Source organism: Erpetoichthys calabaricus, chromosome 2 (assembly GCF_900747795.2).
Source record: "Erpetoichthys calabaricus chromosome 2, fErpCal1.3, whole genome shotgun sequence".
In the NCBI taxonomy this organism is placed as follows: Eukaryota; Metazoa; Chordata; class Cladistia; order Polypteriformes; family Polypteridae; genus Erpetoichthys; species Erpetoichthys calabaricus.
In genome coordinates this window covers 29,786,726-29,858,814 of record NC_041395.2, presented here as the reverse complement: position 1 = coordinate 29,858,814, position 72,089 = coordinate 29,786,726, and the positions used below count along the sequence as shown (strand labels likewise).

Below are 72,089 nucleotides of genomic sequence, written 5' to 3'. Positions count from 1 at the left end.
TACACATGGCAAGGCTGGTCACTATCTGAGAATAATGTTTAGTCAGAGCTGTTAGAAGTGGCAAGAATATACCAATTCTATTCTATTTATGGGGGTTATAGGAACCTCCCATAGATTATGCATTGTCATTTAGTAAAACATTTATGAATCTTATGTAACTAGGAAATGGCTCTTACAATAATAATAATAATAATAATTCTTTGCATTTATATAGCGCTTTTCTCACTACTCAAATCGCTCAGCAATTGCAGGTTAAGCGTCTTGCCCAAGGGCCCAACAGAGCAGAGTCTCTATTGGCATTTTACGGGATTCAAACCAGCAACCTTCTGATTGCCAGTGCAGATCCCTAGCCTCAGAGCCACCACTCCATATATCTTGTTTCACTCTTTAAGTTACTTGTACAGTTGAACCATTTCTAAATGGTCAGAAAACTGGATGCCTATCCCATGTCATGCTGTAAATGAGTCTTTCAGTCCCGTTCTAAACAGCAACTGACTCAATTAACAGTTATAGCAAGCATAATAATCTCTTATTAACTTCCAGGGGGTAAAAGGCTATACCATTGTCTATACTAGGGGTGGGCAATGTCGGTCCTGGAGAGCCGCAGTGGTTGCAGGTTTTCATTCCAACCCAATTGCTTAATCTCAGATTATTATTTAATTTTATGGTTTGTTAGTCTGCGCAATGTAAGGCTCTTATATCGCAGAATTTTTCCTTTCCAAGGATATCATCCAAATGATTTGAAGCCTAAAACGGATAATTTTCAGTCTGTCACATTTTTCTATTAAGTGTTTTATGAAATCAAACAGTGCATGATGAACACACACAGATGTAATTGGAAAAAAAGATAGCTGGAGAACTGCTGGCTGCTTCGTCTTTTACATCTTATTGCTAATAAGGAGGAATTAAAACATTGAATGCAGCAGTTTAAGATTGAAATAAGCAATTAAGGGTGGAGAACCTTAACAAGTGAGACCACATCAAAATGTCACTTGAGCAACAAGTGCTTCATCAGCAATAATTGACTTCTCATTAAGAAACTGAGTCACTGCGACTCTTCAGGACCGACATTGCCTACCCCTCCTCTGTGGCAATGAAAGAAAATTATATTCTATTCAAATTAAGCAAACAATGGAGGGTTATGAGTTTAAGTTAAAGCATTAACTTTCTAAGACTGGCCTGTACATTTCCGGCCCTAATTGTTTATGCAGGGGCAGAGACAATTACTATATTTTACTTTGTTAAGAGCCACAAACTATATTTTTATATTAACTATTGCTTTCAAATCATTAGCAATTAACACTGCAAGCAACCATTTAAAAATTTCTTATTTTAAACATTTGGCTGTTTCTTGAAGCAAGCACATTTTATTCCCGGGTCTGTCCAGTGTGCTGGTTTTTGGTCTGCACACAAAGTCTTCTGACTGCACCTTTGTCATCTGGCATTGTCTTGATGACTCGCCCCATTACCCAGGAACTGCGGGGTGCAGCCTCATCTACGATTAAAACAATGTCTCTTGGTTCAAAATTTCTTCTTGGTGTAAACCAATCTTGACGCACTTGAAGTATTAGCAAGTACTCTTCAGAGCATGTTTTCCAAACCAATTCAAATTAAGCAAACACTAATATGAGCTTAACTTAAAGCGTTAATTTTCTAAGATTGGCGTGTACACAGAGTATTAACAGTAAAGTTTAATTCAATATAAATGAACTGTGCCAACATACTGCCGTGGTATTTTGTAAATAAAACATACTGTAGTAACATTCTTTCATTTGCTCAATCCAATTCAGAATCTTGTTTAAGCCTGTGAACTCTACCAGCTCAATCTGTTTCACTAATAAGGAGAGGGAGTGCCCACTCACTTCCACAGCTACGGGTGGTGCAACCGGGTGTTAGGTGAGCAGATTTCTAAGTCTTGGGAGGGAGCCAAACTTTATTAAAGGTGTGGAGTTTATAGAAACCAAAACATATGATTATGGAGACTTCACAAAGTAGCCCTAGAAATATAAACAGAACAACAAAGCTCTACTGCCTCAGTGATCCCACTTGTACAGGTATCTGCACTGATCTTTAGCTGAAATGGCTTCATCTTCTTACAACCAAGACGTTCACAAAGGTATTAATCTTTTGTTCCTCTTGCCCTCATGTTTGGCTTTCCTTCCTTCCTTATGTTCGTCTTCCTAGATGGCCAACAGCCAAGCCCTCTTTGATCACTGAATTGCGACGGGCCGTGCCTTTTATGGACTTATGTGCTTTCTCCTACTCACATTCTCAGCGTCTGGTTGTACAATACACGTATTATGACTACAACAACTGTACTTTCAAAAGGCAGAACTTTTATGCTGCTGGCCTTTCATTCTAATGCACCCACCAGCACAGCTCTCAATAATCCTTCTCTGGAATCAGCAATGTCCTGAAATCCTCCCTGGCCTTTAAGCTAGCCCATAATGATCTAAAGTGGAACTACATCACCTCAACCACTTGACAGTTTCAGGGTTAGGCAGCCCTCTTGGCTTTTGGGTTACCTGTTCTGTGATGTCAGCAGGCTGCTGCCAGTCCCCTGCCTCTGTCTATTGTTCCAAGAGAGTCTGGTTTTCCTACATGTATGACTTGACCTCTTTCTGTCCAGAGTGAGAAGTCCATTCTGGGTTAAAGTTCACACAGACAGGTCTTAAGTCTGTCTAGACACACTGGCATGCAGAGAGATGCTCTCTGATTAACAGTCTGCTTATTCCAAATCATCCACAGCCCAACCACCCATTGCCAGTTGTGAAAATCCTCTTCTCATCTCATTTCTAAAAGCATTTTTTATGGTGAGGACCACCATAGCAGAAGACCAAGAAGGACAACCCAAACTTTCTTGTCTCCAGCTACAGATTCCAGATCTTCCTGGGAAATCCCCAGGAATTTAAAAAAACAGCTGAGTGATATAATCCCCTCTAGCATGTCCTGGATCTGCCACAGGGTTTCTGCTGAGTGAGACAAGTCTAGAGCAGTTCGAGGGGGAGCCAGCAATTGGGCATCCTTATCACATGTCCAAACCACCTTAGTTGGCTGGGCTCAACCTGAAGGATCAGCAACTCTACTCTGAGGCTCTCACTGAGTTTCTAACCATATCATCAGGCTTGTGAGGACAGAGGGTGAAATAAATGGAGCAAAACTGAAAATCTTGGAGGAAAACCTGATATAGTCTGCAATAAACCTATTCCAAGGGAGAATATCTGTTCTAAAGCAAGACAAAAACCCCAAGCAGAAAGCCAAAGCTACACAGAAATGTCTGTAACTTGGATGTGTCAGAGTCCAGACCTCACTCCAACTGAGAATTTGTGTCTGAACCTGAAAAAGGCTGTTCACTCTGTAGGACAAAGTGGGCATTGCTCATTCTAATAGGCTTTAGTGGCACACCAGGCCTGTTAAGGATTCAGATTTAACAGGGATGCAGGCATCCAACTGTGCCTTCCTCCACTTGTATTCCAAACTAAGTGTCTGAACTTTGTCGTGTACCAGGATCTGCCCTAACTTCATCTGATAACAAAGGTGCAAATCAGAGTTGCACTGACATCTCTCCTGAGGTCCTTGTGCAGACCTCTTGAGCCAGAAGGACTCAAGCAAGAGATGACAACTAAGATGGACAGGAGAACTGACCTATTAGAAAACACTGATTTTATAACTGGGAGTGACTTTAGTCCTATCAGTAGATGGTTCAGCCTTCCTTTAAAACCACATACACTTCACCTCTCAAAGGAATAAGACGGAAGAAGCAAATAGAGGAGAGAATGACAAGTTAAGAGAAGTTCAGGGATTCTTTCAGGGATGGGGATATTTGGAAAATGACCTTCTAAAACCTGGCCTCTGAACCCTAAGAGGTTATGAGCTGCTCTTCCTTTGACAACCAAATCCGACAAACTCTTATCTTTGTAGCCCAGAAGGTGAGATACCCAGTCGGTCAAACCAAGGCTGTGTGTCAATTGTCTGCCAAAAAGCTGAGAAGCCATTACTTCAAGAAAGAAACTTCAGATCTAGACTCTTGGGCCAGAATGAGTGATACCTTTTCCCTGAGATGTGGCAAAGGACAACAGAAGGCAAGCTGTGGAAGCAGCAGCACAGCACTGACAAGAGACAGAGTGCACTCCAATGATTGAAGAATCCTCAACTTGAACCCAGAGCAACAACAAAGCAACAACTCCACCCAACATTGGACATCATCTTTGACAACTTGGCATTATAAAACTATTTATCTGTGCCCAGATAAAGCATTAACTATAAATACAAGCAAACAGCCAATCTGTATGTTATGTGTTTGTCTAGTCTGTTTGCATCCAGTCTTATATGTCAGTATTCAGTATATATGCTTGTATCATACTTCTATAATCCTTGTGTTTATTAATAAAATGTAGTGTGACAATGGTGAGGTCTACAGTAGGAGTGACAGATGCATTCAACATGGTATTACATCAGGGATCGGCTCTGAACCGTTTCTTATTTGGAATGGTGATGGACAGGTTGACAGACGAGATTATGACAGACTGTGATGTTTGCTGATGACATTGTGATCTGTAGTGATAGTAGGGAGCAGGTTGAGGAGACCCTGGAGAGGTGGAGATATGCTCTAGAGAGGAGAGGAATGAAGGTCAGTAGGAACAAGACAGAATACATGTGTGTGAATGAGAGGGAGGTCAGTGGAATGGTGAGGATGCAAGGAGTAGATTTGGCAAAGGTGGATGAGTTTAAATACTTGGGATCAACAGTACAGAGTAATGCGGATTGTGGAAGAGAGGTGAAAAAGAGAGTGCAGGCAGGGTGGAGTGGGTGGAGAAGAGTGTCAGGAGTGATTTGTGACAGATGAATATCAGCAAGAGTGAAAGGGAAGGTCTACAGGACGGTAGTGAGACCAGCTATGTTATATGGGTTGGAGACGGTGGCACTGACCAGAAAGCAGGAGACAGAGCTGGAGGTGGCAGAGCTGAAGATGCTAAGATTTGCATTGAGTGTGACGAGGATGGACAGGATTAGAAATGAGGACATTAGAGGGTCAGCTCAAGTTGGACAGTTGGGAGACAAAGTCAGAGAGGCGAGATTGCGCTGGTTTGGACATGTGCAGAGGAGAGATGCTGGGTGTATTGGGAAAAGGATGTTAAGTATAGAGCTGCCAGGGAAGAGGAAAAGAGGAAGGCCTAAGCGAAGGTTTATGGATGTGGTGAGAGAGGACATGCAGGTGATGGGTGTAACAGAACAAGATGCAGAGGGCAGAAAAATATGGAAGAAGATGTTCTGCTGTGGCAACCCCAAACGGGAGCAGCCAAAAGAGGAAGAAAAAGATGCTGTTCCTTAAAGCGAGTGTGCCTCATTTACCTTGATACAAGTCTAAAAGCCGGAGACCACCACTTCCTACAACAGAGAAAAGTAAGCTAAATTAAGTAGGAGGCCTTCCCAAAGTATTGGATTAATTACCAGCACTGCAGAAGGCAAAATTGATAATTAATTAACCAACTTAACATTTCTTTTTCATATCCCACATTATTATGGCATCTTCCTGAGTGGGTGTCTTATTGATAATTAATCATAAAAAAATCCTACAACTCACAATGCCCATGCAACCTGACAGAGCTTGAGTGGTTTTACAAAGCAGAATGTGGAGAAATGGCAGTGGGGTGATAAGCGAAGCTGACAGAGAGAGACCTGGACATGGACTGAAGGCAGTCATGGCTGCCAGATCTAGTAAAGACTGACTTGAAGGGGGTGATACTAATGCAGTTAGTTGGGTTAGGAGCACATGCTGATACAGCGCATTGCTGCACCCACCACATAACAAGCCAACTTAGGATCCCAGATCAGGACCAGGTGACACCTCAGCACCACACTAGTTTAGATGGAATGAAACAGTGTGAGGTTTATTTTTATGGTGGCTGGAGTGCCAATTCTGCCACCAACCCCCAAGTTTTTCCCTGCAGGTTGGAGGGCACTACATGCTGGGCTTGATGCAGATTAACGTCATACCCAGGACGGGCCCTTGCTCAAGGGCCCAATGGAGTAGAGTCACTTTTGGTGTTTACGGGATTTGAACCAGCAATCTTCCAATTGCCAGCGTAGATCCCTACCTCAGATCCACCAATCTGTTTCAGATTTGTAATTAATTTAGGACACCTTGACATTAAAGAGTCTTTTTCTGTTGATTATAGTCAAAAAGCCAAATTAAATCCTTTGTGTTGTTTAACAATAAAATGTGAAAACTTCCAAGGGAGTGAATATTTTTATGAGCGCTCTATGTCAAAATCAACTTCTTTTGTAGAACACCTTCCTATAGCAAACACCACTAATGAGTACAAGTCCACAGCACAGTTGTTTTCCCATGATGTGTTTTACAGTTAAAGCCCAGGCAGGCTAAGTGACCCCTCAGTGTCACACCGAGGGTCTGAGGTGTGAATTAAGCTGGTAAACGTGAGGTTTAGAGTTGAGTTTATTTTCCATTACCTCAGAAAAGTGTGAATTAAAGGGGAAATGGCAAAAGAAGTGTAAGCATTTGAAGCTTTAATAAAAAAGTAATGCCTATGAATTAATTTTTTCTGCAGATCTGATAACTAAACAATGAGATCAATTAAAAATAAGACAGATGCACTGACTGTGAATTTGGTTGGACTAACAACATGCAGCCAAGGGGTCTCCCAGGTCTAAAGTTAAGAAAGTTGAGCTTTACCTATACTTTGGCATCAGAGGAGTAGCTAGGGTTTTCAGCGCCTGAGGACAACTGAAGATTTCGCGCCCCCTCCTGTTTGCCAAAATGCAATGGGGAAGGGAAAGAAACATCAATTTGATGCCCCCTGGATGCTGCGCCAGGGGACAGATGTCCCCCCTTGCCCCCTCTAGCTACGCCACTGTTTGGCATGTACACCAGGTATGGGCGGCTGGGATCACTCAAGGTTCCTTATCCGTCCAGGAGGCCAGTTTAATAGAAGGACGGGGGAGACCGATACAATAGGTGACAGTCTTCTTGGGCTCTGGTGCCTACATATATACCCGCAGGGCAGGCTGGGAATTGTAGTCCATGGGTGCCGCCAGGGGAAGCTGCAGGGACAGACCATTCCCATTTTAGTGAACTTCCGCCTGACCCGGAAGGGACTCCACCAGGAGTACTGGCATAAAGGAAGCCACTCAACCTCATCCAGGGAGTCGGGGTCGGGAGAGGAGCTGGACTACAGTCGCCTGGATAAGTGAAATGAGAGGAAGAAAGAGACAGGAAGAGAGAATAAGTTGAATTGTGACTGTGCTGTGTTTATGAATAACCTGCAAAGGCATTTATTAAAAATAGATATTTGAACCTGGTGTTGGTATATTGGAAGGTTTGGAGGGCTCAGTTGTGCCCCCTGCAGGGCACAACTGTAACTAACTAATATCCATCCATTTTCCAACCCGCTGAATCCGAACACAGGGTCACGGGGGTCTGCTGGAGCCAATCCCAGCCAACACAGGGCACAAGGCAGGGAACCAATCCCGGGCAGGGTGCCAACCCACCGCAGGACACACACAAACACACCAAGCACACACTAGGGCCAATTTAGAATCACCAATCCACCTAACCTGCATGTCTTTGGACTGTGGGAGGAAACCGGAGCGCCCGGAGGAAACCCACCCAGACACGGGGAGAACATGCAAACTCCACGCAGGGCGGACCCAGGAAGCAAACCCGGGTCTCCTAACTGTGAGGCAGCAGCACTACCACTGCACCACCATGCCGCCCCACTGACTAATATGACAAGCCAAATTCAAATATGCAGTGGTTTAGAATTTGAAGACATACAAAAAGAATAAAGCCAAAACACAGACAGGACATTCATGACTAAAGTGAATTGTTGTACTGTAAGGGAAACACTCATGTTTGGAATTCAAAGATGACTTTTTGTCATATGAAAGAACACTATGGAAGAATAATTAATGCAGGCTGTATGTCTAATGAGATTATTTGTGTGCCACATGTCTGCTATTAGTTAATCATTCATTTTCTTCCAGACTAGTCAAACACGTGGAATGAAAGCAAAGTGAAAACATAATCAGAGATATGGCAGAGTGGAGGTCAACAAAGCATTGGTCATGCAAAAAAGTGCTTAGGAAGGATATTTTAATGTCTTGAACCTGTATGGCGTCTGTCTGCCCTTTTAGGTTTTCTTGTTCTTCTGCTAGCCTTATATTTCTAAATGCTCGGGCAGCCTGTTAGCGTCAATGAAATCCAGCACTTTTCTGTGCAAATGAGGAGATTTATTTTTATTTTAAGGCCTTGAAGGTCTTTGCCTTAGTGCTTCATATGAACACATGTGCACCGTGTCCTGGGGGACTGGCAGTAGAGGCTGCCAAGGATGCAAACGATAAGGAGCTCTAGATACTGTGTATGTGTTCTAAGTGGTGTCTTCTTGCACTTCCTGTGAAAGTTCTAATGTCTATTAGTAGTTCTAGTGGTTCATATTGAGCAAGGAGCAGTTTTCCACTGGCGATGGGCCACAATGTCAGTGTGCTGCTCAATGTCTCCGTATTTAAGGTGACCTCTTACTCTGGTATGTGCGGCAGTGTCCTGCTGTCTCATCATTCCTAAGTCATCTTCAGTGATACCACTCCTGCTTTTGGCTTGATGCTGAGCTGAGGTCACTGATCTTCTTGTTTTTCATGGTATATCAGCGTGTATGAGTTTATTTGATTTTTGGTTGTGTCGTAAATGACTGGTCTGCTGTAAGGACCTGAGCAGGCCTCAGTTTGCACAAGGAGCTGTCTGTATATGTCATGGCTGCTTTCTTTATCCTACAGTTGATGCGCGTCTGATTGGCCTTGGCCAATGTTCTTCTCTGTCTGTCTGTGCATGCACAGCTGTTCTTTTCCTGCCAGCCATTGTGCCTGCCCATACCACAGCTTGCCGTGTGAGGGACCTACAGCCCCCAATTAGATAATCGGCACCTCCAAATTATATTGGTCATGTCATACGTATCAAGCTCTCGATTAAGACCCACATCAAGTTTCAAGGCTCAGTTGTTTGTAAGTTTTTGTGTGACAGACAGACACCCCCTAGAATTTTATACATTGTGACAGATGTCTGGGGACATTGCCCTTCTGGCACGCCGGGAGAAGGGAAGGACTGGGAGAGGGCAGCCTTTCTGGGTTGCTATGGGGGCCACGGAGCCGGGACGCTCAACCCTGTGGGAGGATGTGGCCACCACCAGGGGCACCTGGACAACTCCGGAACAGTGGTCGGCAGCACTTCCGCCACAACAGGAAGTGCTGCCAGAAGAGGAGCTGAACCCGTATGTAGCAATTCCGCCACACCCGGAAGTGCTGCCGGATGTTAATCGAGAAGCACCTGGAGCACTTCCAGGTGCGGTATAAAGGAGGCTGCTGCACTCCACTCGAGAGCCGGAGTTGGGAGGGAGAAGACAGGAGCTTACGAGTGAGGAGGAGGAGGTGGCTGAAGAGGAAAAAGAGAGAGAGAAAAGGGACAGAGAGCTGTAATACTGGTGGTGGATGCATTGTGTTGATTCTGTTGGAAGAGGAAAAGAGAATAAATCGTGTATATATTTGGTGTCTGTCTGTCTGTGGCCGGGCTGGTCTTTACAACACATAGAAAAAGATGAGGAGTATTCAGTGATCTAACTGAACTACAGTCAGTGCATCTTTTCCTGAGGACCTCTTAAACTGCTAACCTGGTGTTGGTGTCTTGGAAGGGTTTGGAGGACTCGGTGGCGCCCCAGTTATAATACAACATATAGATGTGAAGAGACCTATGGTGGTCCCACAGTCATTAAAAACACTATTAATCACTGGGTGCTAAACCCTTTTGGCTATAGAAAGAAGCTTTTAAAATTACCACTGACATCATCAGTCAGTCACTTTCTAAACTGCTTTGTCCTGAACAGGGTCACGGGAACATATCCCAACTAATGGAGCACAAGTCCGGAACAAATCCTGGACAGGGCGCCAGCCCACCAGAACAGTCCACTCACACACACAAGTGCTGATGTAGCATTGCCAATCCACCTAACCTGCATTTCTTTGCACTGTCGGAGGAAACCCACACACACATGGGGAGAACATACAAACAGTGAGGACCCGGGAGACAAACCGAGGTCTCTTTACTGCAAGGCAGAAGTGCTAACACGGCACCACTACTAACACTGTGTATTTTGTAATTTTCTCTTAGACTGCGAACAGCCATGTCATCTTTAATTACAGAAGGTAGCCTTAAGCTTTTCTTCATTCCAGGGCTCAGACGCAGCATGCTGATTGAAACTCATCAGTTTCTAAACAGAAAAATAAGTCATAAAAGAATTTCAAGTATGATCCCCATGCCCCTGAAGGGACAAATTTTTATGGCATGCTATTATATCATCTGAAAACTTTCAAAACCTTTTATTATAAAGATGTCCATGGGAAAGTGTAAAGGATTTTAAAAGGAAACCAGAAGAAAAGATGTGGTAAACAGATAGAAATGGATTGAATACCAGGAGGTCAAGAATTTCAGCCACCAAAACTAAAATGTGAGACATGGATCAGAGTCAAAAAAACCATAAGCAAAAGTATTAAACCAGAAAGATCATTGAAAAACATATTAGCAAAGCAAAATTAGTTTCTTTTAAGTCTGTGAACTTGGATATGGACATGACTTTGAGGTGAAACCTTCACCCTGTTGATAAAGTTGTGAATGATGGTTCATGACCTCAAAGGACACATCCCTATGAACAGCAGCTCAAAAATGGCCACAGAAACAGTTCAAAAATATTCACAGAAACAAAACTTAGCCTTAATGTGAAAAAACTAATGTCACCACTAAAATCTTTGGGGAAGAAAAGCAACAAATTAACTGCAGATTCTTACCAAATGAGTCTGGGATGGGTGAGAAAATTGAATTAAGATAAAATACCCAATATCCGTCTTGGTTGGCCAGGCTGAATTCATTCAGATAACCATAGGCATTTTGTTGAGGAGAGAAATTTCATTGTTGTTAAACGTGCTGATTCAAAGAACGTGAAACAGACAAAGGCTTTAAAATGAGGTGAGGGTAACAGGGGTTGGTGGTTTCTGGAAGCTTTAAAATGACCAGTTTCAGAACGGAGATGCATCCAATTAGTTTGTAAATGTTAAGATTACAGCAGTGTCCCATTCCGCCTTTTGATTTTATTTATTATTGTAATATTCTTTTATTCTCCTTCTTCTGTCCTATTTTCATGTTGTTTTATGTGGCGTATTGTGCGGAGGTAGCAGAGTTAAAGATGTTAAGATTTGCACTGGGAGTGACAAGGATGGATAGGATTAGAAATGAGTACATTACAGGGTCAGCTCAAGTTGGACGGTTAGGAGAGAAAGTCAGAGAGGCAACTTTGCTTTGGTTTGGACATGTGCAGAGGAGAAATGCTGAGTATATTGGGAGAAGGATGCAAAGGATAAAGCTGCCAGGCAAGAGGAAAAGAGGAAGGCGTAAGCGAAGGCAACATTGGATGGTTTATGGATGTGGTGAGAGAGGACATGCAGGTGATGGGTGTAACAGAGCAAGATGGAGAGGACAAGAAGATATGGAAGAAGATGATCCGCTGTGGCGACCCCTAACGGGAGCAGCTGAATGAAGAAGAAGAAGAAGATTGTGCAATAGGATTCTGCAGACATTCTGGCTGCTGTTAATTGAGGTGACTATAAAAGAGCGGCAGTTGCTTCAGCTTTTGCTGTGATGTTAGTTAGTGAAACAAACCTTGTTCTTCTGTGTGCTTTTGTGCTCTGTCTTTGGTTTATAAGTTTCTGAATTTTACATTTCTTACTTTAGGATTGCTTGGTTTTAAATTCTACTTTTGAATTTTGTTCCTGAGTTTTTGGATTTAAATATTGGCTTCAGTTCTATTACTGTTACTATTGTTGTAAATTTTTGTATTTAGCTTTAACTATTTTCTATTTTGCTATTTGAGCTTGCTTTGTTGTTTATCATTCAGCTTAGTTGTTGATTCATTTTTATGTTATTTTCAATTTTATTTAAGTGATTAGTTCTTGCCTAATTTGGAGTTTAAATCTGATGTATTCATTTGTTCAAGTCAAGTCAAGTCACATTGGGGAGCATGCACTGGTACAATGCATTGCTGCACCAACCACATGATGAAACAGCTTGAAATACTGGTTGGCAACCCCCCAGGCAGACACACAGTCCAGCCCCACCATCCAGAAGTGAGCATCTATCTACCGCAGCCAGATGTTACGTTGGCAACCCCTTGGCCTGGTCCATTCACTCGGATCCCCAACAATGAGGATCCTACGAGCTGGATCACCCTCTGGGAAACACGCCATATGGCCGTAGTGCCATAACTGACGCTCCATCACAATGAAGATAATGTGCCTCAATCAGGACTCCATGAGCAACCGCTCATTCAACACAAAGTCAAACCATCGGTACCCAAGGATTTTCTGGAGAGACACAGTACCAAAGGAGTTCAGTCTTCGTTTCAGGTCACTGGATAGCGTCCATGTCTCGCAACCATATAGCAAGACAGGGAGTACCAGGACTCTAAAGACTTGGACCTTCTTCCTTTTGTATAGATATCGGGAGCGCCACACACCCCTTTCCAGTGACCTCATGACCCCCATGCTCTCCCAATCCGTCTACTGACTTCATAGGAAGAGTCACCAGAGACATTAATGTCACTGCCAAGGTGTTTCATTTCAAGGTTCATTTGTTCACCTTTTAAATATTTTCAGTTCTATTTGCTTTTTGAAAATTGATCTCTCCTTAATAAGCTATCAAAGTATAGTTTTTTGGCTGATGCTTTTCCAAAATTCAAATAAATAATAAAATTCACAGTACTTGGTCAACTGAGGAACTTGCTTTTCCATCAATATGCTACCTTTTCCAAATCAGATATAGTTAGATTTAAGATTTTAGAAAGTGGAAAAAGTGTGAAGTCAAGGTTAAAACACTAGAAGGAACAGGCCATTTCATTGTGAAAGAAATAAGCTGGGGTTTTAAACCGAGACAGCAAAACAAAAAAAATAACCCACAAAACCAAAGACAATAAACCAAATTTGTCGTCAACCAAAATGTTGCCGCAAATTCTTTTACTACATTATTTTAATTGCATCTACTGTAAGTAACTCTGAAGAAGAAGAACCTTTGAAGAGAATACAGTACTCAGATGCCCCTTGCTGGGTACCACCATCTTATATAGGTGAAGTGCAATGACACAGTGAGTCATGTGACTGGAAACATGCATGGCAAATATAAACAACATGGCCACGGCCATAAAAAAAGATTCAAAATGCTAGATTCCATGCTAGATTGGGATTGCTAGAATGAAAGTAGAATATATAGTAAAAAGTACAAAAAAATAAAAGTATAAAACTTCCAAAAATAGAGCAAAAAAGCTCAGGGATGTCCACCACACATACTGAAAATGGTTACAGCTGGATTATTTTGGGATCTTCAGTATGTCAGATGTGTTTTGATACTATTTTGGAAATTATCCAGATGTAATTTCTGTAATGTAACCCATTTCGATCATTGCTTCTGTACTTTTGTTTGTCAGCACCCTGATGACTTCATGCTCTGTTTTCATTATCTGGCATCAAACCATATTTTGTCATTGCTTTATATCACTGCATTGGCCATCTTTTCATGATGTTTCTGACATGGCATACTTAGTGCTGTCCCAGATTTTGTCTGTAGCGTATCCAGAAACATTAAAGAAAGGCTCTCTTCACAATAATTGATGAGAAATTGCTTTTGTTTAAGAATGACAGGTTCCTGACTAACTATTTGGGGCTGAGATTCCTATTTCTCTCCTTTAACAAAACTTTGCTTGATTATTGACTCTCACTTGTAACAAAATGTTGATTTCTTCCTAATGTTTTCAAATCTGCGCAACCAGGGAAATGAACAACTAGAGATTCTCTCATTTCTACTTTGTAAGATGCTCATGCTCAGTTAAACCTTACCCACTCTAAAAGCACATGACTGTCATTATTCATTACAATGCTGATTAAGAACAAGCTAGACCTGCTAGTACACACAGTAGTTACTGTAAGTCCTCTTTTTGCATGAACATGGAAAATAGTTTATTAGTTGTTTCGGAAACTTCATTTAATTTATTTATCATGGTACTAAATAGTGATGATATGTTGCATGTCAGACATGAAAGTAAGAATTTCACTGTACTCTGCATGTGTGTCACAATACTATGACAATGACTGCTACTACTACCTGCTATTGTAGTTTTGATGTGACATTACACCTTCTCACTTTGTTCTGTTCACCTGTATTCACTGTTGGAAGTCTGCTAAAAAGCAGAGGTTACTGCTGATTGGCTATCGTCATACCAATTAATTACCAAAAAAAGAAAAAAAAATATTATTTACACTCATATATTTGTGAAAATGAAAAGCAAATAAAATGCATTAGACATGTATTGTGTTGCTAGAAACACGATGTGACCACAAAATGATTTTTTAAACTTTAGAGTACATGACAAAACAAGTTCAGAGTTACATCTCAGCTCAGAAAATTCAGATTGCAAATGTCTCTCCTTAATTTTCTGTTCTGAAAGTGAGTTCATATGAAATTTGAAGGACCTTACTTTTCATAGCATGTGAACGTAGCATGAAGGCCCATTTATGTAGGATGGAAAAGAACTGATTTTACTCTTTCTGTTGCTGATACTGAACAGATCAACTAGGTTGAAGATACAAAATGAGGCCAGGCATGCTGAAATAACCTGAAATGTATTTAATTGAACAAGAAATGATTCCATAATTGCCTGATATCAACAGTAAAGCCTCACTTTTGTCAGCTGTTCTACTAATAAGGTACCAGGAACAACGTGACCTGTTTAGATACAGCATTTACAGGCAAGTAGTGGATGATAAAGTTCAGCAAAGGACAGCTAGCTGCTTTATGAATTTGAACTGTTTTTTTTTTTTAACTTGCTAAATCACATTCAGATTAAATAAGCTTTATTTGTGATAAATCAAAAGTGAGTAGTTATCATCATACTCCAGTGAGAGTATCTCAGTAGGGTGGACAAATTTAACACACCATGAGTTAAAATTAAAATAAAAGACAAACACAGGGCTGTATATTTAGCCAAGCTCAAGATCTTTGATCTGACATGAAATATTGTTTCTACGTTTATACTGAATACATAATACTTGAAGGGAATTGCAAAAATGTTTCAGAGAAGGATGTCTATTATTGAGTAACAAGTTTCTGGGAAGCTGAATTTGAGAAACATGAAACAACAAAGCTAAGTCACATCCTGCAGCCATCAATGCGATTGTAATTCTATCTATCTATCTATCTATCTATCTATCTATCTATCTATCTATCTATCTATCTATCTATCTATCTATCTATCTATCTATCTATCTATCTATCTATCTATCTATCTATCTATCTATCTATCTATCTATCTATCTAGTGAATAGGACATCAAGGCCAAACTTGTTTAATGGGGTTCTGTTGACTTGTCAGAGAAACAAAACTGTTTTGAAAAATCAAGGCATCCCAAATTGTACAGCCGAAGACCTACATAATGGATGAACAGGAGAACATTCCGCTCGCTAAACTTAACCAGTTTGTGTCCTCAGGGCCTAAATGCTTAACATGTGTTAATAAACATCAATGGTGATGTGGCACAGTGGGAAATGCTTGGTGGTCTCAACATTTTTGGAATGTGTTGCAGTGATCACACTTGATGTGAGTGCACATTTTAAAGAAACACAATAAAATTCACAATAATGTGTGGTTGGAGTGTTTTTCAATCTAGTGCAGGGTGAACAGAATTTAAACATCACTGCTTTTTGTTTTTATTAGGTTTATCCATAATATCAAAATATTTTTGGAATTGGGGAAGAGAAAAGCCCTCAAAGACAACATGGAAACTCCACACAGCAATGACTCCGGTCTCTTGGAGCAGTGAAACATCAGCACTGTGCACTCTGTCCTCAACTCCCCAAAATCAGTTCATTAAAATCAATCAAATTTTATTAGTCACATACAATTCTACAGATATGCTGTACAATGTATAGGTATTAAACTCTGAAACTGTGCATTAAGTACAATGTAAGAGGACAATAAATAACAATCAATATTACATGACTTAATAAATACACTGTAAATAAAAATCAGAACATTAGATGACAGCAGTAGTATGTGTGACCAGTAGGGGGCATTGTAGCACCCGGAACTCCAGGCACATCCTCATAGATACAAATCCCAGGAGCAAATGCAAGTTTTATTAGAATAAAGTACCTTAAAAATGGATGTAGCACTCCCTTCTTCTCCCTTTTTCTTCTCCTTCCACTCCTCCACACCCGACTCCAGCTGGCTGGATGAGGTCTTTAATCTATGAATCGAGAGCACTTCATATACTAGAGCTTCTGGATCAAACGGAGGTCCCTGAAAGTTGGGATTGTGAATCCCGGTAGCTCACCTTGATGGCCCCCACAGGACTACAGGTCCCAGTATGCCCTGCAAGTGTCCGTGTGGAAATCCTAACCCAGGGATGCTGCCATTTACTGTATTGGGAGAGCAAATATTCTGAGCAGGTTAAGTTACCTGTTTCTACCATTATATTGGCCTCCCGGCCAGGTAAGGAACCTGAACCTGTGCCAGGGTGGACACCAGCACATGTAGATGTCCGGCATGAAATATCATTCCTTTCTTCCTGCTTTTTCTTTACCCCTGCCCTCTGGCCAGTCAGTGGACTGGAACCCATCCCTGTAGGGATGCTAGCCCATGTCTGCTGTCTCTTACTAATTCATTAAAAATTAAAATAATAAAAATACAGTATGTAATAAATACATAAATAATACAAAATAACTACTAATAATTAACTAAGTTAATATAAGTGACTTCACAAAACCTCTAGATGCTCTCCTCTTTCAAGATGCTGATGGACTATGGACAGAAGCTCCTCCTCAGTCTTTCTGAATTGCTCTTTAGGCAGCCATTGTGTTTCCCTGACCGCAGCCCAGTAAAGAGGCCGTTATTGAGATAGTTGGTAATCACTCCCATCATTTTCTTTGCCCTGATCCGATATGGCTTGCTATAGATGTCCTGGAAGTTCCCGATGTCTTCCACTGACTCCCTGTATAGTCTTGCAGTCCTGCCATTCCCAAGCCAGGCAGGAATATTAATTGTCAGGATCATTTCCATGGTGGGATATGTAGTGGTTCTTTAATAATTGGGAGGGCAGTCTGAGAACCCTGAAGGCGTCTGAGGTAGTAAAGCTATTGTCGTGCCTTTTTCACTGAGGTTTCAATGCACTTGGACCAGGTGAGGTTCTCAATGATGTGGACACCAAGGTATCTGGAACTGTTCACTCACTCTCTCCACCCGAGTGTTAATTCTGAGGAGGTGGTTGTGCCTGTGCTGTTTTCTCCCTAACTCCTCAATAAACTCCTTAGTGTTATTGTTTGACATTCAGGAGTAGACTGCTGTCCTGAGGCCAGTGTGACAGAATCTCCACTTCATCCAGGAAAGGTTGCACATTTTTGCTATAAACATCAGGCACACCACAGCTTTGTCATCAGCAGACTTGACAATGATGTGAGAGTCATGTGCAGCCATAAAGATGTACATACACATGGAGTACAGCAGAGGACTCATCATACATCCCTGTGGAGCCCCCGTGTTCTGAGTGACGGATGATGAAGTGCAGCCACCCACTGGGGCCTGCCTGTCAAGAAGTTAAAAAATTAGCTATGTTGTATGGATCTCTTGTGTGCTTATTATATGTTGAAGCATAACCATTATGCTTTACCTCCCTTCATCTAACCTGCCTTTCTTGTACTAAATTTGTGGTTTTCATCGGTTTCCGGAACAGCAGATGGTGCAAGTCTCTAGGAAACCACCACGGAGGACGGCGTGTCCGTGATTCACTCACAGGACACATTGCCAGGAAAGCCGACCGTCAGGCGCTCACTTATTAAAACAACATTACATTACATTGCGCAAGAAAACAGGGAGAAAATGCAAACAAAACACACTGTAACTGATCTAAATAAACATACGAAGGTTCAAAATACCGACCACCTGCCCGGATGCTGCTACCCAAAATGCATTTTTTTTCATATGAACTTGATGCGAAAGGAAAGAACAAACCCGAACTCACATAGACGAGTCAGCTCACAGTCATACATTTTGTATACATGTTGAGTTTTTTTACAGTACAATTCTTCTTTGATTAGTAAGCAGAATACTAATTAGGTACTGATTTTTTTTTTATGAAAGCGCCGCTTTCAAATATTGTAACATTCGAACGCGCTTAATGAAGTTACGTTCGCCAGTTTCATGAGATTACTTTATTTATAAACGGCAAACACACTCCTCTTAAATCGCCTTGAGCGCTGTATATTGAGAGGCGGCTTTTCATGCCCGCAAATTATGCCATAACTGAGGCGTGAATCCTTCTTTCATGTTTGGACAACGCCTTCCCAGGAGCCTATGAAAAACTGAATATGAAATTAGCTTCAGTGACGTATCGGGAGATTCATTAAAGGCCACCGACGCGCGTTGTTACGTCGAGTCACACCGCTTCCTGGACCGTTTTACTGCCATCTAGTCCAGCTGATCAGGTCAGAAGGCTTTACCTCCCAGCTCGAGAGGATACAGTGACGGAGTCCGATCGTCTCAACCCGAAACATATCTATAATTCTGTTAGTTATTTGCATCATTTACAGGTTCTCTACAGCTATTACCGGTACTTAAAGTTCTCAGTCGCTGGCACAGATCTCCATCAGGAATATTTCGGCGCACATCCCAGCTCGCTTCTCTTTGAAAGGCATCTTCGCATAGCACCATGTTCCAGGAAGACGAAAAACGGTAAGCAGCGTCATTTTGTATCTTCCGAAACAGTGAGATCTGATCCGACGAGGAAGGTCGTGTCACACGTGTAGACCCTTTTTTTTTTTTATCTCGCACGTGTAGCCCCTCTTTATGCGTTTTTAGCGCCACTGGGGCTTGGCGCTGCATTTTGCACATGTGGCAGTACAACCGATGTAGGATGTCATTTTCAAATGGTGGTTTATTTTTTATGCATAGATAATGAATATATTATTCATTTTATTAATCAAACGAATGTTAAGAAATATACAAATATTTCAGAAAGCTTTCTTGTGGGAAAATGTTAGATTGTTGACTGCGATACCAACGTTAACTTTGTGTGCACATGTGAATGTAATGATGCGTTTATTTATTTACTTGTGTATGTATGTACAGTATGTATGTATAGCTGTATTCGTGCCTATCTATCTATCTATCTATCTATCTATCTATCTATCTATCTATCTATCTATCTATCTATCTATCTATCTAATGTCTGTCATGCGACTCCTCGCGAACAAATGGGATTAGAACCTTGCTCGTGATCTTATTTGAAAACTTCCGATCTGATAGGTTCTAGAAATTCGAAAACAATTATGTAGCAGCAACATGGTTTGCACGTTACCGGTGGGCAGAAAAGAATACTGCTTTTAAATCACGGTCCCCGCGAGCCCTTCTATTACAAATCCCCCAGAACACGCTACAGACGCGGTCAGAATTCATATCCCAGTTTACTTTCTTAAAATTGTAAACAACGGGCGGAGAATTCACATATGTTTAGCTATCTAGCCTTTTGCACCATTTTATTTTGGGACGGTTGGTCAGCGTGTTTCACAAGTTTAAATTAACATTGTTATCTATTCAGACTTTGAAGTGAAATTAACATTGTTATCTATTCAGACTTTGAAGTGGGTCGGTACGCTTTATTATTCCGTTATTCCTTTTCACCGGCGCACTACGGGCTCATGGTTGTGCACCGGCACCACTTGCTATAACTCTCGAACTTTCCGTACGCGTTACACTCCAATAAAAAAAACTCCGCTTTATTATTTCATATTAATTTATGAACGTTCACGAAAGACCAAGGGGGTCCCCCTACAGCAAGGGGGTGTCCCCCACTCTGTTTGATGAAATATACGTTTATCAGCCCACACGAAACAAGGCGGGTGACCCCCCTCTATTCGATATAATACATGCATACATATAAGGAACTTATACTTGCTTCTTACATTTAATTGGCTGTATTAACTGTTGTTAGAATACTCTTTTAATAGATTTTTTAAAATTATTTTATCTATCTGTCTGTCTATCTATACCAATCCCAGTTTTAATAAACTCTAAAATAAATATCGTGGGAAAATCAGAAATATTAAAATACAAAGGAATAGATGTAACACCACCATTTCCGCATCCCCACTTTAAACTATAACAGTTATGGAGATTAAAAAAAATGGAAGATTAAAATGCGACTTTTAATACAGAAGAACAGGTGTAAATCCACAATTTTTTGCATCCACGTCCAAACACACGCGGTGTCTGTAGTAGGACGAGCAGCCATACACGTACGCAACGTCCTTTTTAATGCTCAGTGCTTTTTTTCCTGAAGTCATCTACAATTTCCTCTTTAACTTTACCGTAATCATTTACAAATTACATTATAATTCCAGTCACCGAAGAACGTCAAAAGGAAATCGCGGTTGATCGGGTTCCCCTTTTCCAGCCATGGCCGGTCGAATTAAATAGATTGGCCTCCGATGAATAACGGATTAGAAAGCCGGTCCGATTGGCGGAAATACAACCCGCGTGACTCACTTCACACATGACTGACAGTGACGTGTACAGCGGTTTTATGAGCAGGAGGTGCGTATGAAGAGCTCAATGGTGGTGGGGCAAATCTTGTGGCTTATCTTGATGGTCAGAGTCATTCGTCTTAATGCGGAAATAGAAAGTACACTGGCATTTTCATATCTGCGACATATTTGTTATTTGACGTCGCTATGGTGACGCCGCCTGCCTTTTCATTTCGCTTTAAAATAACTCGAGCGTTGTAAAGTCCTTCCCAACAGTTCAAACAGAAGCGTAATCCATACATCTTTACAAACAAACAGCATAACATTCGCAGATCCGCCTTGTCTCACGCAAGGTAGCTGAGTCTATCCCGACAGTTTGTAGGGCAAGGCAGGAACCAACACAAGTCACACCAATGCTTACAACCAGCAATAATTTAAAAATCTTATTTCACCAGTCAATGTAAGTTAAATATTGGAATGCGTTGAATCGCTACTTTAATGTAAAGTCTGAAATAAAGCAAGGCTTATACAATTAGTTTATTGGGTTTTGTGCTTCATCATGAACTAATTCAGCGCCTTGAGCTTGGGAAAGGTGCTATATAAATAAAATGTATTAATAATAATACTACTAATAATAATATTACTGGACAAAGAACCCAGAAAGGTCTTTGCTTATAAAATTGATTCTTTGTGCTTTGAAAAGGTTTCTAATTTGTGGACAAAAAAGAGATCTTTATTATATAATAAGATATCTTACAGGATACTAATATCTTACAGGATGCTAACAGGTAAAGAAAACCTGAACTTAGCTTCTGTTATTCTGTTATTTTTTTTCTCTGAATTCACTGTCGTAATCTTCTTTATTTATTTATCTGGTTTGTACAATGCTATATACTGTATACCCTGCCGTTCTTTCTTATATTCTGTAAGTGCCTTGAGCATGGGAAAGGTGCTATATAAATAAAATATCTTATTATTATTATTGTACGCAACAAGAGTCCCTTTAATATCAGGAACACACTGACATCAAGCAAGTCTGATTTCATATTTTCAAACTGTTTAATGAAACTTGTTACCGTTCAAAAGAAAAGTTCCTTCTGGAGTTCTTAATTGATTGGTTCCCCTATCCTATGGCATCGAAATGTTTTTATACAGGGTGATTCAAAAAGATTCATCCGATTTCAAAGTGCCATATTTTTACAACCGTGAGGCGCCTAGGAACCAATCACATACTGATTGAAAGAGGGGGGTCATACAGTTTCTGACTGTCATCGGAAGACGGCACCCCTCAGTCTGCGAAGAGATGGCGACCCCTGAGTAGAAAGCGTTTTGCGTTCTCCACCTTAGAAAGAGTGAATCCGTCATGACTGACTATCGCGTTGATGTTGTCTGTACAGATGGAGGAGGTCACATTGAGCCCTTATAAAAGTACATAATACACTTTATGCTCACCTAAACCATTTACAATTTACTGCATTGTTCTATAATTATTTAGAAGTGAAATCAATCATTTTGAAATAGGATGAATCTTTTTGAATTACCCTGTATTTTATAAATCTAGAAAGCTCACCCAAAACCCCTCGAATAACTAGTATAACACCATAACTGAAAACCCAATGTCTGCAGTAAAATCAGGAAGTTCAGCTTGGACGATGCTCTAGACCAGAGTCACATTAGTTAATTCATTTTACCCGTTATTTATGTATTTATTTGCATATATTTCATTTAAAATATAATATAGTTTAAGTTTACAATTTATAAGAATTTTAGCCGTCGCATTATACCCGATTTTGTCATTTTTCCTATTAACTAGTCTTTTTTTTTTTGCTGTGGAGTTTTTGAATTGAATCCTAAAAACAACATTCAATAGCAAACTGAGCGAACAACCGTGGGGACGAACAACACTGAACTGTGTGTGTCATATCCAGTAGCGTGAAGAACAGTTTAAATAGCCAAATCACGTAGACATGTGGAATTAAAAGCATGGTGAGGACGATACATGCTAATCCAAGATTTAAAAAAAAATAATAATTTCCGCATGTAACATTTGTAAATGATTGGTAGATTCCGATACGAGCTGCACAGTGGCGCAGTGGTAGCAGTCATTAGACCAGGGTTTGCGTCCCAGGTTCTCATGTATTGTAGTGACCAGAAACGTTCAGGATTGTGATCCTACTCTAATGTTCGGGGTGACGTTTTTACACGTGGTGCAGTTATTTTTGTTGTCATGCGCAGTAGAAGCGCGGGTTAGTTGTTTGCCGACAGGCTTGTTGGATAGACGTACGCTAGAAGCGCTCCGTACTCTAAGCCACAACGACGACCTGTTAGATAGATAGATAGATAGATAGATAGATAGATAGATAGATAGATACTTTCCCAATGGGAAATTCACATTCTTCAGCAGCAGCATACTGATACAATAAATAATATTAAATTAAAGAATGATAATAATACAGGTGAAAAAAACAGACAATAACTATGTATAATGTTAAAAATTAACGTTTACCCCCCCTGGTGGAATTAAAGAGTCGCATAGTTTGGGGGAGGAATGATCTCCTCAATCTGTCTGTGGAGCAGCACAGTGACAGCAGTCTGTCGCTGAAGCTGCTCTTCTGTCTGGAGATGACATTATTTAGTGGATGCAGTGGATTCTCCATAATTGATAGGAGCCTGCTGAGCGCCCTTCGCTCTGCCACAGATGTTAAACTGTCCAGCTCCATGCCAACAATAGAGCCTGCCTTCCTCACCAGTTTGTCCAGACGTGAGGCGTCTTTCCTCTTAATGCTGCCTCCCCAACACACCACTGCGTAGAAGAGGGCGCTCGCCACAACTGTTTGATAGAACATCTGCAGCATCTTATTGCAGATGTTGAAGGACGCCAGCCTTCTAAGGAAGTATAACCCGCTCTGTCCTTTCTTGCACAGCGCATCAGTATTGGCAGTCCAGTCTAATTTATCATCCAGCTGCACTCCCAGATATTTATAGGTCTGCACCATCTGCACACAGTCACCTTTGATGATCACTGGGTCTATGAGGGGTCTGGGCCTCCTAAAATCCACCACCAGCTCCTTGGTTTTGCTGGTGTTCAGGTGTAGGTGGTTTGAGTCGGACCATTTAACAAAGTCATTGATTAGGTCCCTATACTCCTCCTCCAGCCCATTCCTGATACAGCCCACGATAGCAGTGTCATCAGCGAACTTTTGCACATGGCAGGACTCCGAGTTGTATTGGAAGTCCGATGTATATAGGCTGAACAGGACCGGAGAAAGTACAGTCCCTTGTGGCGCTCCTGTGTTGCTGACCACAATGTCAGACGTGCAGTTCCCAAGACGCACATACTGAGGTCTGTCTTTAAGATAGTCCACGATCCATGCCACTAGGTATGAATCTAATCCCATCTCTGTCAGCTTGTCCCTAAGGAGCAGAGGTTGGATTGTGTTGAAGGCGCTAGAGAAGTCTAGAAACATAATTCTTACAGCACCACTGCCTCTGTCCAAGTGAGAGAGGGATCGGGTGTAGCATATAGATGATGGCATCTTCCGCTCCCACCTTCTCCTGATATGCAAACTGCAGAGGGTCAAGGGCGTGTTGAACCTGTGGCCTAAGGTGGTGAAGCAGCAGCCTCTCCATGGTCTTCATCACATGTGATGTCAGAGCAACAGGCCGAAAGTCATTCAGCTCACTAGGACGTGATACCTTTGGGACTGGGGTGATACAAGATGTTTTCCAAAGCCTCGGGACTCTCCCCTGTTCCAGGCTCAGGTTGAAGATGCGCTGTAGAGGACCCCCCAGCTCCGATGCACAGACCTTCAGCAGTCGTGGCGATACTCCATCTGGACCCGCTGCTTTGCTGGCACGAAGTCTCCTCAGCTCTCTGCTCACTTGCGCTGTTGTTATTATGGGTGGGGATGTTTTTCCTATGCTGGTATCAGCAGAAGGATGTGTGGAGGATGCAGTACTCCGAGGTGAGAGTGAGAGTGGGTTAGGGTGGTCAAACCTGTTAAAAAAGTTGTTCATTTGGTTTGCTCTCTTCACGTCTCTCTCAATGGTGGCACCCCGCTTCGAGCTGCAGCCAGTGATGATCTTCATCCCATCCCACACTTCCTTCATGCTGTTATTCTGCAACTTCTGCTCCAGCTTTCTCCTGTACTGCTCCTTCGCCGCCCTGAGTTGGACTCGGAGTTCCTTCTGCACGCGCTTGAGCTCATGCTGATCACCGTCTTTAAAAGCCCTTTTCTTCTGATTCAAAAGGCCCTTGATGTCACTTGTAATCCATGGCTTGTTGTTAGCATAGCAGCGTACTGTTCTTACAGGAACTACAATGTCCATACAGAAGTTGATGTAGTCAGTAGTGCAGTCAACAACTTCCTCAATGTTCTCATTATGAGATCCCTGCAGGATATCCCAGTCTGTAGTTCCAAAAAGTTCTCTCAGAGTATTCTCAGCCTCCGGGGTCCACTTCCTGAATGATCGTGTGGTTGTAGGTAGGACTCTAACTTTTGGTTTATAGTGAGGCTGAAGCTGAACCAGGTTATGATCTCCTTTCCCAAGCGCAGGCAGCGGGGTGGCGCTGTATGCGTCTTTAACGTTTGCATACAGTAAATCAATAGTCTTATTTCCCCGGGTGTTACAGTGCACATACTGGGAGAATGCAGGTAATGTTTTGTCCAGCGTCACATGGTTAAAGTCTCCAGCGATTAGCACAAGCGCCTCAGGGTGCTGCGTTTGTAACTTAGCAACAGCAGAATGGATGATGTCACTCGCTGACTCCACGTCTGCCCGAGGAGGAATGTATACAATAACAACAATGACATGTCCAAACTCTCTGGGCAAATAGTAGGGACGTAAACTTACGGCCAACAGTTCGATATTTTGTGGTTCATCCCACAGTCCGAAGACACTCAGGTTAGGTGAACTGGCAACACTAAACAGGACCTAGTGTGTGTTTGTTGTGTGGATGTCTGCCCAGTGTTAAATGGGATAGGCTCCACCACTATTGGTTTGATATATAAGAACGTTGGAAAATGTAACGGAAAATGACATTCCGATAAAACATTGTAAAATGCAGTTCTGTAATTCAAGATTAACACCAGAAAAACCTGGAGAATAACATAGTAACATATTACTAAATTTCAAACTAATAACACTGGTTGATACGTATAGGGAAAACTATATATCTTGGGTTTTGTTAAATATGATTATGGAAATGTCTCTCTTATCTGTGAGAGTTTATACCATATACAGTAAACTTTAGTTTAACATATTTTTTTAAAGGAATAAAGGTCAAAGGACGGGATATAAAAGAGGCAATTGCATGAGATTACATCGGATCAGTACAGTTCAGTTCAGACCGATTGGCAAAGGGGTGATCCAGAGAAGGCTCGAGGCCGACCGCCAGAAGCTGTGGGGTTTTCTTTCTTGTGCATGTTACATTGAATAAAGGAAGACGACACTTGTTGTTAATGTTTGCCCCGTCTAAATTTGTGCAACGACACACTAGCGAAACACCCCGACTATAAAGTCCTCAAATAAGATGTACTAAAAGCTACGTATAAACAAAAATAAAGTCTCCGCTCGTTCTTACAAATGTGACATTTTACATTTCTTTATGAATTCTGCACACGTCTGGATTATCAATATACCGCGCTTTACTTAAAATAAACTTTTATGCCCCCTTTTAAAGTGCCCACCACGTTTCTGCTATTTCCAAAACATATCAAGCCATACGATTTCAATTAAAACCGGTTTGAAGGTCTAGCCCTAGTCATTCCCGATTAAGACCGGCTGGCAATAGCACTTTATTAGTGTAGTTGACAAATGTAATAAAAACTATGAGAGATAGTTGGGAGGAAAATCCTGGACTGCAGCGAGAGAACTGGAGCAGCACTGCTTTACATTTCGCTCCACTTCCGCCTCGGGGGCGTGGCAGACTGCGGCTGGGCAGGGCATAATAAATAGAAAAGGAGCGTAAGAGTGCCAGCAAAGGCGTGCCTGACGGCGGCAGATAAAGAGGAAGAAAAGTCAAGTGTACTGGACCACAACATAACGAAACAAAACACCTTTTACCACAAACAGCGTGAATTGTTTATGTTTGTAAATGTTCAGAGATTCTATAAACAAAACCTGTGCTGCTTTACAATTTACGCGTAGAGGAATGGATGCGCTCACAGCTTTCAGGCCCCTCGTTATAGAGCGCTATGCCTTCCGTAACCCCGTGGTGAAGCCTAACCCACTTGGTCACGTCTGCCGGGAAGAGCGTGACGTTGATCACGTGATCGGTGGGATGACTGGCTGTGGGTTTTATTCTCGATGAGGTCATTTGGTGTGTGGCGATCCGAAGTTTTACGCATTTGTTTTATTTGCATTCCCTGGTCATCAAGACCGACTGGCAATGAAAAATTTTGATGGGTGTGTATTTGAGTGTTCAATTATCCAGGGCAAGTCGCAGGACAGCTGGAGCCTGTCCCAGCAATAATAGGTCATAAATCAGGAATAACCCCCAGGACAGGGTGCTATTCCAAGGCAGGGTGAACACACACACACACACATACACACACACACACACACACACACACACACACACGGCCAAATTTAATAATGCCAGTTCTCCTAACACCTGTTTTGGCAAATACTCCCAGGATAAGAGCCAACACTTGAAGGAGATAAGCTAGTTAGAGGAGCAGTGCAATGTTTTAGATAGATAGATAGATAGATAGATTTAAGGTTATATAAAAGCTCTCAATTATGTTTTCAGTTAGCAACAATATTATAAATAAAGAGAACTCCCCTCACAGATTGAGACTGAATCACGAGTTGGCTTGTTATCTGTGTGGAGTTCACACGTTCTCCCCATGCACTCTTAAAAATACCAGTTTTTTGGTTCCTTGTATCTCTATTGCTTCCCAAAGAACCATTTAGTTATGGGAAGGGTTCTTTTCATATGACATTGGTTCTTTGGGTTTTGAAAAGTTTCACAATATGTGGACAAAACAGAAGTCTTTAATGTATAGTGGGCTGCCTAGCAGGATGTGAAAGATCAAGAAAAACCTGAATTTTGCCTGTGTCATCGTATGCAGTGAGAGTCCTTTGAAGATCAGGGACCTGTTGGTGTTTCATAAATCAGTTATCACCTCTTCATGTCTATTTATCAAATCTGTTACTGATCTAAATATACAAGTGTTGCTTCTGGAATCTTGACTTTGCTGACGATGCTGTTATCTTTGCGGAGTCAATGAAGGCTCTGATCAGGGCACTCGAGAGACTGAGTGAGGAGTCCGAGTGTCTGGGTTTGCGAGTGTCCTGATAAAAACCAACAGCCAGGTCTTTAATGACCTCTTGGGCACAGCCATCAGCAGTGTGTCTGTCTGCAGAGAGAGTGTCGACCTTATCGAGAGGTTTACTTACCTTGGCAGTGACATTCATGTCTCTGGTGACTCTTCTTATGAAGTCAGTACACGGTTTGGGAGAGTATGGGGTGTCATGAGTTCGCTGGAAAGAGGTGTGTGACGCTCCCGATATCTATATAAAAGGACGAAGGTCCAAGTCTTGAGAGTCTTGTTGCTTTCTGTCTTGCTATATGGTTGCGAGACATGGACGCTATCCAGTGACCTGAGACGAAGACTGGACTCCTTTGGTACTGTGTCTCTCCGGAAAATCCTTGGGTACCGTTGGTTTGACTTTGTGTTGCTCGTGGAGTCCCAAATGAAGCACATTACCTGCATTGCTCTATAGCTGTGTTTTGTCACGCTTCCAGAGTCCCAGGACTGAATCCTGGCACAAGGCTTGTCTGCGTAAAGGCTGCAGGTTACTGGGAACACTGGTTTTGCCCACGTTTCAGAGTTTTCAGTGATAGATGAATTAGTGACTCTTCACTGGCCCCTGAGTGAGGTGGGTTCAACTACGGCCTAGCCCAGTGTTGGTTCCTGTATCGTGTCTGTTCCTGCCATGATTGCCGCAGACTCTCCATGTCTGTTAACAGCGTCAATGTGCTGGAACATGGAAGGATGAGTGAATTTAAATCTGCGCTACTTTGTGAGATCTCATTGATCATCTGTGAAGAGTATGAGGTATAAGAATCAACTAAAGTGGCTGAACTGAACGCTGCCCGCTGAGCTGTCTGATGGACTTCTAGAAAACACTTTTAGTCTCCCTCAGAGTTGACCATAAAAGGATAAGGATTAGTGATACTGACGCTTGTGTTCATCCTTTCATGTTGGCTTAACTCTAAAAATGTCATCCTTGTGCTCTTAGCCTTTATAAAAAATAAAAAAAATAACCAAACACTCCTTTTCTTTACCTTTGGCACAAATTATAATTCAGTTTTTCTCCACCATAAGAACCTGACATTAACTAAGAAAGGGCCATTGTAATGTTTCTTTAGAAGATTAACATTTTCTAAGTGGCAATCTGCTGTATCACACATAAGTACCCCACATAACTGTTTGTAATAAGTACAAGAGTGACTGATTCATCTTACTTTAAATAACTGATAAAGTTTAGCTGTTTTATATGTCGTTTCCATCCTTCCATTACCTGAACATTTAATTCACCATCCAAATCTTTGAAGCCTCTCATGGCAGCACTGGGCACAAAGCAGGAACCAATTAGCTAGCATGCCAGTCATGTGCAGGGCAAGCCTGTGCCCACACCCACATTCACTGATACGCACCAGGCTAATGTAATGTCAGTCTAATCTGAAATGTGGGGGCGTGAAGAGTAAACCCAAAGTGATATGAGGTGTGAAATGATTCAAGCAACATAGGAAAAGGTTTGGGGACAGCTGCCCGTATACTTGAAATAGGCTGCTAAATTTGACAGTTTGGTTCAAAATGAAATGGTCTCGACAGACTTAGAACAGTTCAGACAGGCAAACATGGTGGTTTTAAAGTTGGGCATAGGAAATTATGTCATTCTGGCAGGAACTGGAAGTGATATCTCCTGGGCCGGAACCAGAAATAATGTCATTGGGCCCGGAATGGGAAGTGATGTCATTGAGTCCAGGCAGAATTTCTCATGTTTGGTCTACAGATGAAAAAGAGGAAGGAGAAGTGCTCCCTGTCACCCCCTGGTCCGGCATGGAATTATCCCTTTTTGAGCCCTTCAATTGCCTCCCATGCGCATGTGTGTGACAGTGGTTAATGTGTGCGCCCTTGATGAACACTCACTCAGCAGCAGTCTTCTCCCAACAGGGCTGTGGAGAACTACATCTCTTATGGAGCCCTGTGGGAAACTGAGGTACCATCGTCATTTACAGCCTTTCACAGCTTCTGCAGGTGTGATGAGATGTTGTTGTTATATTGATACTAGGGGGCTTTGCCCCCTGCTCACTTCACTCAGACACCACACGCACCTGTGCTACACGCAAATCATTTCGCATCTCTGCCACTTGCGTTGTGAAGTGGGAGGCTGAACGCACCCCAAGGAGACGCAATCGCTCCACCGACACCCCCTCTTAAACGGTGATACAATAGGAAACACATTTTTTTATTTAACTTCCTCTTTGCTCGATCAACTGCTGGCTTGCTGCTGCTTCCATGCCACGTGATCTGCATTTCGCGTAGTGCACTTCTGTCATATCACCTATGTCCATTGTAGCAGTTAAGGCTTTTGTCCACCTCTTGAACCCTCGGGTACCACTCTGATGACCAGGTGAATGTATAATAACTATTATTTTTATTATTATACTGTGCACAAAGCACTCCACACACCACACTACTCATATACAATAAACTCTTCTCTTACAATAATCAATCCTCCTCGCCCAGACACTTTGCCACCCTACCTCCCAGCTCAGCTCAGTGTTCTGGGCTTCCCACAATCCTTTTATAGCCCCTGACCCGGAAGTGGTTCCTGGCCAAACCCACAAGTCCGTTTTCCTTCCAGGTCAGGGCAAACAGTCCTCTTCTTCATCCCGGGAGCACGTCGCTTCCTCCAGTCACGTGACTGTGACGCACTCCCGGGTTATAGGGCACGCAAGAGCCCACTAGCCCCCCTACAGCGACTCCCGGTGGCCCCCAAGGTATCCAGCAGGGCTGTGTGTATAAACTACAGAGTCCATGAGGCCCTGCTGGAAGTCGGGGCACCATCCTGCTGTCCGGAGGGCTCCTCCTAGCGGCCTGGGGGTGGCGACCGGAGTCTATAGCCGGTCGTCCATCACACCATATATTCAATCTATTTTTTTTCACTTTTGCCTTTTCATCAATATTATATTGAATTTTGATTCTGTGTTTGGAATTACATCGTGTCAATGCAATGTATAACTGCCCGTGAGTGAATATCACTTTTGTCTCTCTACAAGAAATGTGTCTGACATAACCACGCAGGACTTTTCCAAATCTCTTTGCATAAGCTCTTGTCTCGCGGGGCTTCTGGCCCCAGGTGTGGTTACATCGCTTGGTACGACGATCCGTCTCGTGGGATGTGAAAGTCTCTCTGAGAAAATCACGTCTCGTCTCCTTCCAAGATTTTTTTTATAATAGAGAGATTACCCTGATTATTAGTACTCTATTGGTTCACATCATGTAGTGCATTTGACACACAAACAGAAGAATTAATATAAAGGGTTACAGTGGTTATTATATTGATTTTTTTGTTGTTATTATATAGTGCATATCATCCATAAATGGAGCAAGTATATCTACGTTTAACATGAAAATTCATTTGTTGAATTTTACTTACAGCTTAGTTAACATACAGAAATGTCACCTTCAGATGTTCCTGGTATTACGTTTCTTCACCCTTCACGATTAGCCTTATACTTACAAAGCCCTGTATGATTTTCTCTTTTTAGGTTTTCCTATGAAGACCACAAGACGACTGCTGACTGGCTTCTGTCAAAAACGCATCACCGGCCCCTCATCGCCATCATTTGTGGCTCTGGATTAGGTGCGCTGGCTGATTCGTTGAAAGACCAAGTATCCTTCAAGTACAGTGAGATTCCAAACTTCCCTCAGAGCACAGGTACGTGAAAGCAGCTGTGTACTCTCTTTGTGTACCGTGTTTTGTTCAGTTTATTCTCATTTTATGCAAGTGAAATGCAGTAGAGTTAGCACAAAAGAAATATATAAATGCACATGTGGCTGATGCATATTTGAAAAAATGTCTATTATTTGTTTTGCATTTATATTTAATTTGAGTTTGAAGGTTAAGGAAGCTATTTAAGGTAAGGAAGACGGGGGCTTCGCAGTTAAGGAAGTTCTACAGGCTAATACTGGCGCTGGAGAGTGATGACATGTTACATATAAATTAGCACATATAAGAAAGAACTTCACTGTACCCTAAAATGTGACATTGAGACCACTATCAACCTGCAATGACCCAATAATAAGAGTTGTTGAGCTTTAGATGAGTGTTGGTTATCTCCTGATAAGAAAAAAAAAACATAGAATTGGTAGTAAAATATGTACAGTGCTTTCAGAAAGTATTGAGACCCTCTCATTTTCTACACACTTTATTGTGTCACATATTTAATTTTAAAAGGATACATTTGTCATTTGTGCCCATCAACCGACACTCAATAACCCATAATGACAAAGTGAAAGCATGTTTTCAGAAAGGTCTGTAAATTTATTAAAAATCAAAAACTGAAATCTCTCATTCCTGTAAGTATTCAGACTCTTGGCTGTGGCACTCTACACTGTGGTCAAGTCCATCCTGTTTGCTTTATTACTCCTTGAGATGTGTCTAGAACTGGACTGGAGTCCCCCTGTGGCAAACTGACTCGATTTGACATCATTTAGAGGCACATGTGTACCTGTGTATAGAAGGGCCCATAATTCACACTGCACTTCAGGGCAACCACCAATCCATGAAGTGCAAGGGAGTGACCTCCACGATCAAATGGCAGTGAGGCATAAATCAGAGTAACTGATTAAGAAGGGCCTCGGTCAAGGAGGGGACTAAGAACTTGGTGGTCCCTCTAACAGAGCACAGTAGCGCTCTGTCAATCAGGCATTTGTGGTAGAGTAGCTGGACAGAAGTAACTTCTGAGTGGAAGCCATATGACAGTTTACAGGACTTTTAGAGCAGAGGAGAAATACTCTCTGGTCTGATAACACAGAAGCTGAGCTCCAAGCACTATGTCTGGTGGAGACCAGGCACTGCTCATCACCTGCCCTTGGTGAAGCATGGTGGTACCAGCATCAAGCTATGAGGGTTCTTCTCAGCGGTAGGGGCAGGGAAACTGGTTAGAATCAAGTGAAGGATGAACGTTGCCAAATACAGAAATGTATTTGAATAAAACCTGCTCCAGAGGGTACAAGACTTCTGACCAGCTTTCAGCACAACAATGACTTGAAGCATGCAGCTAAGGCAACACGAGAGTGGCTTTGGGACAAGTCTCTGAGTGTACTTGAGTGTCCCAGCCAAAGCCCAGACTTAAACCCCATACAATATCTGTGGGGAGAATTGAAGATGTCAGTTTACAGACACTTCCCATCCAGGCTAATGGAGCTTGAGAGGTTCTGTCAAGAAGAATGGGGTGTACTTTCCAAATCTAGGTGTGTAAAACTTGCAGAGACCCACCAAGAAGACTTAATAATAATAATTTTTATTTATGTAGCACCTTTCATACACTCAAGGACACTTTACAATTCAATACACACATTAACGTGACAATAGAAATTACATAAATGAAAAAGAATAACACTCATTGAAAAGATATGTTTTTAACAGGAGTTTGAAATTAATGATAGATTTTTCCTCACGAAGGCTGAAAGGGAGAGAATTCCAAATTCCAGGGGCTATCACTCTGAAAGCTCTGCCACCCATAGTTAGTAACCTGAATTTAGGTACAGTGAGTAACTTAGCATCAGATGATCGTAATGCACGGGCAGGAGTGTAAGGAAGCAGCAGCTCCGACAGATAATGAGGGGCTAAACCATGAAGGGCTTTAAAGGTGAGAAGGATAATTTTATATTTGATTCTTGAAGAAACTGGTAACCAATTTAAATCATAGAGGACAGGAGTGATGTGAGCAGATTTTTTAGTGTGTTTAAGTAAACGAGCAGCAGAATTCTGAACATATTGTTCAGACTTGACACTGGGTCTTCTCCAAAATACTGAAATAAGTACTGAATACTTACATGACTGACAGATTCTGTTTTTAATAAATTTTCAAACCTCTTCTAAAACATGCTTTCACTTACATTATGGGTAATTGTGTGTTGAGTGACTGGCAAAAATGGCAAAACAAATTGTGTAGAAAGTGAAGGGACCTGAATGCACTGTGTATATGTATACTGTATGTATGTATATATATATACGTATATATATATATATATATATATATATATATATATATATATAGTCACAAGAATGACACAAAGACATTGCGAAGGTTTGGGACAACCTCCCGTATAATATTTCCTGACTGCAAAAATACTTATTATGAACAGACTTGTTCACACAACTGAGTCCAAAACAGAACTCAAATCACACACTCCCTTCTCGAACCACCACTCCTCCCTGGCAACCTCATGCTCTTCCTCCCGATTCTGGCTACTGAGTGGTGGTTGCTGGCCCTTTTTATAGCCCACCCAGAAGTGCTCCAGGTGCTTGATCACCTGTTTCTGATTGCACTTCTGGGTGGGGCTGTAGAGTTGTCCAGGCCTGCTCAGGGACCCATGCAGCACCCCTTGGCGGCCACCCCAGATCCCAACATGGCTGTGGAGAACTTCATCTCCCATGGAGCCCTGCGGGAAACTGAGGAACCATCGTCAGCCAGGGAGGCTGCCACCAAATCTTTTCATTCTCGTGGATACGCTTCTTCATTGGGGAGAAGCACTACTTTTCCCTGATGGCAACACAAACTAGATGATCTACAAGTCTCTGACTTAAAGTTTAAATCTGAACAATATATTGAATCTCTTTTTGCTGTTCTGTTATTTCACCAAGTAATTTCCATTTGTTTGCGCTAATGCAATCTTTACTATCATTTTTTTGAGACTTTTGAATTTTAGTACTTCCATTATCTCTAACCTGCTCTGCTCTGCATGTTTATCGCGCCAACAATTTTGAATTCCTTACGACGTTTTACTTTGTCTTTTACTCTTTGTCTTTTATTTCCTGCCCTGGGCCTGGTTAAATCTCTTGGCATAAAGTCTCATTTCATGGAACATGAAAGTGTCTCTCTGAGAAAGTCACGTCTCGTCACAGGCTAAAAAGTCTCATCTTGACCCTGGATTTTTTAATATCATATAATATCATCAAGCATTAACTGGTAGGTAACCACCAAATAATCAGACTGATCTACACCCTATCAAATAAGCAAATCCACTGCCGTGGCACAATGAACGTCCCTCATATGTGGCAGATGCTGTATCACATGTCCTCTCAGTTGTGAGAAGCAGATCATAGACATGACGGATGTTTGCCGACTGGCTGACCAACTACAAGTGTTATCCTGGCAGATAACGATCTAAATAATCAGATTGCGATTCAGAATGTAATGGACACAACCTCATGAAAGCTATACACCCAAAATAATACAATACACCATGCATTAGAGTTCCTTTCAGTCGGTTTATTTTCCATTTTTGAATTTATCTTGTTGTTAGTTGAGTTGAATATATTCCTGCAACCCCATATTGGACAACTTGGTGGTGGTGGGGCTTGGAAGGTGCAAAAATGAAAAGTATGAACTGAATGTAAGCTAAAAGTATCTTTTAAACCACTCAAACCTGTTTTTCCAGACACACCATTTCCATTATCGGCTAAGTGTTTTCCCCTTTCAACTCCACAACGCTGTTTCCATGCATGCCTCAGTGCTTCTTCAGCCACAAGTGTGCACGCTGTACTACACTTTGTATTACATGGGGTACAATTGCACTTTGCACCTCAGATGAATCTCACTGGCTGTTACTATTTCACTTCTTAGTTCTTCCGGCCAATGGAAGGAGATGTTATTGTATTTGGTTGTGTGAGTGAAAGTCGCAGCATCAAGCCATCTAATGATTGGACCTTAATTATGTAGGTTAACATGTATCATAATATATTGTAAAATGAACAAAGCGAGCCATGAACCAACCAAACATTGAACGTTTGGCCTCTAAGAGTTTTATTATTTTATTATTATTATAGGTTTATTATTTTATTATTATTATAGGTTTAGAGAGTCCTTTTTGTCGTCATATCAAGCCTGTCTTACATTAACTAGATCATTGTAACTTGAATTCATAGTCTCAATCGCTTGGCACTGAGTCGTCAATACTTGTAATGTTCTTATTTATTTAACGCAACCATCAAACTGCCTACAAACAAGAGTTCATTCACCCCATTAAAGATACATTTAGATGGAAAGTTTAGCTTTATCAATGACTTCGACAATTTTGAAAATCTTGATTAAAGTTATTATCCTCTCTATTCCTAGTTTTCAATGCCTTAGCCTTAAAATCTACGCCATATCCATTATTTCAAGGATGCAGCTGTTTGCTTTTCTGTTAGACTTTGTGCTCCTTGTGTGCTATGCTTGTAGAATGAGATTGTGCTTCCTTGATTTAGTTTTTGATTTGATATACTTTGTTAATCCTCCAGGGGAAATTGTGTTTTCGAATGATCTTTGGGGGTCGGAGCACAGGGTCAGCCATTGTACGGCTTCCCTGGAGCAATTTTCAGGATAATACTCAAATATCATTTAGTAACCTGTCTCATTATTTAGCAGATTCCTTTATCTAAGTCAACTAACAAAAGTAAAGCACAAGAAAGACATCAGTGACTAAAAACTTGAAAAGTCAAATAATGAAAAAGGGGACTCTGGGAATTAAACTTCTTTAGTCCTGAGTAGAAGAGACTGTGGATGATGTGGTCCAGGTCTTCAAAATTCTTAAAGGCATTGATAAAGCAGATGCAGCACAATTCCTTCAACACCAGTTTGAATTACTTAGTTGAGGACACCAGTGAAGATTTAAGTGCATTTAGGACTGAAGCCTGGAAGCACGTCTTGACGCAAAGAGTTGTGAGAATCTGAAACAAACTACAGAGACACGGAGTTGAAGCAGAAACTCTGACAGCCTTTGAGGAGTATCTGGATGGGATATTGGGGAAGCTTAGCTATGAGCTCCACAAACGAGTCTGATAGACTAAATGGTCTCCTTTCGTTTGTGTAATTTCTTATGATAGATAGATAGATAGATAGATAGATAGATAGATAGATAGATAGATAGATAGATAGATAGATAGATAGATAGATAGATAGATAGATAGATAGATAGATAGATACTTTATTAATCCCAAGGGGAAATTCACATACTCCAGCAGCAGCATACTGATAAAGAACAATATTAAATTAAAGAGTGATAACAATGCAGGTATATAGACAGACAATAACTTTGTATAATTTTAACGTTTACCCCCCCCGGGTGGAATTGAAGAGTCGCATAGTGTGGGGGAGGAACGATCTCCTCAGTCTGTCAGTGGAACAGGACGGTGACAGCAGTCTGTCGCTGAAGCTGCTCCTCTGTGATCCTGTTCAGTGGATGCAGTGGATTCTCCATTATTGACAGGAGCCTGCTCAGTGCCCGTCGTTCTGCCACAGATGTCAAACTGTCCAGCTCCGTGCCTACAATAGAGCCTGCCTTCCTCACCAGTTTGTCCAGGCGTGAGGCGTCTTTCTTCTTTATGCTGCTTCCCCAGCACACCACTGCATAGAAGAGGGTGCTCGCCACAACTGTCTGATAGAACATCTGCAGCATCTTATTGCAGATGTTGAAGGACGCCAGCCTTCTAAGGAAGTATAGTCGACTCTGTCCTTTCTTACACAGAGCATCAGTATTGGCAGTCCAGTCCAATTTATCATCCAGCTGCACTCCCAGGTATTTATAGGTTTGCATCCTCTGCACACAGTCACCTCTGATGATCACGGGGTCCATGAGGGGCCTAGACCTCCTAAAATCCACCACCAGCTCCTTGGTTTTGCTGGTGTTCAGTTGTAGGTGGTTTGAGTCGCACCATTTAACAAAGTCCTTGATGAGGTTCCTATACTCCTCTTCCTGCCCATTCCTGATGCAACGCACGATAGCAGTGTCGTCAGCGAACTTTTGGACGTGACAGGACTCCGAGTTGTATTGGAAGTCCGATGTATATAGGCTGAACAGGACCGGAGAAAGTACAGTCCCCTGTGGCGCTCCTGTGCAGCTGACCACAATGTCAGACCTGCAGTTCCCAAGACGCACATACTGAGGCCTGTGTGTAAGATAGTCCACGATCCATGCCACCAGGTATGAATCTACTCCCATCTCTGTCAGTTTGTCCCTAGGGAGCATAGGTTGGATGGTGTTGAAGGTGCTAGAGAAGTCTAGAAACATAATTCTTACAGCACCACTGCCTCTGTCCAAGTGGGAGAGGGATCAGTGTAGCATATAGATGATGGCATCCTCCACTCCCACCTTCTCCTGGTATAACTGCAGAGGGTTGAGGGCGTGGCGGACCTGTGGCCTCAGGTGGTGAAGCAGCAGCCGCTCCATTTATGTTTTATTTATTTTCTATTTTTTTTTTTATTTATTTTCATAAATTTTTGAATTTATGTTCTAAATTCAAATCGAAGGACAATGTGTGTCTCCCCATAGTCACTCCAAGGTTAGATTAAAAGAGGAGGAGAGGAGAGGAGAGGAGCACACGCTGATACAGTGCATTGCTGCACCCACCACATGACAAATCAACTCAGGATACCAGACCCGAGTGCAGCCATGCAACGGGTGACACCTCAGCACAACACTAATCCAGATGGAATGGAACAGGGTGAGGTTATGGTGGCTGGAGTGCCAATTCTGCAACTAATCCTCAGGTTTTTCCCTGCAGGTTAAATCATATATATATATATATATATATATATATATATATATATGTGTGTGTGTGTGTGTATATATACATTAACTAATGTATTTTTTTAATAATAACATTACAAAAAATATTTTTTAATAGCACATTTTCAAAGAATGTAGCTCAAAGTGCTTTACAAGGTGTCAAAGAGAAAGTTACAAGAAAAGAAAAAACAAATAAAGATTTGGTAAGAATAATAATGAATGAGTAACAAAGAAAAAAATAAATCCATAAGATTTTATAAAACATAGATATATTATATAATTAGTAGAAGTGTAGTCATCCTTATATGCCATATAGTATTTTAAGTCTCTAAAGATGAGCCTGGTGATAATGTCAGATGGTCAGGAAGTCAGAAAAAAAAATATAAATAAAACTGCAGTTAAGGTGGGAAAAAAAGAGAAATCTGCAGGTGTTCCAAGTCAAAAGACCACCTGGCCCCCACTGGATGCTTAAGTCATCCGTCATTGTTTTCAGGTTTTGTGATTCGATGCTTCAGTCTCGTGGACAGCTGAGGCACTCGCCTTCATTCCGCCATGACAGGTGGCTGCACAGGACTTTGATCAGGTGGTGGTGGCACAAAACACAGAAGAACTAAAAAACAAAGTAGAGAACAACAGAGATTAATAAAGATGACAAATTCTTGAAGAATATGATCATTTTATACCAATATAGTTTATTAAGATTACAATGAATACCTAGCTACGAAAATGTGTCTTAAGCAGTTTTTTTATATATGTTCCACAGTGTTAGCCTGGCATACAGTATCTCCATTGGTGAAATATTCCAGGTTTTTAGTGCATAACAACAACATCAACATTTATTTCTATATCACGTTGTTCATACAAATAATGAAACTCAAAGTGCTTTACAAGATGAAGAAAGAAAAAAATATAAAAATTAGGCAATACAATACAATACAATTTATTTTTGTATAGCCTGAAATCACACAAGAAGTGTCGCAATGGGCTTTAACAGGCCCTGCCTCTTGACAGCCCCCCAGCCTTGACTCTCTAAGAAGACAAGGAAAAACTCCCAAGAAACCCCTTGTAGGGAAAAAGTGAAAGAAACCTTAAGGAAAGGCAGTTCAAAGAGAGACCCCTTTCCAGGTAGGTTGGGCGTGCAGTGGGTGTCAAAAAGAAGGGGGTCAATACAATACAATACACAGAACAGAACAAATCCTCAATACAGTATAAAAATAAAAATATTACAAGTACGGAGTAGAATTTAACAGTAGATGATATCACACAATATGATTTGGATTTGTTCAGAGTCCAGAAGACCTTGGCCATCAAGCTTTCTCCCCCTATTGGCCATTCCACAGCTGAAACAGTGCTGGGCCAGCCAATCTGATGAAAGGACCCCTCTGTCTGACGATCCCTGCGATCCTCCATCAGGGATGACTTTACCTTAGGCAGGCAAAACAACTTGGCAGGTGTGCCATGGCACTAAGTGCCACATTTGAGGACCGAGAAGAGAAACAGAAGAGGTGAGGGTTAGTAACACATTATAACGATCAATACTAGTTAACGAAGAATAAAGTAGAAGGTTTGATGGTCAGGGAGGACAGAAAAAACAAGCAAACAAAAAAACACTTTATAGGGCTGGAGAAAAAAAAACCAAAATCTGCAGGGGTTATGAGGCCACAAGACCACCCAGCGCCCTCTGGGCATTCTACCTAACATAAATAACAGCAAAAGGCCACCTCACCTCTTCTTTTAAGCTTGGCTCTTGGAATTATGAGCAGACTTCCATTAGAAGCTGTAAGGTTTGCACAGGTTGTATGACGTTAGAGTGCTCTGAGCTCTTCCTATACCCACAGTGCTACATTAACTCCCATTTAGCCTTACGTGGCATGTCCGGGTTTCTCAGGGTGGCATCCTGCCTTGCGCCAGACACTCCTGTGACTTCTGAGCTGGGATTAGCAGGTCATTAAATGGATAACTGGATACTTGAATGTTATAATTAAATAAACAATATTATGAGTAGTAAATATTAAACATCAGAAGGTTTGGAAGTTATATTAACGCAGGTTTTGTTGAGGTGAACTGTGGTGTATCCCAAACCAAATTAAAAAGAAAGTGCCTGTGGCAATGAGGTGATGCAGGCATAACTCTGAAAACAACATGCAAAACCTTTTTGAGGGTTTTGCTGTGAAGAAATTTGCACCTTCTGACAATTCGAGGTAATGGTAAGCAGAACACCATAGTAATGTAAAAGTATTACTGTAAAAAATGTTTAATTTTATTAGAAATAGATTATCCGCTAAATCTCGCCTCCTCTGCTTCCTCAGTGTGACGCCCAACAGAACGTGTAATCGGCAGAATTCCACATGACATTCCACGCCTTATTTGAAAACACAGTTTACAGCAGATCTGCCAATGGCTTGGTGGAATGCTGCTAATTCTGTGGCGTTACCGGTTTTGTCGGCCTGAACTGGAACTGAATGATTTGTCTAGCTGGCTTGTTGTCATTCCTTTATACAGACACTGTGTGTTTATCACTTCCATGGAAATTGTGAGCCTCCTCATAAATTCTTGGTTTGTGATTAGAATTTTTAATCCAAGGCCCAGTCACTGTGTGGTGCTCGCCTGCTATTTCTGTTATGTATAATGTGTGTTCACAGGGCATAGATGAATGAATACATTAATAATGATGAAGAGGAGGAGGAGGTTGGGAGCATACGCTGATTACAGTGCATTACCGCACCCACCACACAATGAACCACCTGGATTGGGACCTACATGCAGTGGGTGACACCTCAGCCCCACCCTGGAACAGTGTGAGGTTTTTTAGGGTGGATGGAGTGCCAATCCTTCCATAAACCCTTAAGATTTCCCTGTAAGTTGGAGGACCTGCTTGCAGGGATGAAATCATGGTTAACATCATAACCAAGACAAAACAATTACAGGTCCAGGGCCTTGCTCAGGGGCCCAACAGAGTAGAATCACTTCTGGCATTTATGGGAACCAGCTTTAAAGCCACCCCTCCGCCCAGTAATGATAAGAGTAGCTGGTAATGATGACAGATTTTAGAGGTGACGTCTCACAGCTACCTGGACTTGAGTTCAGTGAACATTTTGCTAATGTCATTGTGGTATTTGCTAGTATTCACCCTGTCCATGGTGGTTTTCTCTCAGTAGCCCAGCCACCACTGAAAGAGATACAGTGCTTAATATTTGCCTAATGTGTGTTCATGAATGTCCGTGACCTGCCTGGAACTCTGGTCACTTTACATGTCATGCTGCCAGGAATGGTTAGAAAATGGAAGGATATATTAGTAATAATGACGGCAACGGCAACAACAACAATAATAATAATAATAATAATAAAATGGTCATTGTAATAATAGGCTGTCTGTCAGTTCCAGTGTCTTGAGCTTAATTCCCATTACATTTATTTTCTGTCTGGAGACTGCATGTATTTTATGATTTCCACAGAATCAGCTTTTTGAACCAAGAAGATGTACATGTAAGCCTAATGACTTTGGTCCCTAATGAGTCCGTCAGTAGGTGTGTGTGTGTGTGTGAGAGAGAGAAGGAAAGAGTGTGTTCTGCTGTCGATTGGCATCCAGTTCAGGATCATTTTTTATGCCTAGGTTTGCCTTATTTGGCTTTATACTTTTATGAACTATAACAGATACATTTCTTACCAGTATGGAGTTATTTATTAATCAATTAATCAATAAAACATCTTATATAGCATAATATGAGCATGCACCTTTACACAGCGATTAACAGAGCAAGCAAGACAATAATAATAGTTTGAAAATAAATGCCTTTTAACCAAAGTTAAATGCATTTAACCTATTAATGAATAACTTACTGTTGGTAGTAATAATAATAATAATAATAATAATAATAGCCATTGGATGGCATGGTGGCACAATAGTAGGGCTGGTGCCTTGCGATAAGGAGACTGTGGTTCATGTCCTGGGTGCTCGCCACGTACAGTCTGCAAGTTCTCCCAATGTCCATGTGGGCTTCCTCTGTGTGCTCTGGTTTACCCCAACAGTCCAAAGACATGCTAAATTAGCCCCGGTGTGTGTGTGCACCCTGCTTTGCCCTGTCCAGGGATTGTTCCTGCCTTGTGCCCAAGGCTTGTTGGGATAGGCTCTAGCTTCCCTATGATTCTGCTCTGGATAGGTGGGTTTGGAAGATGAATGGATGGATGGGTAATCAACAACATCATTGGTTGTTATTTGCTATTAAAAGCCTGCACCATAATAAAGCAATCAATAGGGCAAGAAAGGTTTCTAAAAATATGGAAAATAAGTAAATTTAATGTCATTTTCTAACTCGCTTAATTGAGACAGGGGTTGTGTGGGGTGCTGGAGCCTATCCCAGCTGGCACAGGGCTCAAGGTAGGAGCAGACCCTGGACTGGGCATCAGTCCATTGTAGTAAATATGTTTTAAACCAAATGTGAAGCTTTTTACTTATTATTAGTAATAATAGCATTAATACATATTTAATATAGATCTGTTAAACTATCACAAGGCAGTTTACAGTCAAGAAAGATTACAAAACAGTAAGTACAGCTTATGAGAAATTGCAATGTCTTTAATCTATTAATGTATTATTATTATTACATTAACCTCTTGTGTGCCTTGATTGTGTTTCACACAGTACATGGACATGCTGGCTGTTTGATTTTTGGAAATCTGAATGGAAAGCCATGTGTCTGCATGAAGGGCAGATTTCACTTTTATGAAGGTTACCCAATCTGGAAGGTAAGATGCTTTTGTCATTTAATTAGTATTTTTAACAATTTTGTTTTTTAATTCATTTGAAAAGTTGTGATAAAATTGATGAAACTTTAGATTAAATAGACGAATGAGCTGTCCCTGTTGTTTCTGAACTCTTGTCAGCCCGTTACAAGACGCCGGTCGCCTATTTAGAAAGGATTCTACTAACGCAGGTATAGGCCATTGTCCTGTTTACACAGTAAATAAATAGGACACTTCACTCGATACCTGCCCTTTAGGTGACTATTGTTCATAGCTTTTATTTTATTCATGCTTCAAGGTCTTTAACCTACAATTGCTCCGTCCATGGATGTGACGTTAACCTTCATCCGGCCCTGCAATCAGGTCTTCCAACTTATAGGGAAAACTTGAATTGGCACTCCACCCACCGTCAAAAAAACCTCACGCTGGTCAATGTGGTGCTGCGGTGTCACCCACTGCACTCGGGTCCCAATCCAGGTGGTTCATCATGTGGTGGGTGCAGCAGTGTGCTGTTAGCATATGCTGTCAACCTTGAAGGGAAGAAGAATGGGACCAGTAGGCTGTACACTACCGGTCAAAAGTTTTAGAACACCTCAGTTTATATGGAAGTGCATGCCGTTTAATGTCTTGATGTTTTTTGAAATCAAGGCATAGCACAAATAAACAATGGCAACTAAAAAATAAGTCAAGGAATCATTAAGTGTACAAAATTCTATTTAGATTTTTGATTGGTTAAAGTAGCCCCCTGTTGCTGATATAACAGCCAAACTGTGTTAACCCTTTTGATTCAGAATGCTAGTCACTCATTGCAAGGTCACTATCTCTGCCTCCAGCAAAAGAATCCCAAACCATCACACTTCCTCCTCCAGGTTTGATAGCCAGTGTCACACACTGAGCAACCATCCTTTCACCAACTCGATGCCGTACAAACACAATAAACCAAAGATTTCAAATTTTGATTCATCAGTCCATAAGACTTTCGTCCAAGTCTACAGTAATCCACAGCTGGTATTTGAAGGCCCTATTTTGCCCTTTAAGGAATTGCTTTCTTACTGCCACTTGCCCTGTCAAACCAACAGCACAAAGTCTCCTCTTCACAGCAGAAACTGAGACTTGCTTTTCTTGACCACTTGACTAGCTGTTGTGCTGTGAGGAGCCTGTTAACCAAGCTGGTGACCCACAGTAACTTGTCTTCTCATTGGCTTGTGACTTTTGGTCTGCCAGATCTCCTCCTATCAGATTGTCTTCCCATTTCCAGTTGCCTTTCGATTGTGTAGGACACCACTGGACTTACTGACACTTGGATTTTTTTTTGCAGTTTCTCTAAGTGAAAGGCCTACACTTCTGTCTCATTTCATTTATTAATTGCCATTTTCTTGCCAATATCACTGGAATTTGCAGCTTTCAACAGGGTAATATTGTCCAAGTAGTACTTCAGAGGGTGTAGTGACAGTCTGATCTTTAAGGCAGACCAGAGGGGTTTTAAGTAATCAGCAGAAGTTGGGACACACGTGCAAATGGTTTACTTCAACTTTCAAGGCTTAGTTGACTTTAATTGCTGCAGAACATCTGTAGGTTGTAACCTATTAATTGTTCCCTGAAGAAGGCCCATTTGTAATATTCTGAAATTTCCTTTTGTTCAGTTTTTGCTAACATAAACTTTAAATTTAAACCTCTGGTAGTTTACTGCTTACCTTGTCACCATTGTAGGTCATTCATTGTGTTTCAACTGATTCAATCTGAAGAAAAACTGAGGTGTTCTAAAACTGTTGACCGGTAGTTTATATACTGTACATACGAGTATGTTCTACAGCCAGCTCATGTTGCGTGACTTTTCCAGAAATTTTCAGTTGTAGCCTGTGAAGCCGGTTGCCTAACTTAACATGCCTGGTGATTCACTCCAACTAGTCCATGACTCCGGTGGGCAAAATCAAACAAGTTTCATTTGGTCTTTAGTTGTAGGCTCTGTGTGCGCTGCTCCAGTGTGGTGTCACCCGCTGCACTTGGGACCCAGTCCAGGTGGCTTGTCATGTGGAGGGTGTGGCAGTGTGCTATTGGCACGTACTCCCAATCTTTCTTTCTTTCTTTCTTTCTTTCTTTCTTTCTTTCTTTCTTTCTTTCTTTCTTTCTTTCTTTCTTTCTTTCTTTCTTTCTTTCTTTCTTTCTTTCTTTCTTTCTTTCTTTCTTTCTTTCTTTGTGCATGAGAGCTGACAACCAGTAAATGCTCATCTGAAAGTACAATAGTTAGAATGTAGCAACGAGGAATAAGAAACGCGGATGTTTTTGGAGCTCACGAAAAACAGAAGAGAAGCTCATCTGTGTGATGATGTCTCATGACACAATGGAAAAAGGAAAAAAAAATAGATTGCAGCCAAACTCCTCATAACGGTACCCTTTGTAGAGCACCGTCTCTGTCAGGCGGCTGTCAGGAAAGGAGTTCGGCACTCAGTAGGTAAATGCGACATGGCCAGTGTTTTTCAGACAAGGCAGGAACCAATCCCGGGCAGGGTGCCAACCCACCGCAGGATACACACATACACACCCACACACCAAGCACACACTAGGGCCAATTTAGAATCGCCAATCCACCTAACCTGCATGTCTTTGGACTGTGGGAGGAAACCGGAGCGCCCGGAGGAAACCCACGCAGACACGGGGAGAACATGCAAACTCCACGCAGGGAGGACCCGGGAAGCGAACCCAGGTCCCCCAACTGTGAGGCAGCAGCGCTACCCAATGCGCCATCGTGCCGCCCACTTTGTTAAGGTTCCCCACCCTTAATTGCTTATTTCAATCTTAAACTGCTGCATTCAGTGTTTTAATGGCTCCTTATTAGCAATAAGATGTAAATGACAAAGCAGCCCGCAGTTCTTCATCTAACTTGTTTCCATTTACATCTGTGTGTGTTCATCATGCACTGTTGGATTTAATAAAACACTTAACAGAAAAATGTGACAGACTGAAAATGATCTGTTTTAGTCAAGTCAAGTCAAGTTGATGAGCATACACTGGTACAGTGCGTTGCTGCACCCACTACACGACGAAACAGCTCGGGATCCCGGTTTGCAACCCCCCCAGGCAGACATGCAGTCCAGTCCCACCCTCCGGAAATGACCCTCTATCTGCCGCAGCCAGGTGTTATGTGGGCGACCCCTTGGCCTGGTCCAGCCACTTGGGTCCCCGACAATGAGGATTTTATGAGCTGGATCACCATCGGGGAAATGCGCCACATGGCCATAGTGCCGTAACTGACGCACCATCACAATGAAGGTAATGTGCCTCATTCGGGACTCTGTGAGCAACACAAAGTCAGGAAGCACCAGGACTCTAAAGACTTGGACCTTCGTCCTTTTGCATAGATATCGGGAGCACCACACACCCCTTTCCAGCGACCTCATGACCCCCCATGCACTCCCAATCCATCTACTGACTTCATAGGACGAGTCACGAGAGACATGAATGTCACTGCCAAGGTAAGTAAACCTCTCGACAAGGTCGACACTCTCTCCGCAGACAGACACACTGCTGATGGCTGTGCCCAAGAGGTCATTAAAGGCCTGGATCTTGGTTTTTATCAGGACACTCGCAAGCCCAGACACTCAGACTCTTAACCGCCCTGATCAGAGCCTCCATTGACTCCGTGAAGATCAGAACATTGTCAGCAAAGTCAAGATCCATGAATCTTTCTTCACCAACAGATGCCCCACAGCCGCTATACCCCATGACCTTGCCAAACACCCAGTCCATACAAGCAAAAAAACACCCCTGATGAACCCCAGAATCAACTGGGAAAAACACAGAGGGTCTGCCTCCACTCTGCTCAGCACTCACAGTACCAGTGTGGTACCGTTTTAGGCTTCAAATTATTTGGATGATAAACTTAGAAAGGAAAAAAAATTAAGATATAGGAACCTTGCATTGCACAGACTAACAAGCCATAAAATTAAATAAGGTCTGAGATTGACAAGATTTGTTTTCTAATTAAGCAGTTGAGTTGGAATGAAAACCTGCAGCCACAGGGGGTCCCCAGGACCGACATTGCCCACCCCTGGTATAGAACATCAGCTACCCCCTGACTTTTTGACAAGATCATTGACAGCGGTCCAAAAATCTGACGCAAAATGGCATAATGTGTCATCAGCTTTACAGAATACATAATTAGGTTTGCATTTGTAGCTATGGTACATCCATGAGGACAATCATTACTGGTTAATTGCAAAAATGGCTCTTATTTTACGACGTTAACTATAGAAGGTGAGCTTGCATTTAAACTAATGAAAACTTGGTTTCATCATTAAAATAAATCCAATAACTGAAATCAGTAAAATAGTTCAAGTGCAATGTTATTGTCAGGTTTTCAAAGCACAATGGAATTCCTGCTTGCAAGTCCCCTCTGCATAGTGATGGTTAATGATTAACCCCAAAGAGACAAATACATAGCAGGGGAATTGAGAAGATACACTTGTTTCTGACAAGTTAAAGAAAGAGTTTAGCCATAAAGAACACTTTTTGCAGTTTATCACAACATTAACTTTGTTATTAGCAAGTTTTAATTCTACTATGCACAAGATGTGAAGGTAGCTGTAGTACAATTATTGTGTTTAAAGAAAATATTTGTAGTGTATACTTGCAATATGATGTTCTGCCAGAGGCTGGGGGTCTGTCAAAAAACAAGGCCTGTTAAAGCCCATTGAGACATTGCTCGTGTGATATTGGGCGATACAAGAAATAAATGGTTGTTGTTGTTTCTTGATTATAATACAAAGAAGATTGATTAAAACAATTTGAACCTGCTCTTGGAAATTGACTGCATGGTGTTTGCAGGTTCTCCCTGTGTCTCTGAAGATTTTCCTCTGACTTCTGTGGTTCTCCTCCTGCATCCCCAGAGGCCTACAAGTTTGGCTAATTGACCGCTCTAAGCCAGCCCTGTAGATGTGTTCATGAGTAGGCACTGAATAAAATGAGTATCCTGTCTTGAGGCTGGTTCATTCCCTGCACCGTATTCTAGCAGCATAAGCTTCAAAATCACAGCAACACTGAATAGGATTAAGTGGAATTGAAGAAGTCGTTCTATGGAAATAAACTTAATCCTGTGCAGGGTCGTATGGGGCTGGAGCTGATGCTGGCATTGTCAGGTGCAGGGCAGAAAACAACACTGGATGGGCCACTCAGTCACACCCACATGCGGTCATATTAATATTACCAATGTCATGTTGTCTTACATGAATAAGGATTTTCTAGGGTTAAAGTTTATCCAGTAAAATAAATATGATATCCTTAGTCTTTCTAAACTAACTGAAAATGCTAAAAATGTAACTAAATCAAAAAATTTCACAGGTTCATGATAGGGCATTATTTTTCTTTTGTGAATATATTTAAAGAAAAGAGTTTTGAAAGTTACCTCACTAAACTGATAGATAGATAGATAGATAGATAGATAGATAGATAGATAGATAGATAGATAGATAGATAGATAGATAGATAGATAGATAGATAGATAGATAGATAGATAGATAGATAGATAGATAGATAGATAGATAGATAGATAGATACTTTATTAATCCCAAGGGGAAATTCACATACTCCAGAAGCAGCATACTGATACAAAAAACAATATTAAATTAAAGATTGATAACAATGCAGGAAAAAACAGAAAAAAACAGACAATAAGTTTGTATAATGTTAACGTCCCCCCCACCCCGGGTGGAATTGAAGAGTCACATAGATTGGGGGAGGAATGATCTCCTCAGTCTGTCAGTGGAGCAGGACGGTGACAGCAGTCTGTCGCTGAAGCTGCTCCTCTGTCTGGAGATGATCCTGTTTAGTGGATGCAGTGGATTCTCCATGATTGACAGGAGTCTGTTCAGTGCCCGTCGCTCTGCCACGGATGTCAAACTGTCCAGCTCCGTGCCTACAATAGAGCCTACCTTCCTCACCAGTTTGTCCAGGCGTGAGGCGTCCCTCTTCTTTATGCTGCCTCCCCAGCACACCACCGCATAGAAGAGGGCGCTCGCCACAACTGTCTGATAGAACATCTGCAGCATTTTATTGCAGATGTTGATGTGTGTATGTGAAGATGTACCAACAATTAAATATGACTGTTTGTTCTGCCTGAGCTTTCCCTGAAATAAGTCTTTATCCTAATCCTGTTTCTTAGGCAAGCAACCAAGAATTAGCATGGATTTACAGGTAGCCTCTCCCTTAATTCAGAAAGGATTATATTTTTCTTCAAAGTAGGTGGCACAGGTCCACACAAGTTAGCATAGCTTCAGAGGAATGATGAAAAAATTCCAGGGAACAAATCTTATAAAACAAGTCAATTAAAATGAATTGAAAAGAAGTTAATTAGCAGCAAAAACAGGTCACTAAATAAGAAAAGGGTTAGAATGAAAACCTGCAACCACTGGGGCCCTCCAGGACTGGAGTTTGAGAATCCTGGTCTATCTATCTATCTATCTATCTATCTATCTATCTATCTGTCTATCTGTCTATCTGTCTGTCTGTCTGTCTGTCTGTCTGTCTGTCTGTCTGTCTGTCTGTCTGTCTGTCTGACTGACTGACTGACTGACTGACTGACTGACTGACATAAGCACATAATCTCAAAGAACTGGAGATATTACAACTAACCCCAGTCTCCCTGAGAGATTACACAACAGCATACTATTCCTCATCCATCCGTCTATTAATTTTCAAAGCAGATTATTTCAGCACTGGCTTGTGTAGGCTGAGACATTTCCCCTTGCAAAGCAGCATGCATTCCTAGTTAGTGATTGTGTCAGAGTTAGTCATAAGAGAAGAATAACATTGAGACCTCCACTAAATTAGAGAAGTAATCATCAGTATGACAAAATTAGAACATTAGAAAAGTTGTCACGAGAACAAGTCATTCAACTCAACAACATCATGTTCACTATGGAGTGTCCAAAACAACATCAAGTTAAGATATGAAGCTTCCTAAAGTCCTGCTGCCCGCCACACTTCTTGGCAATTTCTTCCATGTGTCTGTGGCTCTTTACATGAAGAGAAATGTTCTAACACTTGTACAAAATCTGTACTTAAGTTTCCAACTGTATCACCATGTTCTTGTTACAGATTTTTTTCTAAAGCAACACCTGAGATCCACTTTACTAATTCCTTTCATAATTGTATTCAATCATGCCACCTCTTAATCTCTGCTTAAATTAAAAAGGTTAACTTCAGTCTTTCCTTATAACTCATCCTTTGCATTTCTGGAATCAACTTAGTTGCTCTAGTCTGGACTTTTTCTAGTGCTGCTATGTCTTTTGTGTATTTTGGAGACCAAAGCCATACCCAGTACTCCAGGTTCAGCCTTAACCAGGGAGTCATAAAGCTAAAGCATAAGTTTCCTTGACTGTACTCCACACACACATCATGATTTACAACCTAACAGCCTGTTTGCTTCCTTGATCTCTTCTGAACACTGTCTGCACGTTGATAGTGATGAGTCCTCTGTGATTCCTTGTCATAAGGTGAACTTTCAAGTTTCAGACCTCACATTACATTTTGAAGGTTCCTCTCCTATGGACTTCCTCTAGGGCTGCTATGTCTTATTTGTAATATGGAGACCAGGGGCCTCATGTATAAACTGTGTGTACAATCGTTTCCACAATCAAATCGTGATGTATAAAACCTAAACTTGGCGTAAAGCCACACACATTTTCATGGTAGCTCATACCCTGGCGTATGCAAGTTTTCAGCTCGGTTTTGCAAACTGGTGGCACCCAGCGTCAAAGCAGTGCTGCTGTTCCTGTGTGGTTACCATTTCTTTTTTAGATCCACATCCCTGACGTGGCTTTATAAATACACTGAAATTAACCGCATATTGTTTATTAGTTTAATGCATCTGATTGTAATTAACCTGTAACAATATACCATATATACTTGAGTATAAGCCAACCCGAATATAAGCCGAGGTACCTAAGTTTACCTACAAAAACTGGAAAAACTTATTGACTCAAGTATAAGCCTAGGGTGGGAAATGCAGCAGCTACTGGTAAGTTTCAATAATCAAAATAAATACCAATAAAATTACCGTGCATTAATTGAGGCATCAGTAGGTTAAATGTTTTTGAGTATTTATTTAAAAGAAAAACAGTAAACTTGCTCTGTAAGTGGAGAAGAGGGTCAACAAAAACAATATGGTATCGCTTACTCTCTCTCGCGCACGTGTGGGTGTGGGTGCGTGTGTGTGTGGGTGTGTGCGTGTGTGTGTGTGTCTGCCTCTCTCTCTATCGCGCGCGCGTGTGTATCTCTCTCTCGCGCTCTCTCTCTCTCTCGCTTGCTGCACAGGGAATGCACAGGGAGAGACTGAACATGTGTGGAAATCATCGGCGCACACAAACCGAAAGGGAAACTGGCTTGTTCGTATACGGGGGGCAACGGGACCTGACTCGAATATAAGCCGAGGGTAACGTTTTTCAGCACATTATATACGGTAACGGTCCACGGAATAGTCAAACAATTCTAAATACCATAGCTGCTTTAGCGTTTCTACTCTCACTGCACATTCTTCTTCTCCTTTCAGCTGCTCCCGTTAAGGGTTGCCACAGCAGATCATCTTTTTCCATATTACTCTCACTGCACCACTCAGAATATTTATATCACTGTATCTGAGTGGGGAATCACAGCTGTACAGCAGCTGATCGGAAAGATAATTATCGGTATACAGCATTAAGAACACACTGTCTAAGCCATGCTGTCTATTGAACTGTTCTCATACAGCAAACGCTTCAGAGCCTTTCCTCGTGGTTCAGAAACAGTTTCATGCCAAGAAATATAAACTTACTCAATCAGTCCATCAAGTGCTCCTTGTAGAACTGTTTGTACTTATAAGTACAATTATCTCACTGTAAACTTGCAATACGGTTATAATATTGCACAACCTGAACCACTTTATAAAGCGGGTATTTACATATGATGACGATATAATTTTTAAGATGAAATGCAGCAAAATATGTTTATTATATTATTCAGATTAAACTTTAATTTAATTTAAATAATCTATATTGTTAATAAATAAACATGTGAGGACACGGTGTCGCAGCGCTAGCTAGGAGCTTGCACTCCGCTCACGGATTGTTCCTGCCTCGCGTTGTATTCCTGTTGGGACTGGCATGACACTGGAAGGATAGATGGATAGAATAATTAAACACATACTACGACGATATTTCAATGTTCCTTAAAAGTTTTGAAAAATCAGCGTTCTAAGCTTACAGATGGCTTAACGTCTATTACAGAGCTGATTGTGTGGCGATTGGGTATTTGGAGAAAGAAAAGTAAGGACAGGAATTGGGGGTTAGTACGTTTGAGAGAGACAGTACTGCTACAATAAATTATTTCATTGAAGGTCGCACATTGCACAGCAAGCGTCTTGCGTGAGACAGGAACTATCACTGCACCACCATGTTCCCATGTTTAATAACACGCTTTAACTCTTATCATCATGAAAATGGTATCACATATACATCTCAGTATTTTAATTATTCAGAGAGCTGTAATATCATGAATGTAATGGATTCTGTGTCCTGTCGGATGAAGAGAAAGCCTGTTAAAGAAGCACGTAGTGATTCACACACATAGAGCACATAGAAGATCAAATACAAAACAAAGCAATTAACGTGCTACTTTGGTTACGATGGGATTTGAGAAACTAGTAAATTAAACAATTTCAAGATGAAGTTTATGATGTTCTACTTTAATGACAAAATAAACTATGTGATTAAAGTGGAAATTTCGAGATTAAAGTTGACATTTCATGCTTTTTTCCCACTGCGTGCCTATTTTTTTTTCTCTGTACCCTAATAAGCTTTCATATCACACTTAGACGGTGGGCTACGACTCGACTTTTCACGACAACTTTGATATCTGACAACTTTTTTATTTCGGGCACTGTGCGACTTTGTGAACTTGATCTTTTGAGTTTCTCCAACACTTTGTCACTCGATGAACTTCCTTTTGTTGTTTATACCACTGTTTAAACCAACAAATAGTATGTTTTTTCTTGCCTCCACTTGGTATTCGCTGAAATTCTTCTATTTCCCCCTGTGCTTTTGCCATTGTCTTTTCACAGAACGCTGAGCTTAAGGGCTATTTATATTGATTTGCATATTCAAAGAGGCGTAATTCTGGGAGGAGTTGGGCAGGCGCATGCATGTGCATTACTTTTCACGCTGACCGGGATTTATGTAGCGGAAGAACGTGGAAGTTGGCGTTCACACAGATTTATGCATCTAGATTTTTTTGTGCGTACGAACATTTCCGCTTTTGTGCCTATGCCATTTTATAGTGTGAGTTCTACGCATGGTGTTATACATGAGGCCCCAGGTCTGTACGCTGTACTTCAGATGAGCCCTCACCAGTGTGTTCTATAAGTTGTACTCTACAGCCTTCTTGATTACTGTCTGCCAGTTGATAGTGTCGAGTCCACTATGACTCCTAAATCCTAAATTACTTTCAATTTTCAGACCTCCCATTATGTATTTAAACTTAACATTTTTATGTCCTACATGGAATACTTTACATTTACTTTTATTAAATGTTACCTGCTATAGATCTGCCCAAGCCTGTATGCTGTCCAATTCCCAATTTGGACACACTTAAAAACACACTTTTACTCCCTGGCCTTTGAACCCAGTATGATATGTTGACTATCTGTATACTTTTTATTATGAATTTCTTCAGCTCTTATGTGTTTATGTGTTTCTGTTTCTTTTACCCTTTGGTTATTGTGGGTCTTATATGTTGGGTTTTATTGTACAGCACTTTGATCAGCCTTGATGTTGTTTTAAAGCGCTTTATAAATCAATCAATCAATATTCTTGACTACTTTTCCAAGCATTTGTTTAGCTTTTATTATAAGCTACATAATGTACCACCATGGTCTCCATATTTGTATAAAATGAGCACCAGCAGGGTCACACAGGGAGTCAGGGACTGTGAATGAAGCTGTGTGCTTTGCAGTCCAGCCATTTAGCCACTGGGTGACACTCCCAACAGCAATTAAAAGAAACAGAAAACAAAAAAGGGAGATAATTTTAATTTTAGCTGCAGCCAAGTGAAATGTTTTGCACAATAACTGCCAGAGAGAATTAAACTGAGGTAGCTACTCCATAGAGGATCATTGGAGAATCAAACTGGAAATTATGAGAGCAGGGCAGGCTTCGACAAATAGTCCACAAGGATTATATCAAAGGCAGGAGCATTTGGAGTAAAGCAAATGGAAGGAAAATAAATAAACAGGAAATCCCCTGAGAATTAACAATTTTAAGAAAACGTGTTGGATCAGGACAGCAAAACTCCTGAATGACAAAGTGAATAGGGAGCAGCACAAGTTTAGGCATAGAATTGGGTTTGTGTTTATCGAGAAATGTGAAAATTGACAACAGCCCCGGACAGTGCATGATCCGAGTTTGTAATTCACATTCAAAATACACAAAAAACATGGAAACAAGCAGTAAAAACCGCAGAGCAGTTCATTCCCCATTTAAGAAAACCGTACTGAATATTGTGACGTCACCCAATGACATTCTGCCTTATTCATAGATGTGGGTTCCCAGGCTTGTCCCAGTAGATTGAGACACAAAGCAGTAATCCGCCCTGGATGGAGCACCAATCCATTGTGGCCCCCAGTCAAGTGCACACCCACAGGGGGCCAATTTATATTCATCAGGTAACCGAAAATGCATGTCTTTGAGAAACAGGTGAAAAACTGTACTTGTAGTACCAGGAGTAAAATCCACATAGGCAATGGAAAAATAGGCAGATTCATACAGATTAAATCAGAGAATTGGAGTGGTGATAACTACTTTGCCAACATGCTGCCCCTACTAGATGTGGTTGATAATATTGTAGGATTACTAGGGGGCTTTGCCCTCTGCTCGCTTTGCTCGCCAACCCCCCCAGCCTGCGCTACGCACCAGCCACTTCACGTCTCTGCTGCTCGCGTATGTGGATTTCACTTTCACCAAACAACAAATCTTTTAATTCTTGCAGATAGGCCTCTTCATTTTTTCCTGATGGCAACACAAATTAGATGATCTACAAGTCTCCGACTTAATGTTTAAAGCCAAACAATATCTACATACTTGTGTCATATCACCTATGTCCATATATTCAATCTCTTTTCGCTGTTCCGTTATTTCACCGAGTAATAATTTCTGTTTGTTTGCACAGATGCGATCTTTACTATCATTCTTTTAAGACTTTCGAATTCTAGTACTTTCATAATCTCTAACCTGCTCTGCATGTGTATCGCGGCAACGTTTTTGAACTACTTTATGACGTCCTACTTTGCACTGCCTGCACTTCGCTCCGTTGTGAAGAGGGGGGCTGAACGCACCTCAAGGAGATGCGTCCGCTCCTCTGAAACCCCTCTTAAATGGTGATACAATGGGAAACAACAGTTAAATTTTTTTTTAGAACTCCTCTTTGCTTGATCAGCTGTTGGCTTGCTTCTGCTGTTTTTTCGTGTGATCTGAACTTTGCTCGCATACCATTCCCCCGCCCCCACCCCCACGTGCCATTGTGAAGAGTGTGGCTGAATGCACACCAAGGTGACGCAGTCGCTCCTCTGAAACCCCTCTTAAAGGGTGATACATTGGGAAACAAGTAACAGTTGTCTTTTTACCTCCTCTTTGCTCGATCAGCTGTTAGCTTGCTGCTGCTTTTGTTCTGTATGATTGGCATTTCGGGTGGCGCTTCGAACGTTTAAAAGCCTTTTGTCTTCAAACACTATGCAGTCTCTTTTCTGTTATTTCACCGAGTAATATTTTCCATTTGTTTGTACTATTGTGATATTTCCACTCATTTTTTGAAGACTTTCGAATTTTCCTACTTTCATTATATCTAACCTGCTCTGCATGTGCATCACGGGATTTGCTTACAAAGGTTGTAAGTATGACATGACGTGCCTGTCTCGCGGGATGTGAAAGTGTCTCTCTTCAAAAGCTTCTCTTCCAGAGTGTCTCTCTTCAAAAGATCACATCCCATCGCCAGAAAAAAGCCTCGTCCCAAGATTTTTTTTAAATAATAGAGAGATGTTCTCCAATTTTCTTTCAACTTTCCAAACACATGCAGGTTTTGTTGGTTAGAGACTCCAAATTTGGACGCTCGTTCACAAATGTGCCCTGCTCACAATCCTAAAATTAGAATAAATGGTTAAATGAATGGGTAACAATTTACTACTGTATTTTTTGAAAACTAAATTGTTTAAGCTTTGGTGCAAAGTATTCAAGACATTTAAAAAAATGATCAAAACAAAGTAATAAGACAACCTGATACACAAAATGGTGCTAAACTCCTGGAAGATTAATTCATAGACCAATACAAATCCATTATTATTTATACATCTATTCATTTTTTAAACTCACTTACCCAGTTCAGGGTTATAGGGGGTGTATTATTATTATTATTAATAATAATAATATTGTCATAATACCTGGAAATATCCTGGAAATCATAAAGCACACGCTAAACAACATTTTTTTATGCAGTGCTAGTCAATTGCATCACACACATTCACACACAGCACAGTCACACACATACACCGTCACACTCACCTCTGCACAAAGGATTTAAGGCCACCAATTAATTCAGTCCATAGGATGTAAAAGGGTTATTTGACTCCACACTCCATAACTATTTTGTTCAAATATTTTTGGACAAGGAAATAAAACCCTATTCCCTATGTGAGAATTTTATATTTTGTTTCAGTTTTTCTCATTTTTGTTTATCTTCGAAAAACTTGGTAACAATTGATAGATAGATAGATAGATAGATAGATAGATAGATAGATAGATAGATAGATAGATAGATAGATAGATAGATAGATAGATAGATAGATAGATAGATATGAAAGGCACTATACAAGATAGATAAAACGTATTTGTCTCAAGAGGGACATTAAACAATAACTTCAAAGCATTTTTAAATGTTGTGTGTCCTTTCCATACATTAGAACCATTTAATCCAATTCAGGGTTTCTAGGGGCTGACACCAACTCTGGACTGGATGTCATTGTTTTCTTTCTTTTTTTTTAAATACAGCTATCTTCATTTACAGTAAGTTACATCTGTTTTATTATTTGGTAATTATTTTAGGTGACCTTTCCAATCCGGATTTTCCACCTTCTTGGCGTTGAGACGATTATTGTGACAAATGCAGCAGGAGGACTAAATCAAGAATACAAGGTGGGGGATATAATGGTTATTAAAGACCACCTCAACCTGCCTGGCTTTGCTGGAAATAATCCTTTGGTTGGACCAAATGATGAAAGGTAGGATAATGTTTGTGCACCTAGTGTTTGTTATTCAATGAATGTTTGGTTCTTAGACAAATAAATAGAGTTCAGTGCTGTAAATGTTGCACATTATCGAGGTAACACACAGTATTATAAAAATCAAATCAAATTGCATTTGTCCCATACAAATTATTCATATACAGTCATATGAAAAAGTTTGGGAACCCCTCTCAGCCTGCATAATAATTGACTCTCCTTTCAACAAAAAAGATAACAGTGCTATGTCTTTCATTTCCTAGGAACATCTGAGTACTGCGGTGTTTTCTGAACAAAGATTTTCAGTGAAGCAGTATTTAGTTGTATGAAATTAAATCAAATGTGAAAAACTGGCTGTGCAAAAATGTTGGTAATTTTGTAATTTTGCTGATTTGAATGCATGTCACTGCTCAATGCTGATTACTTACAACACCAAATTGGTTGGATGAGCTCGTTAAGCCTTGAACTTCATAGATAGGTGTGTCCAATCATGAGATATAAAGGGATTTAAGGTGGTCAATTGCAAGTTGTGCTTCCCTTTGACTCTTCTCTGAAGAGTGACAGCATGGGATCCTCAAAGCAACTCTCAAAAGATCTGAAAACAAAGATTGTTCAGTATCACGGTTTAGGGGAAGGCTACAAAAAGCTATCTCAGAGGTTTAAACTGTCAGTTTCAACTGTAAGGAATGGAATCAGGAAATGGAAGGCCACAGGCACAGTTGCTGTTAAACCCAGCAGGTCTGGCAGGCCAAGAAAAAAACAGGAGCGGCATATGCACAAAATCCAGGATGCACAGGATTGTGAGAATGGTTACAGACAACCCACAGATCACCTCCAAAGACCTGCAATCGTTCTACAAATCAGCACAATTTGCACAAAGAACATCTGTATGGCAGGGTGATGAGAAAGAAGCCCTTTATGCACTCACACCACAAACAGAGTCACTTGTTGTATGCAAATGCTCATTTAAACAAGCCAGATTCATTTTGGATCAAAGTGCTTTGGACTGATGAGACAAAAATTGAGTTATTTGGTCATAACAAAAAGCACTTTGCATGGCAGAAGAACACCGCATTCCAAGAAAAACACCTTCTACCTACTGTTAAATTTGCTGGAGGTTCCATGATGATGTGGGGCTGTGTGGCTAGTTCAGGGACTGGGGCCCTTGTTAAAGTTGAGGGTCAGATGAATTCAACCCAATATCAACAAATTCTTCAGGATAACGTTTGAGCATCAGTCACAAAGTTGAAGTTACGCAGGGGTTGGATATTCCAACAAGACAATGACCTAAAACACAGTTCGAAATCTACAAAGGCATTCATGCAGAGGGAGAAGTACAATGTTCTGGAATGGCCGTCACAGTCCTCTGACTTGAATATCATCGAGAATCTATGGGATGATTTGAAGCAGGCTGTCTATGTTCGGCAGCCATCACATTTAACTGAACTGGAGAGATGTTGTATGGAAGAATTGTCAAAAATTCTTCCAACCAGAATCCAGACACTCATCAGAGGCTATAGGAGGACAGCGTCTAGAGGCTGTTAGATTTACAAAAGGAGGCTCAACTAAGTATTGATGTCATATCTCTTTTGGGGTGCCCAAATTTATGCACCTGTCTAATTTTGTTATGATGCATATTACATATTTTCTGTTAATCCAATAAACTTAATGTCACTGTTGAAATACTACTGCTTCCATAAGGCATGTCATATATTAAAAGGAAGTTGCTAGTTTGAAAGCTCAGCCAATGAGAAACAAAAATCCAAAGAATTAAGAGGGGTTCCCAAACTTTTTCTAATGACTGTAGTACAATATGCAGTGAAACTCCAATGACTGTGCCTTGAGACAAATATAAAGGAACAATAATACATTAACTTTAAATTCAAATATCATTAATAGAATTATAAATATGTAATTAATACTACTACTACTACTACTAATTAATAATAATAATAATAATAATAATAATAACAACAAAATAGATTAAATAAATAACAATGTGAGAGAATTAACAATAGGGTATCATGTATAACTAAACACTTTACTTAAAGTAGATACCTAATAAGCTTTAACAACAAACATAACTCTAAAACAAGAAATAAAAATAATTTCAAGAAAAAATCTCTATCTATCTATCTATCTATCTATCTATCTATCTATCTATCTATCTATCTATCTATCAAAAATTATTGTTTAAAATATTTGAAAATAGTTACTATTTCAAAATTTTATTTTTAATGCTTTAGATTTAACAACAACAAAACAAAATATTATTATTATTATAACTATTATTATTATTAATGTTCCTCCACAATCCTGGACAAGCTGAGTAGTCTTAAAAGTTGGACGTCTGTGTGTGTAATACACTAGTAGTTATTTTGATTTTATGCAGTGACCAGTAGTCCACTAGTGACCATCCCAAAACAGGTTTCCTCTGCTTTTTTTGTCTTCCTTCCACTAATTTTAAAGTTGGAGCCCAGAATGGCCGAGTGACTCACACACTGAGTCAGAGTGAAGAAATCTTGAGGTTCAAATTCCAATGCCTTGGCCCTGTCGTCTACCAGTAATGGGGCACTTGTTAGTGCTGCTTGCCCATAGCTTTAGAGTTTAGTCCAGGCACTTCTCTTTCACATTTTGTTCTGTTTTCTTCACACATGCAAAACCACATACTACCAGTGACTGCAAAATGGTCCAAGTTGTGGAATAGATGTGTGTATGTGTGTGTTAGTTCCCAGTTTGGAAGAACAAACGTTTTAATGAAGTGACTGGGTGTCCTATATTAATTATCGTAAATTTAAAAAAATTACTCAGTATATTTGCAGACTTGTATACAGTTTAAGGAATACCCCACCCAAAATGTTTATTTTTTTATATGTTACTTTGCCCATGTGGGTTGTAGTGATTCCAAGAAAACATTTTAATTATGTTTTTGTGAAGAGACTAAATAAACTGTCTGATACAGTATGCATCTGTAAAGGCCAATGCTAGCAAAGATATTAAAAAAATATCCATGAAACAATCACGTGTTAGTCATGTCTCATAATCCAGTCATATGCTTAAAATGTGCAAAGTACATGCATGTTTTGCTAAAATATTGTTAAATAAATACTTCTGGAAAATCAGAGAATGAACACATTCACATGGGAGCAGTTGAATTGAAGATCTTTCTTTCTCCCTCATTAGTCAAGAGCCCTGTCTTCAATTCAAAACCCATTCCTTTGAGAACACATTTCATCTGTATGCACTGCTTTGGTTTTCCATAAATATTTATTTAACAATAACTTAACAAAAAATAAATGCATTTTGTACATTGTTAGCATGTGACTAGATGATTCGGCATATGAATTATGCAACACGAGTAGTGTGAGATCTTTTCATAGATGTTTTTGATGTTGTTTGCTGTTGTCCAGTGTTGGTCTCCATAGATGACTGTTTTTTCAGTCACTATGTTATCTCCATTCTCCATGAGGACAAAGGAAGATACATTTTTTTTCTTGCACAGCTGGATATATCATAAGGCGTAAGTGACATGTATCATTTTGGGTGGAGTATTGCTTTAAAGACATGATTGAAAATATTGTTTCAACAGCTCGTCAATTCAAACTTTGCATCTTTTTATTTTCGACTGGCTGTCCAGAGTTGATTCCTGCTTTTTGTCCAGTCCTGCTGAGACAGGCCCCCCAACCCTGAATTAGATCAGGCTGGTTTGTGGTTTATTTTAGAGTGTAAAACAGGGAATCCTTCAAGTCTAACACCTAGTGATTCCAGGATTGATCCCAGCTCCCTGTCTCAGTTCAGAAAACGGATGGATTGTATTTCTTCCATGGGTGTCTGAAACTGTTAGTTGGTCTTAAGCACCTTAATTCATTGAGTCATTTTCTGAAACTAACTTCGTAGTGCAGGGTCTCTGACCTAGGACAATTGTAAATTTATAGTTTGTAATATGAATAGAATGAATGTTTGAGGGTGTAGCTCTACATTTGGAAAATTCTTGAAGGGATTTACTTCTCCTCCTTTGTGGTATATGCACAGTATTTATGTGTTTTGTTATGCTACCATTGCATTATTTAAAATATTTTTTTAAAAATATCTGTCTAACAAGTGCAACTATCCTCAAAGGGGTGTTAATAGCTGCTCGTCTTTGTCACTGTGCATTTTTCCTGCGCATATTTGTCACCTTACACTTTTGTCGACATGCGAGCTATTTCATCACCTATATTCATTCAGTGATTACTTATTCATTCATTGATTAATTTCTTACGCATTTTCATTATAAGTATAATTTCACATGTACACAGTTATGTTGACAGTGTCACACTGTGGTTTTGTGCTCCACAGATTTGGAACTCGCTTCCCTTCCATGTCAGATGCCTACAATGCGGATCTGCGGAAGCTTGCGTGCACCGTCGGCAAAGAACTTGGATTCAGCGATTTTATCCGAGAAGGTGTATATTGTGTTCTCAGTGGGCCCTCCTTTGAGACTATCGCCGAATGTCGGATGCTGAACTGTCTTGGAGCAGATGCTGTGGGTAAGTCACTTCCCGCGTTTCAGAAAGTAATGACATAAACCTGAAACACCATTGGCTTATGCTATGTCCACACTACTACATTTTTTATTGTTTTTAAATAAAAGTAGTCTCTATCCACACTAGTGTTTTTACATCACTTACAAAATTATCTCTCAAAACATTTAAATGACTAAAAGTGCATGCGATGTAACCGTTCACATACACTGGTCATGCACTTATTGGCCTAAACAGAATGATGAAGTGTCCCCCTTGAAGGGTTGGTTACACTGCCAGCCAGGGGATTTATCACAAAACTGAAGTGTTCGGCTTTTGTGTGCGTATGCAGCATTCAGACGGTACAAAATACAATTTATAGCAACTCAACAAACAAGCAATTTCTCCTTATAAATAAAATGTATTATTATTATAATACAGTATGTACTATGTTGAAATATAGTTTTGTTCCTTGAAGAGTAACCAATCAGGGAATGACATTACAACTTGAGCAGGATCCAATCGGAGAAGGGTCATGTAATCAGTTTGAACCAATCCAAGCGCGTTTAGAGTCGACATTTTCACCCATCCACACTTAAATGTTGAGCTGCCATTTGCAGAAATATGTGGCTCTGGAATACATTTTCAAAAGTCTCCATTTTCTGGAGTTAAAAACGCCAGGGTGATGGGGTTAGAAGGCAAAAATGGAAACTAATGTTTGTGTTTTTACATGAAAACGTAGTTGGGTGGACATAGTATTAGCAAGTGTTAGCAAGAGGAGCTCAGTAGATCCTTCTAGATCAGTGGTTCCCAAACTCGGTCCTGGGGACCCTCTGTGGCTGCTGGTTTTTGTTCCAACCAGATTCACAATCGGTGATAACAATCGATAACAACATTTAATTAGCTGGTGTTTTTTTACTCTTCTCGTTATTCTGCATTCAGAAAAGCACATCAGTATGGCTTTTACATTTATAAGAATTTAGAAATATTCCAATTTTTTCCTAAAGCTATAAATACTTAACTCTCTTTTGATATTTTCCTATTATTTTCACCTTTTTTTCTGTGTAGTTTGCTCCCATCATTTAACCCTAATAATGACAATTAACAACAAGCATAGCAGACACCCGGGATGATGAAAGCAGCAACGACTTCAGTGTCAGTCTCACTAATAGTGAATAATTTAAATAACCAGAACACCTGGAAGAGCAGAATGAAAATTAGGTTGAAAATACTATTCATGACTTAAAAAATAATGACATATTCTCCATATAACTGCTTATTAGGTTTTATGTTTTAATACCAAACTTAGTTTGTAATTTCTACATTGACTCCAAAACACAGAAACTGGGAAATAACGACTCACTTAATTAGGCTAAGAGTCCAATGAAAAATAGAAGTTGGATGGAACACAAACCTGCAGCCACAGGGGGTCCCCAGGACTGAGATTGGGAAGCGCTGATCTAGATTATTTCATTAGTCTGAAGATTATGGCTTGTGGTATTTTTTCCAGACTTTACTTGAAAGTGGGTGGGAATTCTCTTCAAGAACATGCACAGAAACTTTGTTTTCAGGAACCAATAAAGTTCTTATACGATGTTAGCCCTCACCACTTCCATGTGTTGCATTCCCACCACACAACAGTTGCTGTAACCTTTATGCAAAATGTGACATGCAAAAAAAAGTGATGCAGTGTGAATTGAAGCAAATTCGGGAGTTCATAGGGGACACCCTCACCTTATTGCTTTGAACTAATTGTGACTTTCCAGGGGAGGCTATTGGTTCAATGCGGTGTATGGCGCGGTGCACCAGTGGGGCAGCTATGAAGAGTGATGCTGTGCCAAGTGCGGCACTCCATTTTCACTTCATTCATTTTAAACTGTTAACATATTTCTAAGATATCACCAGTGTTTGTAGTCAACCAATCAGAACAATCCATTGCCTGATTTCCCACCCATGATAGTTCCTGGATGAAGAAAGTAGGAGCTATAAAAGTACCAGAAACTACCAGCAGAACTATAATTGGCCCAAGTTCTTGCGGTGGGAATGCAAAAATTCCTAATGACTATAAATATGTTCCGTTTTACTTATTTGCTTTGTTATATTTTATAAAAATATGTGAAATAGGATAGAATGGATAAATCTGCCTTGTCAATCTTGTTTAAAGATGTTTAGGAAATCGTTTTCAGAACCTAATCAACTCTATTTCTCGATCTCCAGGCATGAGTACCGTCCATGAAGTGATCGTGGCTCGCCATTGTGGTCTGCGTGTTATTGGTTTATCTCTCATTACAAACAAATCAGTGATGGAGTACGACAGCAGTGAAAAACCCAACCATGAAGAAGTTCTGGAGACAGGAAAATGGAGGGCAGAACAATTCCAAACGTTTGTGTCAACTCTTGTTGGGCGCATTGAGCTTAATAATAACTTTTGAGAGAAAGTAAAGAAACAGTGATGGAAGTAATGGGGAGAGAACACAACTGAATGTAGAGCCTAAACGGGCTCAGTCTCATGTCTTGAGAGTGTTCATCACCATGGCTTCCAACCACATACCCTATTCTCTATCTTTGTGATAAATGCTATTTATTTAACCCTTTTTTTAAAGAGTGTATTCAAATTTGCTACAGGCTGTAGAGGGATGTATCTTTTAATTAGGTGGTGAGTGTGAGATTATACTGTAAAACTAATTAGGGGTCTACAACAGAGGTATCGTTTAGTTTCATCAGTACATCCATCAGTTATTCAACTTGTTCAATACAATTAAGGGGTACGGGAATTTGGAGCTCCTATTTTTACATTTCCACATAGTAAATTAAGTTCAGCCATTTCAGACAAACACCATTTTTTATGACATGAAGTTGCTCAAAGTCATCCAGAGCAAACTCCAATGGGTGTTTTTAGTTTCCACATTTTATTGAAAGAACTCTGTAAGATGTTTCTAAGTGGTGACCATCATCCACTCTTTATTTCCAAAGGTTGTTAAACTGATGGGTGTGATAGTGGATGGTATTTTTGGGCCTATGTGCTCTAAAATGCATGTGAGCTATAAGGTTTCACTCATGCGTCACTAGAATTTGATCAGTATGTGAACTTAAATACTGTAGAAATCAAACCATTGTCCTTTACTGACAAGATAAAGAAATTTAGGATTCTGTGAGGGTTTTGTCAAAGTTTGCTTACTTGTTGGCAGCACGCAGTGTGGCATAGTGGTTAAAGCTTCAAAACCTCAGGTTGTAAGTTTGAATCCCACCGCTGACACCATGTGACCATGAGCTAGTCACTTCACCTGACTGTGCTCCAGTTGGTAAAAGAAAAGAAATGTAACCAATTACACCTAAGCGTTGGATAAAGGCGTCAGCTGAATAAGTTAATATAAGTTCAGACTTAGGCTAATATATATATATATATATTGTTTTTAATAAATTTCAGCATATACTGTATATTTTGCACTTCCCATCACATGACATCAATGCGACACCAGTACTTTGGGTTTCGCCATTGTGGAACGAGCCCTGGACACAGACAGGTAGATATGGTTAAAAGCACCACCACACGTTTATTTACAGTCTTAATATTTACAGTAATAAGTGCACACAAACCCCAAGGTCCCCAAAAGTCCAGGCCAACACCAGACTATGCCTCTTTCTCTTCAGGCCGCCTCCTTGCCTCCTCCAAGACCTCGTCTCTCGACCTCCAGACTCCAGCCCTTGAATTGAGGGAGGCGGCCCCTTTTGTAACCACCCGGATGTGCTCCAGATGCCTCCCGACAATCTTCCGCCAGCACTCCCCAGTGTGGCAGAAGTGCCGGCTGCGTACCTGGAAGCAATCCGGGTGTCCCCGATCCTCTTTCCCCCAGCACTTCTGGGTGTGGCGGAAGTGCTGAGGTCCAGGGCTCCGTAGGCATTGGGGCGCCTCCTGGCGGTGACCATGGGCCCCTACAGGGCTGAGCTTCAAAGCTCTCTACCCGTGGTCCCCAAAGCCACCGGGTCCTGGCTGGGTATCACCCCCAGCCACGTGCCACACCATATTGTAGACTTTGCATTGCCAATATTTCTTAAAGGGTTAAATTCTTTACCATCATTTATTTATTGAAAGATCTGCATATTTACTGTTTCTTTAATGGCAATATTAATTTCACAAGAGTATATTTAAAGCAATATTGCACTGCAAGCACTTCCATTTTCAAGAAGTAATATACAAACTGTTAATCTGAACCAACTTTTGTACTGTATTCTGAACAAAAAGCTGCAGTTTAATACTGTGACACGAAATTGTAAGACTTAAACTTGATTGCGTATTTTTACCGTTAGTTCTTAAGCATTCCTCGACCAAATATCTTTGGTGAACGTTTTGCAGTTTTAGACCTGTGCAAAATTTAATTCGACAAAACACAAATTAGGATCATAGAAACAAGTATTGTAAAAGAATTTGGATTCATACAGTAGATAAGATCACTTGGCTTTGGCATGAGTTAGTAATGCTGGAAACAAAGCCACATTCCCACATTCAACATGTTGAATTAGTTAGTAATATCACGTGCGTTGCTTCATGAGTTTAGCACACACTGTTTTCATTTACCTGCGATCTGCAAGTGGATTTCCAGAATTGCTGCTCCATTTGTGATGTGCAGTCTGTCTATGTAAATGCTGCATTGAATGAATGAATGTGTGAACAGTTCAAAACCGGTTTGACTCCATCTTGACCAAATGTAGACAGTACAGCAGTCATTCATCACTAAGCACTAATGCTTTGGATGTCAGAGCCAGATTTTATGCACAGACCCAGAGATGACTGATGGAAACCTTAAGGGTGGAGGGTCTCAATTTTTTATCTATTTATTTTTATCATATTTATTATTCTATTTAATTTTGTATGCATTGTACTTTATGATAAAAGAATGATCTGTTAGAACTTTTTTGTGTGTTGCTTCTCTCCCTGACTTGTCTCTCCTATTCAGATAAAAAAACTAAGTGCAGCCTGGTGCTCACCATCTTAGAGTAGTAAATGCTTGCCCAATCTGCATGTTATCAGCTAATAGATTGCTTTCATCAGTTCTAAAGACATCCGCCAGTAGAAGCACAGACTTAAAAGGATCATTATCAGGGATTTAATGAGGTATAACAATGCTGTGGTTTATTGGGAGAGATTAAACAGTTAGGCAAGTGTGAGCAACAACACTTTCATTGTGATTATCGCTCTTTGAGACATGGCCAGTCTTCTTCAGTAATGCATTCTGTAAAAATGTTTTATTCTTCTAGTTTACCTTTATCTAACAATGGATACATAGTGTTGATTGATATGTTATTACAGATTGATTACTGTGGTTTGTAAAGGCCATTCATTCACATTTGGACACACTTGCTGAGTGGTGTCTTTTGATTGTGCATGTTACGGAAATAAAAAATAAATGTCCGCTAATTATGAACTCTTTGACTTGACCACATATGAAAACCGAGCATTTTTAAGCAAGGCGTGTTTCTTCTAAAACGTAAAGCAGTTTTACTTAATAAAGTGGTCGGTCTTCACACACCTGCGTAGTGCTTCTGTTAAGGCTGGCAGTGTTGTATACGTATAATGCAACTCACTGAAGATTCACTTAGACCAATTCATAGTCATGGAGGGTCTGGAAACTGCCCCAGCAGCATTGGGTACAAGACAGAAAGCCCTCCATGGGCAGGGCACCAGGCCCATCACAATGCCTATGCAAGCACCTTGTTGGAAGACCCTGGCAGACTCCACACAGACAACAGCAGGTTGTAGGATCTGAACTCTCAACACCTGCGTCTGGGTGTGCAATGCCACCCCTTGTATAGATAGCCATTTGTATATAAATACATGTTTATGATGGCAGTAGGTATGCTGCAGGCTCTCCTAAATAAGTAGTGACAGCAATGCTAACACAAAAATATAATAACTCTATCCCAAAACCTAAATGGGTGTCCTACACAGAACATGCCCCACGTAATTGGCCTCTGCCCGCTAATATGTACAATGACAAGAGTGCTGAAAACAAAAAAAAAGAAATAATGAAATAGTGTACAAAGTCTATGTGGACAGAAATGGCAAAAACAGTCTACAAGGACCAAAAAAAATAAACCAAGTAGTATTTGCAGCTTTGAAAATAAGAGTCCAGCTTCCAAGAAAGTGTGTAAAAGATGATTATTTTGTATTTCCATTTATAAGTACGAGATGACTATTGTGACCTCGCATGCAACACAATGTACTGCTTATGTGACCGGCGGCATGCATGAGCACGATGAATGCTTCAGAGACGCAAGCATCCTCGTGACGATGACACAAGTGTAGCCATACTGAAGAAAACAACCAATAAGAGAGGCTAAAATAGCAAAACATTGACAAAAATCGTAAGGAAGTTTGTTTAATTTGTTTTCAGTCGTGAGTGCTGCAGTGTGTGCACAATGAGGCGTTATGATTCAGGAGTGTTGTTATAACGGGTTAGGCGGCCGATGTCAAAACGGCTAAACTTTAGCATTCCTATGGGACCGATGAACTGACGCCAGGCATTTAGTGGACTGACGGCAAGCAGATTGGGTGTGGCACTAGAACACTTCATACATTTAAAGAGATTTTTTTGTTGTGTTCCATTTTTTATTGCCTGTTAAAGATTTTCATCAAATTTGCATTGTTTTGTGTTTTTTTGTAAAACAAAAAAACCCCATCATTTAGTAAATTAGATAGCAGTTCTTTTCCCATTTTCCTGTTTTACAGTTGTTTCTCAAAAGTCTTACGTTTTTCTCTCGCCATTCCACATACCAGTTACCAGTTAGAGACATTGTGGTCGGCTATTCTACCCAAAGTCAGGTCATGGGAAGCACTTGTGGTTCGGGGGTCCATTTATTGGTTGATCTGAAATTTTACATTCCATATGTTATGCCTGATAGAGGTTGAAAAATGTAAGAGTTTAAGTAATATTAAAGTTATTTTCTGTGTAGTTTCCAAAAATCTGCATATTTTGGTTTGTTTTCACTTTATGCTTATTGTGCTTTTTAGAAATAAAGCAATCTTATATTTTTTTGCAGAGTATAAGAAAAATATTTAGGTGGTATTGTTTTCTCTTTAACGGTCAGTTTTGCTGAAAAACCATAATTGAGGTTTCATGAAAATGGAGATGAAAAAAATAAAGGAAAAATATCTTTTATAAAGTCAGTAAATGGGTGAACAGAACTTTTTTCTTTTTTGTCATTTGTTCTACTGCAAAATGTGTTCTTAATGATTACACTGTATATTTAGATATAATACTGTATAAAATGCCTGTTAGGTATGCACTGTACATAATATGCTGTATATGAAGATATAAAATGACTTTATGATATCTACTGTACATAACACGTTGTATACTAAGATATAAAAGGACTATGAGGTATGTACTGTGCACACTTTAATGTACTGTAATTAGGAGAAGGTGTAAACTTGAAAGTCCAGCTCAGTGATCCAATGCCAGTTCAAACCAGTGCAGCGCCCTCTTGTGGAGCAACACTGCGGCTACCAAGCTGGCCGAGCCGGAACACCGATGTTTAAGTTAATAATTGAGCTGCTTTAGAGCTTTTCATTTGTGAAAGGAAAATAAATTAAAATACAGCAGGATCAGCTATAAAAAGAGAGCAGTCTGATAGCGTATCTGAATATTTGGTCTGTATGGCTTCTGCAGCTGATACCATCATTTCGAGTTTTATTACACTATTTACAGCGGCCAAAGTTAAGATAGTGGCCAATAATGTATACAGGATGTTTGTTCATGTAAGCTGAATACTTTCTAATCTTATTGTGATTTCTTACATAATATATTTTAAATATAAATGGGCTAGGACCAATATAGACACTGTTAAAAATTTTGCTTGAGCAATTTTTATGTTAGTTTACCCGAGAAATTCTGGACAAATGTCAAGTATATTTAATAAAGTTGTCTCTTTGTCCGTGTGTAGCTGTCATCAAAATATGTGGAAGTTTTCTGAAGCTTGGCAGGCAACTTCAAGTCTGAAGTATGTTGTGCAGTTTACTTATCAAATATGTGGTACATGCAAGGTATGATCACATTAAAGTGCTATAAAGGAAATCTTTTGTGTTCTTTTTTTTCCTACTAACGTGATATATATTCCTCATCATATATATATATATATATATACCCCCGGCTATTCAAAATGAAAGAGCAGATTTCAAAAATTTATTTCAAACAAACTGTATAAGACAGAAACACATTTTGCACATCACTAGACAGAAGAAAGTTCAAAGTTTAACCCTATGGTCCTTGAGGCTGCATGCACTCAACATGAGCACCATGTGTAGCGTAATAAACATCAAAATGGGAGACCATTTCTTGCCACACACGATTCAACTGGTCCCTAGTTACTGAATTCACGGCTTCCTCAAAATTCGATGTCACAAATCTTGAAGATCATAGGTGGAACAAACACTCTTTCTTTAATGTACCCCCATAGATTAAAATTGCACTCGTAAATTTTCTATTGACGAGGCGGCTGTTTGTTGAACCGTCGGTGGAATTCACGTTGCACTTCAACAATGGACTCACACTTCGCAAATTGCAGCACACAACATGGTTTTTCTTGTGGAGGTGTCGCCATCTATATATATATAAAATCCCTGTGTGCGTCCAGGTGTCCGTGTGTGGGTGTCTTCTGGTGAAGTGCGCATGCGCGGGGCACGGTGCGATGCGCGATATTACTGTCAGAGAAAGTAAGAGGCGTTTTACGGAAATACAAACCAGTATTACTGCGAGAGGAAATTAAAGGTACACAATACAGTGACGCATATTACAGCCACATACAAGCCAGTATTACTGTCAGAGGAGATTAAAGGCATATTACTGACGCGCACGCCTGTATTACAGCCAGAGAAAATTAAAGGTATATTACGGACGTACAAGCCAGCGGACGTACAAGACGGTATCCTTCAATAAGGGCGCACACAAAAAAGCGAGCCTCAAAAGGGCGACCTCATTTGAGCGCAGCAAATAAAGGCACGCGTAAATAAAGATCTGCACCTTTGTTGCTCATCACATATTCCAGCGCCATTTGAACTAAATTATCTACGAACGCCTTTATTCGCCGCGCTCAATTGAGGTCGCCTTTTTGTACGTGCCCTTATTGAATAGAGCCGTACAAGACAGTATTACTGTCACAGAAAATTAAAGACCCACAATACACGGCGGCAGCCCACGAAGAACGGTCAGCTCAGCAAGTAAACATCAACAAAAGAAAGGCTGAAAGAAAGAAAAATACGACCAACAAAAAGAATGAGCTCAAAGTCCCTTTCCATTTAATATAGACTGTTCCTGCTAATGTTTATGCACTACTGTTCGACTGTTCCTGCTAATGTTTATGCACTACTGTTCTAGCGCCCGTTATTGTAACCGGCTAAATGACTAGTTTTACTATAAATGAGAAGCAGCACTTGGTGGCATTCACTAGTATTTTTAGGTGGGCTTTTAAACTTTGAACTTTCCTCTATCCAGTGATGTGTGGAATGTGTTTCAGTCTTATACAACTTGTTGGAAATAAATTTTTGAAATCTGCTCTTTCAGTTTGAATAACCCTGGATATTAAGCCCTATTCATATGGGATTAGCTTTACACGAGGAGGTGAGGTAAAGCCACTGCTTGAAGGAGGCTGGTAAGCGTTGATACACCATATTGGCATTTCCCCAGGTGGTTAGTGTATGCATACAAGTGTGTAATGCCAGTTTGGACCACCCTTACAGTATTTATAACAACAGTGTCTCCGCTTGCACCTCCACGGAGTACTCCACTCTTCCCAGCACCACCGCCTTACTGCTGTTCGATAACAACTGTGCATGTGCCTATGCAGATCTTTGAAGGGATACCCCACTCTCAACAAGGAGTACTGGCAGTTCTTTTGTTCTGTTTTAGGTACAGTACTGGGCAAAGTAATTATTACTGGAGGTGTGCATGTGCCTATGCGGATCTTTGAGGGGATACCCCACTCTCAACAAGGAGTACTGGCAGTTCTTTTGTTCTGTTTTAGGTACTGGGTAAAGTTGTTATTACTGGAGGACCTCTGCAGTTTTAGTCAAATGACAGAATTTTACTGACATGTTCATTTGCACGGCACTAGTTTAACCTGGAATTATATTTAACTGACTTT

At 40.6% G+C, this 72,089-nt stretch overlaps 1 protein-coding gene across 1 annotated transcript; it reads left to right on the top strand.

Annotated features, from left to right (window-relative positions):
- The first annotated feature begins 18,505 nt into the window (after positions 1–18,505).
- Positions 18,506–70,024, top strand: LOC114645718 (purine nucleoside phosphorylase-like). Its single transcript, XM_028793535.2, has 6 exons — positions 18,506–18,826; positions 31,406–31,575; positions 43,057–43,160; positions 57,275–57,450; positions 61,789–61,979; positions 64,170–70,024. Exons 1-6 carry the CDS (start codon positions 18,804–18,806, stop codon positions 64,382–64,384), a joined length of 879 nt encoding a protein of 292 aa, XP_028649368.1. The 5' UTR covers positions 18,506–18,803; the 3' UTR covers positions 64,385–70,024.
- Positions 70,025–72,089: the final 2,065 nt, after the last annotated feature.

What these genes read in the sequence shown, in the direction of transcription:
- LOC114645718 (XM_028793535.2), top strand. Translation starts at nt 18,804, where the DNA reads ATGTTCCAGGAAGACGAAAAACG. An exon ending in TTCCAGGAAGACGAAAAACG is followed by an intron (nt 18,827 to 31,405) that starts GTAAGCAGCGTC and finishes TTCTCTTTTTAG; the next exon opens with GTTTTCCTATGAAGACCACA. An exon ending in TCTTGGAGCAGATGCTGTGG is followed by an intron (nt 61,980 to 64,169) that starts GTAAGTCACTTC and finishes CTCGATCTCCAG; the next exon opens with GCATGAGTACCGTCCATGAA.